Source organism: Lactuca serriola, chromosome 2, assembly GCF_051521515.1.
Source record: "Lactuca serriola cultivar US96UC23 chromosome 2, Lser_US96UC23_V15, whole genome shotgun sequence".
Lineage (NCBI taxonomy): Eukaryota > Viridiplantae > Streptophyta > Magnoliopsida > Asterales > Asteraceae > Lactuca > Lactuca serriola.
The window spans coordinates 66,393,161-66,465,249 of NC_136409.1; positions in this window are offsets into that span (position 1 = coordinate 66,393,161).

Genomic DNA, 72,089 nt, shown 5'->3' on the forward strand with positions numbered 1-72,089 from the left:
AGCAGGTGCAGATCCCTGCGCTGATCCGTGCAGCAGCTATGGGCACTCGACCTTCTGATGGCCGATCTGGTTGCAATGAAAGCAAACTGAGAATCCCTTGGGGAAATCCCTCGCAAAATGCCCCTCCGTCCCACACTTGTAACATACCCCAGCTCTTCACACCCCTTCATGGCTCTTTCCACACTTCCCACAAGTGCGTCCCTTCGGACTCCCAGATCTCGAATCAGCGGGCTTTACCCGCTCGGCTGCTGGCTAAGCCTGTGTCGGTTGCCTGTCCCTCCTCTGAGACTCGGCCTCCTCCCTGACCTGAGTCTCCAACTCAATCTCCCTCTTCCGGGAATTTTCCTGGATCTCAGCAAATGTTCGGTATGACGAGTTTGCCACGAACTTACGAGTATCCCTCCTCAGCATGCTCAAGTACCGACTCATACGTGCCTGCTCAGTAGACACGTGCTCAGTGCAAAACAATGCCCTCTCATGAAACATCCTCATAATCACTATCGCAGACTTAGTTCCCTGCTTAAGGGACAAGAACTCCTGGGCCAGACGTTCCCACTCCATAGGGGGAACATACTCATCTCAAAACATCGTGGTGAACCTCTCCCAGGTCACCGCGGTAAGCTCTGTAGTAGTGAAGTCCGCCGTCTCAAACTTCCACCAGCCTTCGCCCCTAAGAGAAGCTGGTTCAGTGCAAACCAAACCCTCAGATGCTCCGGACACGAGCAGGTGTAGAAGCATCTCTCGATATCAGAAATCCATCTCATCGCTGAAATCATATCCTACGTCCCATCAAACTCTTGTGGCTTCGTGTTGCGGAACTCCCGGTACAACAACGAGTCACCTCTAAGGTCTAGCAGCAGCCACAGCCGTAACCTCAGTACCCACTGTGTATCTCTCGTCAAACGTCTCAATCAAGGTGTTCTTAATAGACCCAAACATCTCCGGTATCTCTACACAGATAGCCGCAGCCACCTTATCGTGGATCATCTGACGAAGCTCCTCGTCACTCACAAGACTCGTCTCTAGTATGTGGCGTGTCGTAACCATGATGTCTCTGAAATACAATACGAAAATATTAGAGACTCGCTCGAGTGTGTAAGGTCCTGAAACGGATCTTACCAGTGATCAAATAGCAAATACAATCGATTAGCAATAAAGAACGAGTAGAATCGAGAACAAACAAGCTTGCACACGCCTTTCTATTAAAATAATGTTTGGTACAACTTGTGGTTACAGTGGCCGAGAACTTTGAGGCATCAACAACTAACAAAAGACCTAGCACACCTCTATATATACTGGACTTGGGCCGGCCTTTGGTTTATGGCCGTAAACAGGCTTACGGCCATAAACTCACTGTCGACCGTAAGCTATACACATCTGCTGCTACAAGCTATCAAATGACCACAAGAAGCTATAACATAGAAAGCCTAGACCAAACCACTAATTAGACCCTTCAATCTCCCCTTTGGTTTGGTGCTAGCTTTAAGTCAATCTTTGTCCACGATCATTACATCATCTAGCCCCATCGCTCCATTCCACATTCGCTTGTTGATGATTTCAGCATCCATTGTGGTATATTCTGTAACGCTCGTGTTTCTAGCCTAGGCATTTATATTGAGTTGAAAGTATATTTTAACCTTTGTAACTCATTTTGAAGAAATGAAAAGGAATTATGTGAATATTATGTGAATTATGTGTTTTATGCTTAATTATTAGGGCTTAATTAATTAAGAATAAAAATAAGCGTCAAAATTAAAGTGTGAGATAAGCCCAGTATCTTTACATAAAGTTGTAGTGGTCGAAACAAGGATTTCGGGGATATAAAGAATACCAAAATCCGAGTTATAACGAAGAAGTTATGACCTGTCGAAGTTTCGCGACAAAACCGGCACGGTGCTGAATGTCGTAAAAAGTGAGTTTTCGATAAACTACTTTTTAGCCTTAGTAATCTAAACGAAATTCGTAGTATTCGTTAAACCGAGAAGTTCGATAAAAAGAACGCCGAAATCTGACTTCGTATGAGGAAGTTATGATTTTTCGAAGTTTCAGCGTAGCAGTAGACAGCTAAAAACTCGAATTTTAGATCGAGCGATTTTTAGCCGACACAATCTAAACGAGAATTGAAGGTCTCGTCATTAGGAACACAACGGTAAAAAGTGAGACGAAAACGGACTTTGGATGAAAAAGTTATGAATTTTTAACGGATTTCCTGTCCCGGTCTGTTAAAAATAGAAATATAAAATTTAAAGTCAAAATTAGCCGACGAAGTCTAAACGGAAGTTGTAGAGCGTAATTTTAGCTACGCGTGCATATAAAGAACGTCAAAAACAGAGCTCGTATGCGAAAGTTATGGATTTTAGAAGTTTTGGCGCGAAAACCGAGAAATTTCGCATAGTCACACTTTGCCACGTCACCCTCGCTTAGAATGTGACACATGTCCTGCTGAGTCACCGAAGTTGCTGAGTCATGCGAAGCCACGTGTCCTCTTCTGATTCGACCGAGGAGGAGGCCCAATCCGAAGTAGCCAGCTCCCCAGCCGAAGCTTCGCCCTGCTGCCGCATGTGTCCAAGCCTCACATAGCCTAGCTCCGAGCCTCGTAGGTGCACCAGTAAGCCGCAGTCCACTTAGAAGCTGCCAGCGAGCCCTCGCAGGTGCGAGCCATGCGAGCCATGTGCGAGCCTTCACCTGCGAGCCTTCTAAGCCGTTGGATCAGAAGCTTCTCAGCCATCCGATCAGAAGTTTCCCCCTATAAATAGAAGGCTGCGAGCCTTCTCGGATATTTTTAAGAAATTGCCACTTTTAACCCCTAAACCCATATTTCTTTCATCTTAGCATCCCGCAAAGCCACGGTATCGAATGTAAAGCCCGGAATACCCCACGAAGCGCCCGAGAAGCCTGGAAAATTTATCTTTTCGGTTTCGAAGCCCGACTTTTGCAGAGCCCCGTTTCTTAATAAAACTCCCGGTTTTATTAGAAACGATCGTTTTAGGAAACGAATTGCTGCCCGATTTTCACCAAAATAAGTGAGTTTGTAGTTACTTTCAATTTACACATAGATATGAAGTATTTACCTTGAAATACGTGTTATGTGTAAATATGTTAATTGTTTATTCGAGGTGACTGTTGAATTGATGTTTTTTACAAGTTTTAAACTGTATATGCTTTTTATCTACAAAATATGTTGTGTAGAACATGGCTAGATGAAATAGTTGATGTGTGTTAAAATGGAGAGAGGGCTCGATGTCGATGTTGTTGTTGTAGTCATCTAGCGAAGTATAGATGACGACCACATACTTTCTAGATAGTCCAGTGGAACAATAGCAGGTTCACAACTTGTAGGTGTTGATGAATTAAATGTTCATTGGCGTACTTCATCCCCCTCATGGTTGCCTAAGGACATGTATGGCTGAGGAAACCCCTTAGCAGTAGTGTCCATCCTGATGATATTCCTTAGGCTAGGTCCCTTGTGATAGGTGTTTAGGGACGTAAAGTGAGGACAATGGGAATGGGTAATCAGGGTTATTGTTGATTAGTGAACTTAATAAGTATATTATTATTGTGGGTTGAAAACCCTATATGCTCACCAGGCTCCCAAGCCTGACCCACTCAGTTTTATGATTACAGGTAATGGACCCCGAGCATAGTTGGAGGACGACGAGAGATTTTTGGATTATAGGCCAGTAGTTATAAATAATTGTTGAAAGGCTTATAATGTCTTGTTTATGCTTTTGATCTGTATCGGAACATGACATCCCGAGGTTTTGATATGAAATGAAACTATACATTTCCTAAAGAAGGTTTTGATAAACTTTTATCATATTTTGTTTCGGGACCAATTCCATAACATCTATTAAAAAGATTTCTCTGATTTTATTTTAAAAAGCATAAATTAAATCAGTCTTTTCTGGCCGAGAAATTAGGGGATGTCTCATATTCTTTCGCAGCATACTCAAAAATCTCCTCATCAACCTGAATCTGAAAGTGGCTCAACTAATGAATGTCCCATTTTCTAAACTGGAACAAAGCCTTTTTGTCATATAAACGAATGCACCCCTCCTTAAGTTTGATGACAACAGATTCTGTGGTTTCATCAAACACCCAATAAAGAATAGAGCTTAGAGATCCATCCGGGTAATCTTGAAGCACAGGAATTTGTTTGACCTGATTTGTAGCAGGCCACATCACCACCTGAAGCGGAATGCCGGTCTTGGGATCAATAACATTAGTATGATCCATTATCACAGACTCAACAGTCTTCATAGCTGGAAATCCCTTCTTTACTTGGTCTTCCAAAAAGTGCTTGAAGCTTGTTGCTTGTTGATTATCAGTCGGGTTTGAGAACGGAGATTGAGATAGCTCTGAAAGATCCACTCTGGTCCAAGAGTTAAAATCATGACAATCCTTGTATAGCTCTGTATTGCCGCTCTTTCTGCGAACAATCCACATTTTCAATGGATCATCAAAACCCCAAGATATGATACCTGACCTATCACCATATGTGTCTCTAAACCTTACGGCTTCGAAATCCGTAACAGTAATAGTGGATCGATTCCCTGGCGCATTCTTATCAAAACTCCTCTTGAACAAGATTTGTCCATTCTTAGCAGCCTTTTCTTGTTTGTCTCGAATGATCTCTGAAATATGCGAAGCCTGAGCAGGCTCTTTTTTATAGCGATTTACCACTCGAGAAGTCTGAGCAGTCGGTACGGCTATAGGATGAGCTTGGGAATGAAGATCAGTTATATGCTCATCTGCGGACGTCTTATATTTATCACCAAAATCTTCTTCAAGCTTTTTCTTTAGATTAAAGTAGCTAGAGGTCAAGAGATTGAAATGATCTTGGAGCTCAGAAATTTGCTTGGACTTGATTGCTTTATCCTCTATAACATCAGAAACTTGAATCTTAAAATTAAATTCCAGTCAAGAGATCTTCAACACGAATGTTCAGCTCGATGTTTTTCTAATCTAGCACACTCACTCTTTTCTGGAGATCATAGATCATAGAGACATCTTCTCTTGGCTTCACTAAAATCTATTCTTTTGCCCTTAGAGGAGGGAGCAACAACTTGTTCTTGAGCAAGATGTCAAGCCAAGCGCACAGAGGTTGCGTCAAGATCAGTTCTTGGAGGAGAGAATCCTGACGGAACTGAGGAGCCACCTGCTTCAAGGAATGTGCTAGGGCCTTCATGTAACAGTTATGTGGTTACTATAGCGGGAGTGGTAGTTGGTGTGAACGGAAAACCCTGAGACAACCCAGAATCCAGATACCCGAATCTAGGGTCTCTTCGTCTTCTTTTGGACGGAGGCGGCACTGTCTGGTCAGTTGAAAAATCACCGTAAAGTAGCTCTGATGTAGGTGAAACAACGTCAAGGGGAGGAATCCCTGATAAAGTCACCATTAGAATTGAAGAGACAACCACTTGGTCTGTAGTAATGGGGGTTGATTCGAGAGCGTATTCTGAATCCCTACTCTTCGTTGCTGTGTGAGCAACATCACTGAGATTATCTAGCAGAGAGTTGAGGTTGACGTTTGCTAGAAATTCATCATTTGTTCCAAAATTGGTAAGAATATCATCTCTATCGAAGCCTGTGAGATCAAGATCTTCAAATTGGTTAGGCTCAGTAGTGTTGTTAGAGGACCCTTCATTAGAGTCTCCTTCTACTTGGACATTTTGTAGGTCATGCTCCTCTTCAATTGACACAACAGCAGCAGCAGTCTCTTCCCCTTCTTGATCCAATACAGTGATGACATCTCCTCCTATGATCACCTTTTCCGATGAAGTATTCTCTGATGAAATCTTGTCCGAAGAACCATGTGAATCGGTAGCTTCGTTCGGTTCAGCAAATCGTCCGAACTTGACCAAAGGATACAACCCCTGAAAGACCACCTTCCCCTTGCGGTTTTGTTTAATGAGCCAATGGTGTGGTGGCATTAATGTTGACCACAAACTCATCTATAATAAACCTTGAAAAGCTGAAGCCGATCCCCGCAGCGAGAAAAACAATAGCGCCAGTGATTCTCAAGGATATCTCGTCAGTACCGGACCTTCTGCCGAGATGCAGCTCACGAACACGTGGGCTAGAAATCTCCAATAGGGCGGCATAGGTTTCTTCATTGTTGATGGAGTGTCACCCTCGTATCCCATCTTCCTTAGAATTCTTTTAGCATCATTAATACCAATCTCCGTAGGAAAAGTCAGGAGGTCGTTGATCAACAGCATCTCTCTCACAAAGGTCTCATCAATGACAATCTTGCATCCCTGAACGATCGCATCCACAGTGACAGCTCCATTATCATGCCTTGTCGTTTTGGCAATTTACCAGAACTCACGAATCATTTTCTGGTACACAACAGTGTTCATTGTAATGGCAGAGGCCAAGCAGCATTCTCGTAGTCCGTGAATCATCGACTTGAAGTCCCCATGGTTCACCAAGGGATCAGCGAGAACCATAGCCAGGTTGTGCATATCAGCAAATTTTAGAGTTGCCATTTTATCTGCACTAAAACATACCAAGTAAGACAAGGAGAAAAATGAGCAATTAAAATTCTAAATGATTTAATTTTTACCCCAAAATGAATTAATAATTTTTAAAAATGAAAATTAGGTCAAAGTCAGAGTTTGCGGTCAACGAGGGTTTACGGCCATAAACCCTTCACCGTATACTAATGACCGCAAAGCGAGTTTATGGCCACAAAATCTTCACGGCCTTAAGCTTCGACTGTAAACCCCGACATATCGTTTTTTGTCGATTTCAGCCTCAAAACACGGTTAATCGCTAAACGAAATGCATATTCATGGTCGGAAATGAGATATCTTCAATGCTATCAGAGTAATTTCGCAAATATCAAAGAAAAAATTTTCGAGGAGAGAATGTGTGAGAGGGTTTGCGGCCGGAATCAGGAGAATGAGAAGGATTCCGGCTGTAAATCCCTTTTATTCCTAGCTTTCATTCACCTGATGTCCACACAGTATAAGGCGGGATCCAACACAATCCAATATTTTTCAAAAAATTTAAAAACAAATCTATTTGAGGATTAATATTGAAACTAAAATTAAAAATAAAATATAGTAAAATAAATAAAATTAATTCTGCAAAAATTAAAATTAGAAAATAATTGTTAGATTTTAACAGTTAATAATATAAAATTAAAAATAAAGATAAACATAAAAATAAAAATAAAACAAAATAAATTAAGATAATTCCAAATAAAATATACAGCTTAAAAGTTTAATTATTGAGAATGAATTTGTGACGCTGAGATCAAAGTTGTTTGACAACCTTATTCCACTTGTCGGTACCCTTATTTTTACATCTTCATCTGATCGATCGCTAATATTGTGGTCCACTTAAACACAAAACATTTGTGTCATAATTTTGCACAATTTACCAATAATATGACAATTTTAGCCCTTATTCGTAATTAAATTTCTGAGGAACCATTTAGCTGACGACAACCAGGGATATTGTTGTCCACCTAAATTGAGCAGCGAGATCTACAGACAATTTGTATGTGTTCAATTTTAATTGTGCCAGAACATGTTTCCCGCTTCCTGATATGCTCTAGCCATCAGGGATTTCCTGAATAATCCTTACATCGGGTGAGCAGAAAATTATTAAGAGAGAAGATAGATTTAGAATGCATATGTTGTGCATCCAGGTCGGATCTTTTCTGTGACAACCCTATTTTTCCCAAAAAGCATTATAAACACTCGAAAGCTAAAAACAACGAAATTAACCTCGAAAATAAAGTGTTCAAGTATCTAAGTTGGGATGCATCGAATATTAGATATCATGCCAAGGTTTCCAAAAACATAAAGAACGCTCAAAACCGGGTTACATTGAAGAAATTATAACCACTCGTATATTTACGACGCGACGTTAAAACATTTTTTTGACGTAAAAAGTAGAATCTCAATAAAATGCATTTTTAAGCCTTAAGTATCTAAACAAAAGTCGTAGATCTCGTTGAAAGGTGAACGTACATAAAAGGATCGCCCAAATTGGACCTCGTATGAAGAAGTTACGAATTTTCAAAGTTTCGTAACAGTAGTAGAGGGCTAAAAACTCGGATTGAAGATCGAGTGTTATTTAGCTAACGCAACCTAAACGAAAGTTGAAGATCTCCTCAGTAGTAATAAAACAATAAAAAGACAAACGAAAACCGACGTCGAATAAAGGACCTATGAATTTTTAACGAACTTTAGGAGGCCCGGCCTATTAAAAATATATCATTAAAAATAAAGTCAAAACTAGCCGACGGAGTCTAAAGGAAAGTTGTAGAGCATAATCTCACCTACGCGTGGATATAAAGAACGCGAAAAACGGAGCTCGTACGCAAAAGTTACGGAATTTAGAATTCGGAAGCAGGGATTACGCCCCGCGTACTCTGGGAGTACGCCCCGCGTACTAGACCCAGAGTCGAGTCCCATCGGCCCGCCCAAGCTACGCTTAACTAGCCAGGAGTCGTAAGCCATGACGCCATATTACGCCCAGCGTAACGACGTACGCGCCGCGTACGTGAGTACGCCCAGCGTACTCCAAAATTACGCCCCGCGTACTCACTCTTCCAGCACTATAAATAGATGGCATGAGCTCGAGTCTTTGCACACCTTTCTCAAATCCCCAGTTACTCTCACACACTTCCAAGCACAAGAAGCTATCCCGACGACCTCGGTTTCCGCACTCGAGCCCCGACGAAAGATTTACGCTGCAGAGATTTCTGAAGAGCCCGACGACGCAACCATCCGCGGACGAAGTTCTGCTCAACCCTAGCCTCTCTCTTCGAAACGAGTGAGTTCATACCCCTACTTTTCAATTCTTTTCACATTTTAGGGGGGGAAATACAAGTACATTACAAATCAAAGTATTATTTTTATAATATCGTTCTTATAGAGTGTTGATACAAAAATAACTTTATGTTTTAAAGGGATATTATATCACCAAGTTGTTATTACCAAATGGGAACATACTTTTGACAAACTATAATGAGCATAGTATTCAAGTGATTCATACATTTTACATATACATCTCGACAAATGAAATGCTTTCAAAAGAAGTACAGTCTTTTATCATCGTAAATCTGTTTATACCTAGTAATGTGAGACAGCTTCACGTACGTTCGAGTATGCATTATTAAGTCCTGTATTATATACCATAATCCCTTGTAGGGGGAGCGTGATACTTGTGTATAGATCTATACGGGATTGACAATCCCACACCTAAGCTGTTAGCTACAGCTAGGCCGGCGGGCCTGGGGTGACAAATGTCATAACAGTTCCAACGCCTGAAGAACGTTGTTACAGGCCAACAATGTCATTAGCATGGTTATAAAACTCACATAAAAGTATAAAAACAAGTTAGATTTACGAGATTCATACATGCATTTCAGTTTTCCATTTTATTGTTAATACAAATGTTATCACTATTATTCAAGCATGGAAAACACTAATGCACTCCAACACGGGAAACTTTTCAAATCATCTATAGAAAATATTGGATTTTCTGAAAACCTCGTTCATCGATTTACTATCAAAAAGGACATACTTTTCAATGCAAAACACTTATGAACTCACCAACTTAATTGTTGACACTTTTTCGAAACCACTTGTATTTCTCAGGGAATCAGTAATACAGGTAACTACCAGCTTTTGGAGAAGGAAACACTAAAGATGTTTTATTATTGAACATTTATCATCTCATTGTAATATTCTTTTGCTATTATGTATAACGCAACAACATACGTTTTCATTATATATGTGATGGTTGTGTTACTTTCTTTACAATATTCAATGGTTGTGATACTACGTGAAGTCATCCACCCCCGAATGTTTCCGCCATTCTGGTTTGGGGGTGTGACAGATTGGTATCAGAGCATTGTTTATAGTGAACTAAGTATATCGAACCACATACGATATACAAACTATAAATGCAAAGGGGACCAAAAACCCTCTGGTGAAGCATTTTCATGAACAAAATACATTCTTTTAAAGATATACATTTTTACAAGCATGCATAAATCTCGTATCATAACAAGTTTTACTAAAAAGTATTACGGCAAGTTACGACACTACGATTGAGCCTCGGGGTATGTAATCATGTCGAGAATAAATATAGCCTGATCAACTATATTTATCCTGGATTTGACCAACGTACGTCGAGGAATGGTCGTAGTGGACAACAAGCCGAAAACTTACCAAATACAAAATTGTTCTAGTTTCGCCAAGTTGAAATAGTATAGAAGTATTATTAAAAATAGTTGTACAATAAAAATTATAGTTAAAAATAATAAGTCGCTAAATAGAAATTTCTTTTCTTATAACGTTCTCATACATCTATCCTAGTACAGACAAATGGCCGGGTTCCATTTACCAGGAGATCCCTACTACCCAAACCAAGGCAACGGCGGTTGGATAGAAGAAGACCCGGAGGAAGACCCAGAGGAAATCGAAGAAGAGGTCGAGGAAGAATTCGAAGTCGAAGTCGGAGAGGAGTTCGAAGTTGACGAAGAGATCGTGGAGATTTCTAGCGGGACAGACTCCGAGCCAGAAGTGTACAACCCTCCCATCCCTCATCCTCCCGTAATCAGACCAGATCAACCGGGACCCATCCCCATCTGGGGAAGCCACCTCTACTACTGGAGCCGCCAACAAGGTGTACGCCCTCCATTCTGCATGTGTCGGGATTTTTACAACGTCAGTGGGGGAGGCTCAGCAGATCGAGCACTTCCTGTCGTCGTGAATGCTATAGCTAACCAGAACTACCAGGCGGACCAACAAGCAGCCAGAGTTCGTGAAATCAATGCTGCTACCCAAGGTAACGCCGCTGACATCTGCCGTTTGGAAGGACTACATGAGAATACCCAAATCTACACGGGAACACTTCAGAACCAAATGATAGTGGCTCTGGCAGAAATAAGAGGGATGAAGGAACAACAAGCGGATTTTGAGAGGCGACTAATGGGAGTCAAACGGTCGGATGCCGAGTCTAGCTCCAAACGCCGCAAATAGAGCTTGTTCGATGCCCAACAATTTTGTTATAGATTAGGATTTCGGATAAAAGTTTTTCCTTTATTTCCCTGTTGTATCCGTAATCGGAGATCTCTAGGGGGATCAAATTTTTCCCGAACAAGATATGTAATGTAACACACCTCAAGTGTGACCTATATGAATGAATATGAAGTATTTCTTATTATATACCTCTCAAAAATTACGAGTTTTAAATTTCTATGCCTACCTCGAAACCATAAACTAAAGTCAAAACAAATAACAACTAACACACGATTGTCAAAACATTAGAAACTTATAATATTCATTCTTATTTTTCTCTACCAGAACATGCCTCCTCGTAGATCAACACGCAGAAACTCAACTTCAACACCACCTCCACCACCTCCTCCAATTATGGACACCGTTATGTTCCAGACTGCTGTAACCGCTGCTGTAAATGCAGCAATGGCTCAAATGAGCAACAACGGATCGGGGGGAGGAACAGACAGTTTTACAAATGGCCAAGGTCAAAGCCGTTCAGGGGTATGCACTTACAAAGACTTCACCAACGGAAAACCTATTCCCTTTTGCGGGACTGGGGGGGTATTGGCTCTATCTCAATGGATAGAGAAAACAGAAGCTGTATTCGAAATCTGTGCATGTCCTGAAGAAAGCAAAGTAAAGTTCGCCGCTTTTACTTTCTCTGAACGCGCCCTGACATGGTGGAACGGCCACGTCCAGACACTAACCCTGGTGGTGGCAAACTCCATGGGTTGCGAAAACCTGAAAAGAATGCTCCTTCGAGAATACTGCCCAAGAGGCGAGATTCAGAAGCTTGAACAGGAACTGTGGAACCTCTCGATGGTAGGATCGGACATAGCTGGTTACACCAACAGGTTCAGTGACTTAATAACACTTTGCCCAGGAATGTTAACCCTGGAGAGCCAGAAGGTTGAGAGATACATTTGGGGACTATCACCCCAACTTCGAGGAAGTGTGCTAGCTTCCAGACCCTTGACTTTCGCCAGCGCCAAGGAACTAGCGCAATCTCTTGTTGATCATGGTGTCTGTCAAGGAGTCGCGGCGATTATGGCTGAACCAACCAAAGGGAACAGCAACAATGAAATCAATGCCAACAACAACAACAAGAAGAAATTTTGGAACAAAAGGAAGGGGCAAACTTCACAAGAACCTTCAAAGAAACAAATGGTTACGGTTTATGCTGCTACTACCCCCACCACAACTCCTGCTACCTCTGCGCCAACAAAACCATATGCAGGGATTCTGCCCAAGTGCAGCAAGTGCAACTACCATCACCATGGTATTTGTCGCGAGATGCACTGCAAGAACTGTGACAGGAAAGGGCACACAGCCCGTTTCTGTAAAGCACCGGCACGACCAATTACTCAGGTTCCTGGAACTGGGGTAAGCCGGGCATGTTATGGGTGCGGAGAGACTGGACACTTCAGGAGGGATTGTCCCAAGGAAAGGAATATTGGCGGTGTGGGGAGAGTGCTGGCAGTAGGACAGAGAGAAGCAATAGCGGACCCCACGGTGGTTACGGGTACGTTTCTACTCAACAACACTTATGCATGCATACTTTTTGACTGCGGTGCGGAGAGAAGTTTTGTGAGTCATAAATTCAAACACCTACTTAATCAAGAACCCCAACCACTCAATAAAATATTCACTGTAGAAATGGCAAACGGTAAAACAGAACACGCAAACGATTTATACGTAGGGTGCACACTAAATTTAAACGAGCACTTGTTTCAAGTCGATCTTATGCCCATTTCCATAAGAAGTTTCATTGTCATCATCGGTATGGACTGGTTGAGCCTTCACCATGCCGATATCCTTTGCCACGAAGGGGCTGTTCGCTTAAATCTGCCAAACAGTGAAACTCTTGTCATTTATGGCGACAAACCTAGTTCAAGTTTACAAATCATTTCCTGTATTAAAGCACAAAAGTATCTTCGTAAGGAATATCATGCCTTTCTAGCCCACGTAGTAGACAAGAAACGAGAATCGAAAAACATTAAAGATATTCCGGAAGTCTGCAACTTCCTGGATATTTTCCCAGAAGATCTTCCAGGAATCCCACCGGAACGTCAAGTCGAGTTCAGAATCGACTTAATCCCCGGGGCTACCCCTGTAGCAAAGTCGCCGTACCGTTTAGCTCCAGCCGAGATGCAGGAACTATCCAGTCAATTAAACGAGCTGCTAAGCAAGGGATTCATCAGACCAAGTTTCTCACCATGGGGAGCGCCAGTCCTATTTGTGAAGAAGAAGGACGGATCCTTTCGCATGTGCATCGATTATCGGGAGCTAAACAAACTCACAATCAAGAACCGATATCCCTTACCGCGCATAGACGATCTATTCGACCAACTGCAGGGGGCAAGCTACTTCTCAAAGATCGATCTAAGGTCTGGTTATCACCAACTACGAGTACTGGAAGGAGACATCCCCAAAACGGCTTTCCGAACACGTTATGGTCACTACGAATTTGTGGTAATGCCCTTCGGATTGACGAATGCTCCAGCAGTGTTCATGGACTTGATGAACCGAGTATGTCGTCCCTTCCTGGACAAGTTCGTGATCGTGTTCATAGATGATATACTCATCTATTCAAGAAGCCAGGAAGAACACAGCACACACCTCCGCCAAGTATTGGAAACATTAAGGGCAGAGAAACTTTACGCAAAATTTTCCAAATGTGAATTTTGGATTCGGGAAGTGGATTTCCTAGGACATGTTGTAAGCAAAGAAGGAATACACGTGGACCCCTCCAAAATAAAGGCAATAGATAGTTGGACTACTCCAAGAACCCCTACAGAAATCCGGCAATTTTTGGGACTCGCCGGGTATTACCGAAGATTCATACCGAACTTTTCAAAGATTGCCAAGCCACTTACCACCCTAACCCAGAAGAATGTGACCTTCGACTGGGGAGAAAAACAAGACAGTGCATTTCAGACACTAAAGCGAGCCTTATGTAGTGCGCCCATCCTAACCTTGCCAGAAGGAACGGAGGACTTCGTGGTCTATTGTGATGCTTCAAACCAAGGACTTGGGTGTGTCTTAATGCAAAGAGGGAAGGTCATCGCCTACGCCTCAAGACAACTAAAGACGCACGAAGTGAACTACACAACGCATGATCTTGAGCTAGGAGCAGTCGTCTTCGCTCTGAAGATATGGAGACACTATCTCTACGGCACAAAATGTACCATCTTCACTGATCATAAAAGCCTCCAACATATCCTCAACCAGAAGGAACTCAACATGAGACAGAGGCGATGGGTAGAACTACTAAGTGATTACGAGTGCGAAATCCGATATCACCCCGGAAAGGCTAATGTAGTGGCTGATGCACTCAGTCGGAAGGAGTACTCAGGTCGCCGAGTGAAATCCCTAACTATGACAATCCATTCACACCTGTTCACGCAAATCAAGGAAGCCCAAATAGAAGCCTTGAAAGCCGAAAATGTGACAGGAGAAGCCCTAAGAGGAATGGATAAGAACCTTGAGACCAAGAACAACGGAATTCGTTATTTCATGGATCGAATTTGGATACCGAAGTTTGGTGGATTCAGAGAAATCGTTATGGACGAAGCCCATAAAACACGATACTCCATACATCCCGGCTCCGATAAGATGTATCTCGATCTCAAGAAATTGTACTGGTGGCAAAACATGAAAGCCGAAATTGCTACCTACGTAAGCAAATGCCTAACATGTGCAAAAGTCAAGGTGGAATATCAGAAGCCCTCGGGTTTATTACAACAACCAGAAATACCCGAATGGAAGTGGGAGCGGATAACCATGGATTTCATAACAAAGTTGCCCAAGACAACAAGCGGACTCGACACCATTTGGGTAATTGTCGACAGGTTAACTAAGTCAGCACATTTCCTACCGATCAAAGAGACGGATAAATTGGAGAAGTTAACAAGAACATACCTCAGAGAAATTGTACGACTGCATGGTGTGCCCATGTCCATTATCTCGGACCGTGATAGTAGATTCACCTCAAGGTTCTGGCAGTCGCTACAAAAAGCTTTGGGGACAAGACTAGACATGAGTACCGCTTATCACCCACAAACCGACGGCCAGAGTGAGAGAACTATACAAACCCTAGAAGACATGCTGAGAGCTTGCGTAATCGACTTTGGCAAAGCATGGGACACACATCTACCATTGGTCGAATTCTCGTACAACAATAGCTACCACACCAGCATCAAGGCTGCCCCGTTCGAAGCCCTTTATGGCCGCAAATGCAGGTCACCTTTGTGCTGGGCCGAAGTGGGGGACACGCAACTAGAAAAAGGACAAGCAACTGACAACACGCTCACTGGACCAGAAATCATAAGGGAGACTACGGAGAAAATTGTTCAAATCCGAGAACGTCTAAAAGCATCAAGAGATAGACAAAAGAGTTACGCAGATAAGAGACGCAAACCCTTGGAATTCCAAGTTGGAGACCATGTCCTACTCAAAGTCTCACCTTGGAAAGGCTTAATACGCTTCGGAAAACGTGGAAAACTGAACCCTAGATACATCGGACCATTCGAGATCCTTGCCAGGATCGGTCCAGTGGCTTACAAACTTAGACTACCTCAGGAACTCCACAACGTACACCCTACCTTTCACGTATCAAATCTAAAGAAGTGCTTATCCGACGAGACCCTTGTCGTCCCTCTAGACGAAATTGCAATAAATGAAAACCTTCAATTTGTGGAGGAACCAGTAGAGATCATGGATCGGGAAATCAAAAGGACTAAACAAAGTCGCATACCCATTGTAAAGGTCCGCTGGAACGCCAAGCGAGGACCTGAATACACCTGGGAACGCGAAGATCAGATGAAACAAAAGTACCCGCATCTTTTTCCTAAAAATGTAAACTCTATCTTAGATTAAATTTCGGGACGAAATTCCCTTAACAGGGGGATGATGTGACAACCCTATTTTTCCCAAAAAGCATTATAAACACTCGAAAGCTAAAAACAACGAAATTAACCTCGAAAATAAAGTGTTCAAGTATCTAAGTTGGGATGCATCGAATATTAGATATCATGCCAAGGTTTCCAAAAACATAAAGAACGCTCAAAACCGGGTTACATTGAAGAAATTATAACCACTCGTATATTTACGACGCGACGTTAAAACATTTTTTTGACGTAAAAAGTAGAATCTCAATAAAATGCATTTTTAAGCCTTAAGTATCTAAACAAAAGTCGTAGATCTCGTTGAAAGGTGAACGTACATAAAAGGATCGCCCAAATTGGACCTCGTATGAAGAAGTTACGAATTTTCAAAGTTTCGTAACAGTAGTAGAGGGCTAAAAACTCGGATTGAAGATCGAGTGTTATTTAGCTAACGCAACCTAAACGAAAGTTGAAGATCTCCTCAGTAGTAATAAAACAATAAAAAGACAAACGAAAACCGACGTCGAATAAAGGACCTATGAATTTTTAACGAACTTTAGGAGGCCCGGCCTATTAAAAATATATCATTAAAAATAAAGTCAAAACTAGCCGACGGAGTCTAAAGGAAAGTTGTAGAGCATAATCTCACCTACGCGTGGATATAAAGAACGCGAAAAACGGAGCTCGTACGCAAAAGTTACGGAATTTAGAAGTCGGAAGCAGGGATTACGCCCCGCGTACTCTGGGAGTACGCCCCGCGTACTAGACCCAGAGTCGAGTCCCATCGGCCCGCCCAAGCTACGCTTAACTAGCCAGGAGTCGTAAGCCATGACGCCATATTACGCCCAGCGTAACGACGTACGCGCCGCGTACGTGAGTACGTCCAGCGTACTCCAAAATTACGCCCCGCGTACTCACTCTTCCAGCACTATAAATAGATGGCATGAGCTCGAGTCTTTGCACACCTTTCTCAAATCCCCAGTTACTCTCACACACTTCCAAGCACAAGAAGCTATCCCGACGACCTCGGTTTCCGCACTCGAGCCCCGACGAAAGATTTACGCTGCAGAGATTTCCGAAGAGCCCGACGACGCAACCATCCGCGGACGAAGTTCTGCTCAACCCTAGCCTCTCTCTTCGAAACGAGTGAGTTCATACCCCTACTTTTCAATTCTTTTCACATTTTAGGGGGGGAAATACAAGTACATTACAAATCAAAGTATTATTTTTATAATATCGTTCTTATAGAGTGTTGATACAAAAATAACTTTATGTTTTAAAGGGATATTATATCACCAAGTTGTTATTACCAAATGGGAACATACTTTTGACAAACTATAATGAGCATAGTATTCAAGTGATTCATACATTTTACATATACATCTCGACAAATGAAATGCTTTCAAAAGAAGTACAGTCTTTTATCATCGTAAATCTGTTTATACCTAGTAATGTGAGACAGCTTCACGTACGTTCGAGTATGCATTATTAAGTCCTGTATTATATACCATAATCCCTTGTAGGGGGAGCGTGATACTTGTGTATAGATCTATACGGGATTGACAATCCCACAGCTAAGCTGTTAGCTACAGCTAGGCCGGCGGGCCTGGGGTGACAAATGTCATAACAGTTCCAACGCCTGAAGAACGTTGTTACAGGCCAACAATGTCATTAGCATGGTTATAAAACTCACATAAAAGTATAAAAACAAGTTAGATTTACGAGATTCATACATGCATTTCAGTTTTCCATTTTATTGTTAATACAAATGTTATCACTATTATTCAAGCATGGAAAACACTAATGCACTCCAACACGGGAAACTTTTCAAATCATCTATAGAAAATATTGGATTTTCTGAAAACCTCGTTCATCGATTTACTATCAAAAAGGACATACTTTTCAATGCAAAACACTTATGAACTCACCAACTTAATTGTTGACACTTTTTCGAAACCACTTGTATTTCTCAGGGAATCAGTAATACAGGTAACTACCAGCTTTTGGAGAAGGAAACACTAAAGATGTTTTATTATTGAACATTTATCATCTCATTGTAATATTCTTTTGCTATTATGTATAACGCAACAACATACGTTTTCATTATATATGTGATGGTTGTGTTACTTTCTTTACAATATTCAATGGTTGTGATACTACGTGAAGTCATCCACCCCCGAATGTTTCCGCCATTCTGGTTTGGGGGTGTGACATTTTCCAATCACGCAAAGGATGAAACATATGACTAACTGAGGTTTTAGAGGGATTGAGAAGAGAATGGTGCATATACTGTGTACCAGGTCGGATTTTAAGTCACGTAAAGGAGACAATATATGGCTAACAGATAGAAAGAATTACAAAGAGAGAAGATGCAGAAAGATAGAATTGGATATGTTACAGTCCAGGTTGGATCTCTCGATCACGCAGAGGAGGTAACATATGACTAACAGACAGAAAGAAAGAAAATAACCTTCGACAGACCTATTTTATGGGAATTCCCCAGTCACCCCATCCAACCGGAATTAAGGACAGAATCCGTACATTGAGGAAAAGTGAATCCACAGTTCTAGATACGGGTTTTTTTAGTGTGTCCGGTGGATTCCCTTGTATATATCCCTGCTCAACCTATCCGAGCGTCATATTGTCAGACCAAACGGATCTAACTAGGTCAATGTTTGTCGAGTCCTTGAATTACTTAAGTTTTAACTCTTCCTACTCAAGTCCGTTTAAAATATTTCGTGCCTACCAGCGCGTCGAGCATAGAGCGTAGACAATTCAACTTAAGTACGTTACGCAAATTCAGATAGCCCGTTATCACTTGCTAATTTCATTTCCCTTCACAATACCTGCAAACAAGACTATCAGCAATAATTTTAATTTTCTGGCTTTTTATTGTTTTTGGATTTTTGAAACTTTTATTGTTTTTGTATTTTTTTTATTTCTCCCCCTAAATTTGTGCATGAGTGAGAATAAAAGTAAAATAAAATGAAATGCGCAAATTTAAATTATCCTACCTACATAAACAAAAACAAATTTTCAAAATTAAGAATAATTAAGAAAAGAAAAACAAAAAAACTTAATCCTCAAAACGAATCATTTTTAGAAATCCCACAAGCACATCGAAGCGAGCATTGTTAAAGAGCTTAGTGAACAGATCCACCACATTACTAGTTGTGGGAACCTTTTCCAGCCGGATTAGCGAATGTTCATAACAATCTCTGAAAAAGTGAAGTTTGATATCGATGTGCTTGGTTTTAGAATGTTGGACTGGATTTTTGGTAATTTGAATTGCGGCGTCATTATCACAGTAAATGGGGGTTTCTATGTAATTCAAATCGTAGTCCAATAGCTGATGTTGGATCCAGATAACTTGAGAGCAGCAAGCAAATGCAACAACATATTCTGCCTCCACTGTTGAGGTTGAAATAGTGTGTTGCTTCTTGCACTGCCACGACACTAGTCTGTCACCAAGATATTAACACCCTCCTGAAATAGATTTCCTGTCAAGCTCACAGCCTCCATAATTCAGAATTCTTCGGATACAAAAGACCCAATTTTGGGCTTCCTTTGATATGCCGAAAAATTCTTTTGATAGCAATAACATGTGAATGTTTAGGATTAGCCTGATAATGTGCGCATTGACAAACTGCAAACATGATGTCAGGTCGGCTTGTAGTAAGATACATCAATGATCCGATCATCGATCTGTAGAGAGTCTGGTCTACGGATTCGCCATGAGGATCTGGAGTCATAAGAGGTCTTTCAGCCATTGGCATCGATCCAAATTTGGCGTCGTGAAACCCGAACTTCTCAAGAATATCTTCCACATACTTGGCTTGATGTAGCAGAATTCTGGTTGAATTTTTTTGACCTGAAGCCCCGAAAACATGGTCATTTCCCCCAGCGAACTCATTTCGAACATCTTTTTCATAACAGATGCGGACTGGAGGCTATTCGTATCTTGCTTGCAAATATGCGGACTGGTCGACCCAAAGATAATGTCGTCAACATAGATTTGAACTAGAATCTGATCATTACCGACATGCTTGAGGAACAAAGTTTGATCAATAGTGCCACGAAAGTAACCATGCTCGAGCAAATGCTTTGTCAGAGTCGCATACCACGCTCGAGGAGCCTGATGTAACCCATACAATGCCTTGTCCAACTTGTAGACATGATTAGGAAACTTAGAGTCAACGAACCCAAGGGGCTGGTCAACATAGATTTCTTCCTTCACCTTGCCCTACAAGAAGGCAGTCTTGACGTCCATTTGGTAAACGGTGAAGTTCATGTAAGAGGCATATGCAAGCAAGATACGAATATCCTCCAAGCGAGCTACTGGAGCATAAAATTCAGTGTAATCAAGACCCTTGACTTGTCGAAACCCGCAAACCACCAATTTAGCTTTATTTTGCACGATAACCCCTGAATCATCCTGCTTGTTTCGATAGACCCATCGTGTGTCAAGAGACTTTTTGCCCTTTGGCAACTCAACCAACTTCCAAACCCCGAGTTTCTCAAATTGATGTAATTATTCATGCATTGCATCTACCCAGCTGGGCTCATTCAAGTTCATTTCAACATTATTTGGCTCTATTTGAGAAATAAAGCAAGAGTAAAGACACGTATTGACATCTCCACTCTGACATCTGGTTTTAACGTCGTCGCCCAGCTGACCAATGATTTTGTCGATCGGATGATCATGTTGAATCCTTATGGGTATTTCCTGGCTGATGTCATTAAGCGAGACAGGAAGATTGTGAATATTGAGAACCCCCTGCATTTGCTGATTGAGCCGCACCAGACGACTCTGCCACAAACTCATTTGAAAAGTTTTCAGGAAAGAGTAGCTCCATAAAAGTTGAAGTAGCAGCGGATGTATCTTTGGACATGAACTCTCTTTCTATAGGAGTAAGTGGTGTTGTTTCAGCATCAGGAGTATCATTCTGAACTAGAGATTTCAGACTATCAGAATATACAGATGACTCCCCTCAGGTAAAGCGAAGGACTCCCCCTCTGGCGAAGCTGGAGTCTCCCCCTCAGGTTGTGAAGAGGATACCTTTGGGGTCTGTATACCACTTCTTCATCTTCATCTTCAGAAACATTCTTCAAACCAGAGACAGATCCAGATGAGCTACCTGAAGACACATTTATGAATTTAAACAGATATGTGTAATCAAACAACCAATCCAGACCTACTCGAGCCTCCGTCTCATTTTCTTCCAACCAACGCACGTCATAATATTCTACAACTTGCTTTGTCTTCTTATTATAGACCCTATAAGCGGTGCGAGCAGCATACTCTATGAATTAACAATCTTCAGCTTTGGCATTAAACTTCGGGTTTAGACTCTAAGTGAAGAAGGGTGCAAGGGCAGCCAAATACACGAAAATGACTGACTGAAGGCTTGTGACCATATAGAATCTCGAACGGAGTTTTCATTTGAGCTTTGTTGATCAACACGCGATTCTGAATGTAGCAAGCAGTGTTTATCGCGTCAGGCCAAAAGAAGACTGGCAGTTTGGAGTCACACAACATCGTCCTTGCAGCATCTTTTAAAGTTCTATTTCTCCTCTCAGCAACACTATTTTGCTGGGGTGTGTGAGCAGAGCTGTATTGATGCATAATACCCTTTTCTACACAGAAGTGATCGAGTACAGAATTCTTAAACTCTGTTTCATTGTCAGTACGAAGCACCTTCACCCTGTTGTTAGCTTGGTTCTCAATTAACACAATGAATTTCTTAATTAGATCAGCAACTCCAGCTTTATTGGATAGAAAGAAAACCCACGTAAAATGAGAGAAATCATCAATCACAACCAGACAATAGGAATTTATGTTAATGCTGAGAACGTTTACTAGTCTAAACAGATCCATATGTGGCAATTGAAGCACCTGACTAACTGAGTTCACCTGTTTTGGCAGGTGTGGTTTTCTATGATGCTTACCTTGGGCACAAGACACACATTTCTCAAACGTGATAAAGCCCTTGACAGGAAAACCACAGACCATCTCATTCGTTGCAAGACGATTCAAGTTCTTGGTGTTAGCATGACCGAGTGTTCGGTGCCATAACATTGCATTTTGTTCAGAGAACTTTGAAAAGAAGCACATAACTTGTTCTGGAAGGTTTCTATTCATATCTATGATATAAGCATTCCCATCCCTTTTAGATTTCACAAGAATCCACTCTTCTAGGATCACAAAGCCTGGCTTGAGAATCATACATTCCTTTTCGGTGAAATATGTAGAATAGCCTTTGACACAGATCTGAGACACACTCAACAAACTATGCTTCAATTCGTGAGCAAAGTTGACATTCTCGAAGCTTAACACCCCATTTGACACGATTCCCTTTTGACTAATTTTGCCACCTTCTCCACCTGCAAAGGAGATATATCCCCCATTAAAGGATTGAATGTTGTGCAGTTGGGCAATATTTCTTGTCATATGTCGGGAGCAGCCGCTGTCGACGAACCAAGGTCTGACGACATTCCCCCGCAACTGTCCTTGCAAGATGTGCGGGTTTAAAGAGATTTGGGAACCCAAGGCATTATTTTCCTGGGTTGTCCTGATGCCTTTTTAGATCTATTATCATCTAATAACTTTTCAGAGGACATCGATGATGGATTGGAGGCTAATTAGGGCAACCATTGATAATTAGGTTTTCTAACAGTCCCGGGTGATTTTGAAATAGGTTGTTTATCAGTTTGCTTGAAGCACTTGCATTTTCTACCAGAATTGGTTGAAGACCCACTGTCGCTTCTTGACGAAACCAACCTTGAATTCGTCATGCTCGGTTTTGACTAACTGTTTGGGAGTTTGTCATGAAAAACCTTTTTTTGCTTTTGAAAAACAACCCGTTTTCTACTCCGATCATCCTTCCAATCATCATTCCGATAACGATTTTAGAGGAATTTCTAGTTAAAGATCTTCCTCTGAATTCGTTCTCTCGTCTTGAAGACTCAAAATATACTAACATACGATTTTGACAATTTCTAGCTATATGTCCACCAATACCACAATTGAAACAAATTTGTTTATTATTGTTATAAATGGTGCTACATTGATCAAATTTGTTTTCCATACCAACACCCTTACTTCTCTCACAAGAGCAAGAAAAAGAATTAGGTTGTTAGACAAGTGAGGGTACATTAGATGGAGAAGTTTGTGAAACTGGTGGTTTTTCAATATTATCATCACAAACATTAGAATTGCCAACCACATTATTCAAAACAATATCAGACACTTGAAAACCATTCAAAACAGTATCAGAAGAAACAGAAACATCACAAAAAACATTTTCACTTAAAACATCATAAAATTATTGTCTTTATTTAAAACTAAAACTTCAGGTTCAGACTCAGTTTTATTTTCAGAAACAGATCCTTCAACTTCGTGCTTCGACTGATTCAAGGATTGATCTGCAGGAGAAGTAGAAATGTTAGTACTTTCAACATTAATAAATCCTCCCGAAACAAAAACAGATGGCTTGCAACAGTCCATGAATGGTTCATTGGCAATCTCTTCTTTGGACAAGCGTTGAAACTGATATGTATGATTGAAAGGAGGAGGTACTTGATTATACCCTAGACCCTTTGACTGGTTTCATTTAAATTGCATGCAGTGATCTATCATATTGGCAACTACCTCCCAGTCAAAGGATTGCGCAACCATGGCCTTCTCACTGTTGACCTGAGCACCGCTATAACTGTTTCCAACTGCAACCATTGCCATGTCATTATTTAATCTTCTATCTGGCTGTGGACAATCACGAGCAAAATGCCCTGGCTCGTGGCAGTTGAAATACCGTAGCTTTCCCTTGCTGAACCCAACTTTCTTGTCAGTACTCATCCCCCAGTTGCTCTTACCGGTCTTCTTAGCAAACTGTTTCGCCCTGAAGACTACCATGGCGATTTGCCATGTGATATCCATCTCTTCAACATCTTCAGGGTGAATCTGATCGAGATCGGAAAATGATAGGTGGGGTGGAAGATCTCCAGCTACGAGTGCATTGTAGCAGTTGACAAGCCCTGTAGCAAGAGTGAGATTTTCATCACCCTCCTTTCCTTTTGAAGAGGAAGCCACATTGGGGAAGGAAGCAGATTGAGCAGCCACAAACGATTGGTTCTGAGAGAGAGGCATTGATGATGCATCGTGAAGAGAAGAAGCTGATGGAGTGGAGAAGGACTAAACCTGAGCTTGCCGAGCAGCAAATGATTGACCTGCAGAAGAAAAAGTGGGAGATGAAAGAGCATTGTTAGAAGAGATCATAAGGTTCACAGCTGAGTATGAGTTCACATGGTTTATCTCTCGCTGCTTGTCATCAATATCATAGGCCTTGATGACAGCCATCACTTCAGCAAGAGAGAGCCGGCTAAGATCCTTAGTCTTCTTTATAACAGCTACATTCATGTCCCAAGACTTTGGGAGAGCATTCAGTAGCTTCTTGTTTATCTCAGACTTGGTGTAAAAAATCCCGGCTACAGTCATTTTAGTGTTAAGAGATGTGAACCGCTGCAGCTCTGCTTCATGAGTTTCTCTAGGAACATAGTTGAACATATTGAACCATTGTCGCCGCATATCTTGGCGACCCTCCTTCATATCTTCATTCCCTTCATAAACCTTGATTAGGGCTTCCCACAAAGCCTTAGCAGAAGTGTACTCCCTAAAACCTTAAGCAATGTATGGAGATAGAGCCAAGGTCAAAGTGGCCAAAGCCTTTTCTTGCTCTTCAACCTTCTCGAAGTCTTCATCTCTGTAATTTTCAATCTTCTTGTCAACCACTTGCCCTGCAACAGTAGTGGTGATTCTGACAGGATCTTTTATTATGCTTCTCCAGATTTTGAAGTCCATCCTCTTGATGCACTTTTCAATCCTATACTTCTATTCTGGGAAACCTTCAGCGGACAGGAGTCTAGGAATTCGGGTGGTTGTGCCCATATAGAACCCAGCTCATCGTGGTGTTTTTGACTTTGAGAATCCATTAATATTAAATTAATATTAAATAGAAATTAAATTATTAAATTAAGTTGCTGGTCAAAACACAATCTCACAGTCAAATTAGGTTTGCAACCGTAAACTAAGTGCACGGTCAAGGAGGACTTTGCGGCCGTAAAACTTGTTCACGGTTCGGAGTTTACGGTCGTAAGGAGTTTCTGGTTAAGGTTCACGGTCCAAGAATTTATGTTTCCGGTTGATGAAAAATATTTATTCACGGCCCAAGAACAAAAGATCATGGTTCAAGAACTATGAAGAGTTTGCGGCCGTAAGTAAAGGCCGTAATCTCCCAGAAACTTGAAAAATACAATTTTTGAATGAGGATTGAAACCCTTTCATAGAAAACGCCAACTTCAGTCGCAAATAAATAATAACACGGTCAAAAATCAATTGTAGAGTGCTTTTGATGCTGGTCTTGCTCTGATACCAAATGTAAGGTCCTGAAACGGATCTTACCAGTGATCAAATATCAAATACAATCGATTAGCAATGAAGAATGAGTAGAATCGAGAACAAACAAGCTTGCACATGCCTTTCTATTAGAATAACATCTGGTACCACTTGTGGTTATAGTGTCCGAGAACTCTGAGGCATCAACAACTAACAAAAGACCTAGCACACCTCTATATATACTGGACTTGGGTCAGCCTTGGGTTTATGGACGTAAACAGGCTTACAGGCATAACCCCACTTTCGACTGTATACTACAAACATATGCTACGTCAAGCTATCAAATGACCACAATAACCTATTACATAGAAAGCCTAGACCAAACCACTAATTTGACCCTTCAGAGTGTACTTGCACTCGACAACTCAAACCTACTTGCTCCCTAGTACCGTAAGGATTCTTACTTGGACTGCGCACTGATCCGGTGTATTTAGTAGTACGAGCTCTATACTACCGTCCACACTGCATCAATATTCACCCCAAGTCCTCCTCCTAGGATCCTAGATCACAAGTACTCTAATCTCGCTATGCACAGGCTACTGTCCAGCAGACCTCTCGTATGCTCCTCGCTGCTACCTACTCACTCTCAAGCATCTCATAGTAGCAGTAATCTCCTAGGCTAAGGCATCACAAATCAGGCCAGTCTAGTCCTAATATGAATACCTAGCCTACTCTAGCATACATAACATATCATATCATATCTCATAACACATAATGTAAGGGTATTTTGGGAAATCAATGTTTGGGCGCTGGTTGATCATACACATTGCTCTGCTCTAATAGCTTCAAAACCTTTTACTCTTTTTAGAAAAATTGTTTTATTGTGAAAAATTTCTCAAATCCTCAGTTTGAGTTCAGATACGCCCGAAGGTGCATCCGAATCCCTCAAACCAAGGCTTTGATACCAAATTGTAACAACGTAAATTTTCAAAATAATTTTTCCATTCCAAAATATCATAAAATTCATATGTAATATCAAATCCAAATATCAACATCATCTCGATAAACAAATCCCAAGATCCCATTGTAAATAAAACTCCATCTGTGTGTGTACGGTCATGCCAGCGCCTTCTCGCGATCCTCACTGGTACCTGAAACACATAACACACAACACGGTAAGCATAAATGCTTAGTGAGTTCCCCAAAATACCACATACAACACATACGCCACTCGAGGCTACAATACGACGCTCCGATCGATGTGACTTAGCGGGACCTTCCAGTCCCAAAGCTCGTTGGACCCTCTGGTCCGGTCATAACGCGTTGGACCCTTCAGTCTGGTCTATTGTTGGACCCTTCGGTCTGGTCTATATCGTTGGAGCCTCCAGTCCATTCTATACAACACATAGCATACATATATCACAATGAACATAATCTTATACATACACATAGAACACAAGACCCTCCGGTCTACACATAGATACCACTCTAGGTAATGTATAGTGAGAAGACTCACCTCGGGTAACTCGGATAATCTCACACACGAATATGCGGATCTATCCCCCGCCTAATCACATACACAATATCCTCAAATAAATTGTGGCTCCCAAAGGCTAGATTAAATCCCTTTCTACAATCCCACAGAAGGGTAAAAGACCATTTTACCCCTCCTTGACCCAAAAGTCCAAATATCGACTAAAACCCTAAAAGTCAAAGAAAGTCAACAAGGGGCGGTACGCAGAGCATACCAATTCGTGTACGTGGGGCGTACTCTCGGCTAACCAGAATCGGGGGACTCGACCCCCTGTGCGGCGCGCACTGGGATTACGCCTATCCAAAGTCCCAGTTTCCCATTCTCAAAAGTTTTGATCTGAATCGATTAAGACAAAGGTTCATATCACAGATATAGGCACTCTTCTGCTTCCTAAACCATAAAGTTGAAACCTTGAGGCCTTTGCATGGCTGAAAAGGTTATAACTCCTTCCAACCTCTTATCCCTTTTTCTCATTAAGACCATAACTCATGCATGACTCCATAGTGATGACCAAGTTTGGATTTTTATGCATCTACAACACATCCAAAGCTGAAAGGGGACAGATCAAGGCTTATGGAGACCATTTACTCATAAAGTCTCCATATTGGGACAAAACCCTAAGAAATTTGACCATGACACACAAAACCAAAATGAAGAGGAAAGTTCTGAGCTTTTTACCTCCAAATGATGCTCCCACCCTTGCAAAGCTCAGATCCAAAGCTTGCACTCCAAGACTAGCTCTCACAATGATCCTCTCTTCTTCTTCAGAAACACACAAAGGAATTTCCAAGCTCAAAAGCACACACACAAGATAAGAACAAAGGGTAGCTCTCTCTAAGGGTTTCCTTCTCTGAAATTTTGGCTAAGGATAAGGCCATAACATTCCTTATAAAGGGCTCAACCCATAATTAGGGTTTTGCATCTGGGCCGGTTACGCCCGGCGTAACCTTGGTACGCCCAGCGTACCCAACCGGGTCCGCGTCCAACTTAAGCGTATGAGTACGTGCAGCCTACTCTTCAGTACGCCCAACATACTCATTTTCCATAATCTTCTTTTAAGGGTTAAACTTGACAACTTAGAAGAGAAGAAGGTTTAAATGAATATACCTGAATTTCGGGATGTTACACTGGAGCAGGCTCCAGACTACTCGGAGCCGATAGAAAAGCTATGCCGACAAGCAACGTTCAGACTTGGAGTTTTAGGTGGGCGACATGGTTCTCCTAAAGGTGTCACCTTGGAAAGGTGTCATCCGGTTCAGAAAGTGGGGCAAGTTGGGCCCCATGTAAATCGGTCCTTTTAGGGTTATAACCCAGGTGGGCAAGGTAGTGTATCGATTGTACCTTCCAGCAGAGCTCGGCCACATCCACAACACCTTCTATTTTTCTCAGCTGCCTAAGTGCTTACTGGATGACTCAAAGACTGTGCCGTTAGAGGATATACAGGTTCACGACAGCCTGAAATACATCGAGAGACCAGTATCTATGTTCGACAGAAAGATGAAGGAGCAGAGGAACAAGAGGGTGGAGCTGATGAAGGTGCAGTGATAGCATTGCAAGGACTCGAAATGGACTTTGGAGGCCGAGGACGAATTAAGGGAGCATTGCCCAGAGTTGATTCTCAAAGCAACAGACTTCGAGGGAAAAGTCTAAGACAAGTGGGGTAGAATTGTAACGTGTGGTTCCTAGTACGCATTTAAATTATAATTTATTCATTTTTGTAGAGAAACTCAACAAGTTGGGAGCCCGAAACTCGTTGAGTAGAGACCAGAAATGACGCAGGGTTGAAGTAACCTACGCAACGAGTTGTGATCCCTCAACTCGACAAGTCAGGCTGCGAGAATGAAACCCTAATTTCGGGGTTTTGGACCCTATTTAAGCACTTTAATCCCGACATGCTGGCCTCATTTCCAGCCTCCAAGTCCCAAACCCTAGATTCAAAACCCTAATACGTTTGTGAGCTTGTGAGCCATTTTTGAGTGAAACTTTGTTTGTTTTAAAGCTTGTGAAGGAAGGAGAAGCTTGGGGATTCAAGAAGAAGCTAGTAGATACAGAGACTCCATTTCTTTCTCATCCTTCTCAAGTAAGCAAGTATCAAACTTTCTTAGTAACTTCTTGGATCTCTTTTTTTTTTATCATTTTATTGTGTTTTTCGTCCAAGAAGCTTGATCTTTAGGATGTGGACTTCCTAAGTGAGTAAATCATCAGATCTGGAATCATGGAGGGCTTTCATGGCAAAAAGGTGCAAACTTTATGGCCATCAAACGGTCGTGCATGGAGAGAACGGTGGAATCTTTATGTGTTTATGTAGTGTCTAGTGTACAGATCGCAGTTTATATGTCTTGCTTTAGAGTATTGATGACTTTAGGATCAAGATGTAGTTCCTAAAGACTTAGGGTTTGGGCTAAACCTGTTAAGTGGGGATATTAACGGGTAAAGTTGGAAACTTTACCCTTAAAAGGACATTTTCAGTGTATATGAGAAGTATGAAGCTAAGATCTGAAGAGTAGGTGCTTAATCCATTAAGATGTTGCAATAGACTGAGGAACTCGGCGAGTCCAGAGAGGAACTAGACGAATTGTGTCGATTTTTTCTCGATTCTGTAAAAGGTAGAACACGTCGAGTCTGAGAAGGGACTCAACGAGTTGAATCGCTTTATCACGACTACGAGTAGGTAAGGAACTCAGCGAGTCAGGGGGATTACTTAACGAGTTGAGTCAACTTGGAGTGTTGACTTTAACTTTGACCGAGCGTTGACTTTTACATTGACATTGACTTTGAAAAAAGTTGATCTGTGAATGGGTCTTCATTAAGGAATGGTATCTAAGGGGTTGTTTTGTATATGGCGTGAGTTGAGCCGGTTGCAGGAGCAGAGACATTCAACTACTTTCACCCGACATTTGAGGTGAGTTTTCCTCCAGTAGGAATGGGTCGAAGGCACCAATGTCAGCCCATTTATTTATGTGAGCTTATGTCGGACTAAGGTGCGATGTCGGTTTATGCCCAATGTCAGTCTATATGTTTCTTGACTCTGGTCCGATGTCGGGGCAAGCCCGAGGAATGTTTGTATGCTTGATGTCTCTGTGATTCTTGCATGCGTCTATTTAAATGTTTCTGGACATCGGTCCGATGTCGGGGCAAGCCTGAGGAATGCTTATATGTTATGATCATGTGCTATGTTGATATGTATCTGTTGATATTCTTTTGTATACAGAGCTTTCCTTCATGTCGGGTGGGGCTCGATGTTGGGCAGGGCCTAATGCCGGGTGGGACCGATGTCGAGCTTTGGTTCGATGTCGGGCGGGGTCCGATGTAGTGGGCTAGGCCCAAGTTATGTTATTATGTGATTATCTGATATGTATATGGTATGTCGTAGTTTGTGGAGATTCACTAAGCTTTGTGTTTACAGTTTTCATTTTTGATTTCAGGTACTTCCTCTAGTAACGACAAGAGCTCGGGATAACTGCATTGCACACCACAAAGTTTAGCCTGGGATGATTTACTCTAATATTTGGACAGGTGATTTTGATACAGTGTTTTGATATGATGTTTTGAGATACTATCACTTATGTTTTTATGAGATAATTTGGGTTACTATGGTTTTATTTATAAATTAAAAATGAAATTTTTGCACCGTATTTTTGGGATATTTCAACCTTCTTCCACTGAGGGTGTAACTCTAAACGAGCAAGTCCATGTTATCCAAGATCCCTACAAAATCTTCATCACTCCCAATAAAAAGGATCCTAGTAACTTCGTGAATAACAATACTTTTAATACTAACTCTATGAACCTTGATACAAGAATGAGTTCCGTTATCGCCAAATAACTTCAAAAGTTAACGCATATGATCATGAGTAGTCGATGATCCTAAGGAATACCTTAGGAAGTTCGTAAATAGGTTTGGCAGGGAAGCTGTCTGGCTTATTAATGTTGTGTCAAATATGTCATGTATAGGTTTACTCATATCGAAATAGGCCTATCGATTCTCGTGTTTGTGCTTATCTTCTAGCCAAAGAATATTGCATGCATGTATTGTTAGGGTTAATGTTTTTAGTCGCCCTACATAGCTCTTACAGAAAAGTTGTCATTGAACTCTTTTAGGGTTATTTATAATCTAAGCGTTTGGCACTATTTTCATCCTTGTTCTTGTCATTTATTTCACGTTATTCACTATAGAATCTGTCGATCTTAGTTATTGTTTCCCACAATTGGTATCAAAGCAGGAGATAGTGTAATTAATTCGATAGGGTATATCGTTTTTCTTGGATCTGTTATTGGTGTCTGAATAGCTTCAATTGGTTGTACGCTCCAAATCTAGATCTTTAGTTTCACCCTAGATCTCGATTCATGTATTACACTTCTGATTCTATATCTGTTTTAGTGAATTTTTGACATCATGCAAAACGAAGATCCTCATACTCTTTCTCTCAATCTCTCTACTAGTATTGGATCTAGTAAAGGGATTCCGATACTTTTTCCTCAAGATTATGAAGTTTGGGCATTGCACTTCGAAGACTATGTTCTTGGAATTAAAGAACATGGTAATACTATATGGCACTCAATGACGGTGGAGACATTCTTTGGATAAGTACAACAAAATCATTCTTGAAAATAAAGATGTTGCTAACGATGAGAGGAATAAACTTATGTGCAACATAAAAGCCATGAGATTTATCATATTTTCTTTGCCTCCAGATATGTTTAGTCTTATGAGCTCATGTAGTACTGCGAAAGAGATACGGTAATACTATATGGCACTCCATGACGGTGGAGACATTCACGTATTCTAGTACAAGAGAGCTAGTCAAAACATTGGCTAAGTACAACAAAATCATTCTTGAAAATAAAGATGTTGCTAACGATGAGAGGAACAAACTTATGAGCAACATAAAAGCGATGAGAATTATCATATTTGCTCTGCCTCCAGCTATGTTCCGTCTTATGAGCGCATGTAGTACGGTGAAAGAGATATGGGGCAAGCTGGAGGAACGTTATTCAAGTGATGCTGATTTGGAACATTCCGTGAAAACATTACTTACGTTAAAGTTTGGAGCTTTTGTGAAAATGTCTGATGAAAAACAAGATCAGACATTTAATTGATTCAATCATTTGTTGAGGAAAATTCTAAAACACAATCTCAAGCATGAAATATGATGAGAATAAAAGTCAAATTGTTTAGATCTTTCACAGGTGTAATAATGAAGAACAAACAATTCAAATACAATACAATTATGAACACAGAATAAAATCAATATAAGGCTTATGATTCAAATATAGTCACGCCTCAGCAGAGCTCGATGAAGAACTTCCACTGTAGAGGCGAGCTAGGGTTTACAATACTTGTCAGAGAAAATAATAAAAGTGTTACCAACAAAGGACGCATGCATGCACCTTAAATATTAAAACCCTAGATTAAAATAATGCACAGTTGGACAGGCCCAAACCGGAAACCAAAACTGGGCTAAGGACCGAGCCCATGACGCAACATAATAAGCCCAACAATCTCCCCCTTTACATCAAATGCGGCGAGAGATTATATCTTTTGAGCAGGCTTCACTGTCTTCACCACCTTGAATAGTCGAGTGATGATTGCAAAAAGAGTCTATCAAAATTGAATGTACCATCTCAGCATATTAGTAAACATCTTCTTGTCGGGTGCTGAGTTCTGATTACACCTCTGAATGATCTCCAAAATGTGCTCCAAGCAAGCAATTGAAAACATGTGCTTATAAACAAGAGCGAACAGGAATTTTTGACCTTCGCCTTTGAGAAACATCACAGTGTGATATTTTGTATCAATTTTTCCCTTGACCGTTGAGTTCATTTCGCCGACTCTTCCCATTGGTTTGATCGTTGTTCGCTTGTGAATAGTTGAGGCAATTTCTTGATCCATCTTTGCTACTTCGTGAATGTAGCAAACAAGCATTCGCTTGATGTGGTCAATGATCGGCTGATACTCCTGAGGATTCGACAGTAAGATGTTGTTAAGGAGTATCCACTCATGAGGGTTGAGGTTCGGCAGATCAGCTGGGGAGAAATTGTGAACCAAGCTTTCAGAGCCTCGATTCATTTTAAATTTCAAGTTAATGAACTTCGCTGCTGTATAAGAGTTCAGTACCTTGACAGTTGTGATCTTCTGTGAACTCCAGGTCAAGTACTGGGGCTGAGCAAACTCCAAATAGAACTCTAACAGATCCCGATCCACCGTTGGGTCCGAAGAAGGGATGGCAACAGTTGAATTGAAGCAATGAAAGATAAATGCCTTTCTAGTAATTGGCATGTCAAACTGTGCATCCTTTGAGTTTTCAAGGCCGAACGACATGACAGGTTCGAGCCAATGAGTACTCAGTTCATCAATAGCGCTTCTTTGAAGCGAATCAATAGTCCATTCTAGAAAAATACACTTCTTCTTCTCCAAGAGCTCCTTTTCTTTTCTTTTCTTCTCCGGCTCAACCGTTTCCTTCTTGAACTTTTCTTCAAGCTCTTTATCAGAAAGTTTTGTTTTCTGAAAAGGCTTAGAGGGATTTTCTTCAAATACATCATCTTCATCATCAGTATCATCTGCACCAATCTTCTTTTTCTTCTTGTCTCTTTTACTGACCGAAGCTTCATTAACCTTCGGTTCAGCAGTTGACTTAGGTTCATGAGGAGGTTGAGATTTTGCCTTTGCCTTATCTCCCCCTTGTTTTGGCTGGACATCAGTCGCCAAAACACCCTCAATGCGACCAAGGATATCCAAAGCCGGTCGGAGTTTTTCAGCTAAATGGCGTTTGATGGGGATAGTCAGAATGGGATCATGTGCGTCAAGAAGGTGAAGTAGAATGGAATGAATGTCGCCTATAGAGCTTCGAATGACCTCCCTTTCAGATTTGAAGTCGTTAAGCTCATTTGTGGCAGTGCGGAGTCTAAGGTTTTGCATTTTCAGCTGAGATGTACACTTGTCTAACTCATCCATGATGCAATTTTCAACAGCCAACTCTGCTTCCAGTTGAGTCAAACGATCATTAACATTGGCGTGAAGGGTGGCATTGGCAGCTTCAATGGCCTGACGAGCAGCTTCAATGTTAGACCTCTCAGCTTGAAGAGAACGCTGAAGGTTATCAACCGAAGCATTCATTGTCTGAGAGTTCTTTTGAGCTACAACATGCAAAGAATCAAGAAAAAGTTGAGCCTCAGAAATTAGTTTATCGACTTTTGCGGTCGCTTCTTCTCATTCCTTTGTGAGAAGTAGATGTTTCGATAGCCTTGGCAGCAGTAGAAAGGGAAGCATCTTGCTCTTTAACGACCGAAGAGAACAGAGCTTTAAGAGCGGCTTCAGAATAAGCACTGGTGGAGGAAGAAGAAAGCAGCTGATCAAGATTGTCAGTAACAGCCATGAGATGGCGCTTTGTTACTGGGGCATCTTCGTTGTCATCGCTCTGGACAGGGTAGGGACTGAAATAAGTAGAGTCAAACACCAAGTCCTCACCGCCTAGAACTGTGTCGGTTTCAGTGGATTGGGTAGGAGATAGTGGTTTGGTAGTAAATGGAGGTTCGGTACACTACTAGAAAAACAACCTTTTACGACGTGCAATGCGTGTCGTAAAACACTCAGACGACACGCAAATGCGTGTCAAGGAAGGCCCTGTCATAACGAGAGACGACACGCTTTTGCACGTCCTCTATAGACGACGCGCATTTCCGATGCGCATTTACGACGCCCATTTATGACACGCAATGCGTATCACTAAAGCCGCTATCAAGAAAGGCCATGTCATAAATGAAGATGACACACATTTTTGCGTATCGTAATTTTAAATTTTTTTAAAAAAAATATATATTTATACATTTACTAATTTTCAAATTAAATTTGCATTTCGTATGTCATAATAGAAAATAAAATAACCTATACAAAAAATACAATTCATTGCACAAAAGTTAATGTCATACAAATAATCATTCCAATAATAAAAAAATGTAATACATCAAATGTGAAAGAGATGAAAGTCATCAACAAATAATAGTTGAACTACAAGAACTTGTTGCTCACCTTTACAACATCCTGAGCTACTTTTCTTGACACTATGCACATCAACAAGACCTACAAATTTGAATAATGCAACCATTAGAGTTCAACTTCTGGCTAGCACTCTAACAACCCTACTGAAAAAGGATTCGATAAAGGTGGATAATACCAACAACAAAAGCTTCAATAATCACCCTGAAATAAATATATACAAACTACTTACAGTTAAATAATTAAGGGAATCAGATATGTAGGGATGCTTGGGGGAATAAATCCCAGGTACAGATGCAACCAAATGTCTGGCAACAATGTTGAAATCAAACTTAGCTAATTCCAATATCCAATGGGCTTGATCAGGAGCACCAACTAACAAAGTTTCCATGAATCCAACAAGTTGAGCAGCAAAATCGGATTTTGAAGGTTATCAAAAGGATTACCTCATCTTCATCACCCACTATTTCAGTGCTCGGTGATAAATTGCATCACCTTTGCAATAGAGTACCCTGCCCCACAATGGAACTGCACTAGAAATCTCCCAAATGACTCCCTTAAAAGAAGAAAGAGCTTCCAACAATAGTGATTCGCTATAATACAATAAATTGGATGGTGATCACAAATTAGGAAAATTGGTAACTATCAACTAGATTCAAGTATGAAGCCAATTAAAACAAGAATTCAATCTAGTTATTTTTCCTACTTGTAATGTTCATCAAGTTTTAACTAGTTATCATTTTTTTTTCAAATACTAATAATCATCATCTAATTCTGGGGTCAAAATTACCCTACAAAATGGAAGAAATAATTAATAAAAGAAAATGTTAAAGAATAGTTAAGACAAGGTATTTTTGGCACATGAAAAATAAAGCTAACCATACATGACTAAATCACACCAAGGGTAAAAATGGAAATCCCAATTCAACGATGTTCCACTTCCATGAGAGAATGCAATTTTGAGACGCGATGCCTAAAGGCGAAAACAGGGAACACCAGTTAGCCATCTTTTAGCCTCATACATCTCATTCCATGCTTGAACTATTTCATCAATTTTAAAACCAAGACCTGAAAAACACTCATACAAAACATTCAACTTTGGACTAAATATAGTAAAAATCAGAAAAGCACAAGGAATTTTTTGTAATTTACTTGAAACTTGTCTAAATTACCTGCAGAAGTTGTCCCATTTGAGCAATGATTCTTTATAATTACTGCAAGATCTGTTGGTGATGAAACCGCAAGCTAAAATGTTTCAACAGCGGCAGCTAAATTTTTTTCCCATGTTGACAAATCCATTTTGAATTCACCAACAGATCTCTCATAAAGCAAAGTCCCCCATAAAATATACATCTGAGATCTCAAATGAGCAGCTTGTTCAACAGCTTCATCAGTAGACACTTCTTTCAAGCATATCACTAAATTAAAATTGTCATAAATGCAATAGCTTAACAAAAAAAAATAATCCATATAATTTAGATACTCAAACTTACATTTAAAAAACTTGGTACAAAGTTCTAGAATCATTTAGTCATGTGTAGGAAAGGATCTGCAAGCCTGACATAAGTAAATCCCTTAAACGGGTTTTCCTTAAATTTGGGACTCGCAGCAGGGGAATCCAGAAGCAGGGGTAAAATTGTCCAATAATCTTCAAAATTCACAATGCATTGCTTCCAAGCTACTTGTGGAACAAAACTTGGCTTTATTTCTCTACCCTCCAGTTTCCTCTAATTAATCAATTTAAACCAACCATGTTTTTTTATTTCATCACCTCCACCTACCCCAATCCCAAGTTGCCTGCTTTAATCCTTCTGTAACAACTATTTTTAGAAAAAAAACACCATTATTAAGCAACAACTATAAGAGATGGAAATTCATAGAATTTGTGCTTATTCAAGGTAATGATACATAAGTAATTTGACATTTGTCTAGATCAATCAAGCTTTTCTAGATTTGATTGTTTTGACCCAAAATACTATGAAAATCCCAATTGAAAGAAAAGCACAAGTAAATTACCTCTCCACCAAGTTAAGCTAGGTCACCCAAAGAAGTCAAAGAGGTGTCATGGAACGCCGATCTACCAAGAACCTTAATCATATTAGGCTCCACCATATGCTTCCCTCCAAGTATCTTCAGTATCGTTGTTTTTCCTTTTGTTTTAAAATTCAATAAAAACTTCATGATCGATATGGATAGAATTGAAATTGAAAAAAGGAGGACAGAAAGGGACGAACCTATCCTATTCAAGAACATTTGAAGGCATCAGGCTTAGTTGGCTACTCTGATGACTCTGTGCCTGGACTCACTAGACCATCCGCATAAATAGTGGTGGTAGGGGTGAAGACCACGGTTCTTAGTGTGATACCGACAGATTTCTTCATGAAGCATGTTAGAAGTTTTTAGGGCATAGTGCGTAAGAGGGAGTATGTGAGAAGGGTTTTTAAAGCACAATGCAAAAGAACCGATTGATATCTTGAGATAGTGTGCGAGAGATTTAGGAGACGGTGGGGAAGAGGGAGTACTAAAATTTACATGCCACAAATAGAAGAGATCGAAACCAGAGGGTGAGGAAGATCCCAACAATCGATTCTGAGATATTATGCGCCAAAAGGAAGGTCCAAGCAACTGATTTCTACTTCGATGGAGGAAGAATCGATGACTACTTCATTTTCCAATTATATAGAATTTAAGGGTTTTATGGAGATTCATATATAGAGATGGTCGTGAATGCGGAGGAGATGGAAAAGAGGTGGAGTCACCGATGATGTTTGAGGGGGGTGGCGTAGAGTATCATTCTTAAGGCTTAGGGAAAAGAGGGAAACAAAAATGGGGGAGAAAAAGGAGCGCGCATTTCTAATTTTTAGGATTTCCATCTCCTACCCATAGATACTAAAGGAGGCGCACCTTTACCTAAAAAAATTATAAAACGAAACCTAATTTTACGTCACGCAAAAATGCGTAATCTAAATCCTTTAAATTTTATTAGAGATGACGTTTTTTTTACGAGACCTACTTTTGTGTATCATACATTCGTGCGTGTCATAAATTGCGTGTCCTTAAAGGCCTGTTTTCTAGTAGTGCTAGTGACTGGGGGTTCGGTTGTGACAGGGGGTTCGGTTGTGAATGGAGGTTCGGTTGCTGAAGAACAAGCCCCCGTATCAGATATGTTGGTTCATACTCCAGTAGTGGTTGTAGAAGTGGCTTCAGTAAACATTGGAGCAGAAATAGGAATGGTAGTGGATGGTTGAAATGTACTGATAGGAAAAACAGGAGGGATAGAAACAGTAACAAAAATTGGTGTAGGAGAAGGTGCTTTGGACCGAACATGTACCTTAGGTGTAGGGGAGCGAGGCGGTGTATCACCATGAGCCAATGCCTCCTCGTCAGAGTTTTCGCTCTCTGAGTACGTGTGAGTAGAAGGTTTGGTGGTAGGAAGAACATACTCAGAATCTGAATCACTGGAAGATTGAAGAATGAGTCTCCGGGCTATCTTCTTCAACTTCTTCTGCTTGGGTTGGGAAGGAGCAACTTTTTCTGACTTTCGCTTCTTGGGAGTTTGTCCCTTGGATGGTTTAGTGACCCTCACCTCCTTCTGAGTTTCTGGTTTCTTGCCCCACTTCGCAGGCTTGTCTGCTTCCTCGATTGAGCGAATCATAGCAGGAGTGAGTTCCCTCGGGCCCGAAGAAGGAAGTTTCTTGTATTCTTGAATAACACTGCTTGCATCAGACACACATGCATATATAGCTGTTGGGATCGAGCCAATGAAGGAATACTTGGTAGGATGGGTGACTATGATCTTTGTGGTGTGAAAGGTTGCGATAAATGAAAGGAGAGAGTCCGCCATGATTGGAACATGGAGACGATCCATCGCCCACTTGGTAATAATGGACCAGTACCTTCCACATGAAATCTCTAAATGGCGTGATGAAGAATACAAACTCTGAACCGGTTGTTGCTAGATGATTGCCCCATAGTCCAAAGTAACCCCATGATACAATCAATAAAGCACAGTCATAAATGACTTGCTTGCTCCATCTGAGCCCGACGCTACGCTCAGAGAGACCTTTGAATAGAAGAGTGAAGAGGCTGTTCCATTGGGGAGGAAGGCAAGACTTCTTGAATTTGGTAATGGTGGCTAGGGTTTCAGTCTAGTCCATTTGGTAGAACATGGAGAACAATTGACCAGTAGTGATCGAATCAGGGTTTACCAGAGTGGGTTCATGAGCAAGACCAATTAGGGCACAGAAGTGGTTCTTGGATATAAAGGTCTTCTCATTGTGGAATTCAAAGTGAATCCATTCAGCAACCTTGTCATAGTAAGTGGTTGAATAGATCTGTGAGAGGTAGGACATGGGAACAACTTTGACCTTTGACAGAGCATCGATAAGAGGTGAGTACTTGAGACACTCGACGACGTACAACATGTAGGATTCATAGACGAAGGGGGTAAGATTAATGATGAGGATTTGTTGAGGCTTGATGGTGAGAAGGTTGGAGTGAACAGATGTATCTTGAACTGAAGAGGATTCTGCCATTGATGAACCTTTGAGAAGAAGAAGATGAAGAGTGAGAGAAATCACCCTTTTCCTTTGAGAGAATTTATGAGTGATAAAAGAGTAAATTGGAGCATGCGAAATCCTTTTATACGTACAAGTAGGAGAGAGAAATATCTGGCTAAAATCTTGGATTTATTTAAAACCGTGCCTGATGTGACGGAGTGAACAATTGGAAACCCTGATGATGACGCAGGAGAGAGAAATGACATTTCACTCTTACGTGCCTTTCCATAAAAACTGCCTTTTTCAAATCGTCAAAACGATTGGATAACTGCTGACTCAACCAAGAACTTTATCCCAAACGTGACCCACATATTTTACATGAACCGCCATCGCCTTTATCTTCAAAGTGCATGTGTGGCTTCCCATTAAATAACGATCAAATACTTTTTAAGAACTATTGAAAGGGCATTTTTTTGATTAAAGCTATAAAGGTTGGCTTTCGCTTCAATTCATGATTTCGATACTCGATATAAGACCGAAACTGAATGAAGTACTTGTGAGACCAATGTGGCCTCTTAAAAAAGTAGGTAGGTAAGATATTCAGTGACTTGATGACAAATGAGAAATCTCAAAAAAAAACTTAATTGGATCCTTGGGGCAAAAAAATATTGGTAATAGATATTTTCAGAAGGATCACTAAAACCGAAAAGAGATTTCATTCAAGAACCGTATCATAGTAATGATACACCGTCAATTCATTAAAGGTGTTGAATTGTAGGTTTCACTTACTACATAGTGACACGAAACTAAGATCACAAACACAAATTTTTGTATAACCATAGACCTCAGCGGTAAATGTTGAGAGTCTCAAGGGTTACATTAGTGAGATGAAGTGTAATGAAGAAACAAGGATATAGGTGATATAAGAAGCAAATGTACCTCTGCTATAAAAGAAGGACCAAGCAGAATACTCTAAGCTCAATATGAGAAGAGTAAGGTAGCTCATCATTAGAGTGAATGTAACAGCCTAGTCTGGGAAAACATGATTTGTATGTATCATGTTATTAAGGCTTCACTCAAAGTCTGTAGAGGCTTTAGTCAGCATGCAGCAACATGCTTCTAGGGACACTTAACTAATTTATAAAATAAAATAAAGTAAAAGATATTTTTGTATTTTGTGAAAATTTTTAATAAAACAAAAAAGAAAAATATTTTTGGATTTTATGAAATTAATAATAAAAATAAAAAAAACATAAAAAAATATTTAAAAGAGTGTACAAAAGAATACAATAAAAATGTGTTGTGATGAAAAAGAAGCGAATGAGTTCAGAATGACCGAACCCGAAATAGACCGAGCGTTCGGTTCATTTCGGTTCTTAGTTGAATATAAACCGAACCCGAAATAGACCGAGTGTTCGCTTCATTTTGGTTCGCTCTATTTCGCTTCTTACCTTTATTGAAGCGAATGTGATTTTGGTACTGATTCTACTTCCATCATTCCTAGGCCTTGTAAGATTTTGTTGAAACTTGCTTTAGGTAAAGCCTTAGTGAATATATCTGCCAGTTGACCAGTCGTCCTCACGAAGTGAATCTCTACGTTGCTATCTTCCACGTGATCTTTGATGAAGTGATACCTCAGTACTATGTGCTTTGTCTTCGAGTGTTGCACTGGGTTATGAAAAATCCAAATTGCACTTTCAGAGTCGCAATATAGTGGGATTTTCTTCATGTTCAACCCATAATCTCTATGTTGATTTTGTATCCATACAACCTGAGATGTGCATGAGGTGGCAACAATGTATTCAACTTCTACATTGGAGAGAGAAACACAGGTTTGTTTCTTTGATTGCCAGCTAACCAATTTGCCATCGAGAAATTGGCATCCTCTAGTGGTGCTTTTACGATCCAATCCACAACCACCTAAGTCAGTATCTGAGAAAGCTTGGAAAAACAATCCTAAGTTTGCTGGATACCATAGACCGAGAATGTAGGTTCACTTCAGATAGCGAAATATATTTTTCACGGCTAGCATGTGAGGTTCGGGTGGGTTAGCCTAGAATCGAGCACAGTATGAGACTGAGAACATGATGTTAGGTCTGCTTGCTATTATATATATTAACGACCCAATCATTTGACGTTAAAGCGTCATGTCGGCGGCTAGCTTCTCCAACGAAGGTGTAAGCTTTGTCTCAAAATCTATTGGAACTTTCACTTTGGAGTTTCCCATCATGCCAGACTTAGCAAGTAATGTCTTTGTATATGCCTCCTGATTGATAAAAATGCCTTCGGGTCCCTGTCTAATGTTTAAGCCAAGGAAAAAGTTAATTGGACCCATTGAGCTCATCTCAAATTTAGTTTCCATCAACTTCCTAAATTCAGCTGTTAAGCTGGGATTCGTGGAGCCGAAGATGATATCATCAACATAAATTTGGACTATCATAAGGTGGTTACCCTCTCTCTTATGAAAGAAGGTTGGGTCAATTGAACCTTTTTTAAATTTAGATAGTTTTAAGAATCGAGTGAGAGTTTCATACCATGATCTAGGAGCCCGCTTTAGGCCATATACCGCTTTGTCTAGTATGTAACAGTGATCTGGGTGCTTCTCGTTCACAAAGCTTGGCGGTTGCTCAACGTAGATTGTTTCTTTGAGTTCTCCGTTAAGAAAGGCACACTTTATGTCCATCTAATAAACTTCAAAGTTTTTGTGTGCAGCATAAGAAAGCAAGATACGTACCGACTCTAATCTTGTAACTAGAGTGAAGGTCTCTTCATAATCGATACCTTCCTCTTGGCAGTAGCCTTTTACAACCAATCGGGCCTTGTTACGAATCACATTCCCCTCATTGTCCATCTTATTTCTGAATACCCACTTAAGACCAACAACTGGAGCATCCTTTGGTGTTGGAATTAGACGCCATACTTTGTTTCTTTCAAACTCGTTTAAATCGTCTTGCATGGTTTGAACCCAATCAGAATGATCAAGAGCCGAATTCACTATCTTTGGTTCAACTTTGCAGACAAAAGAGTTGAACATGCAAAATTCTACTTGAGAGAAGAGTGAAACTTGTTTCGCATGGATCTGTGAACAAGTTAACACCTTTTCTGAAGATTCCCCAATGATTTGGCTTTGAGGATGATCTTTGGTCCATTTAATGAGAGGTGGGTAGTTTGGATCACATGAGGGATCTAGTTCTGCATTGATTTCTTCTTCCAATTCTGATAGTGTATCATCATCATTGACATGTGTATTCTCCCCCTTGAATGATGACACTTGTTCAGTATCTGGATCAGAATGTTCCCCTTCGTTTGGAATCTCGGTTGAGCTAGATGATTGTGACGTTGAATTCTCCCCCTGGAATGAAGCACCTTGATCCTTTGGAAGAGACGAACCCACCCCCTGGACAGAAGGACGGTCATCAAAAGGTTCGCTTAAGACTGGCCTTTCTGTTGCCTTTGTTTGATCACTAGCCATCTTCTGTGCAACATCGTCGATGATTTGCTTTAGACTATCAACTTTGTTATCTTTTGCCATCAATTCAGAATCGATAGCCGATTGAGGCTCATCAAAAAGAAGCATATATTGCTCTAAAAGGTTTGAGATAGAAGCTATAACTTGACTGGTCTTTGGAAAGACTTCCTGCATTGCACCTTCAGTTGTCTTCATCTTCTTAACATAGTTATTGTCAAAAGTGACATAGTATGTTTCTTCAATCTTCTTAGAGTGCTTGTTTGGAACTCTATATGCGTTCGAGTGCAAGGAGTAGCCTAAAAATATTCCTTCATCAGCCTTAGAATCAAACTTGTTTCGGTTCTCTTTTGAGTTGAAGACGAAGCATCTTAAACCGAACACATGAAAGAATTTCACATTCGGCTTGCGATTGTTCAAGATCTCCTAAGGAGTAATAGAGAATCTCTTGTTTAGATATGATCTGTTCTGTGTAAAACAAGCAGCAGTAATAGCATCAGCCCAGAAATACAAAGGTAAGGAAGCGAAGCAGAACATTGTTCGAGCCGCTTCACACAGAGATCGGTTTCGCCTTTCGACAATTCCATTATGCTGTGGAGTATATGGAGCCGAGAAATTATGATTCGTTCACTTCTCAGCTAGAAAATCTTCGAAATCCTTGTTCTTGAATTCCAAGCCATTGTCACTTCTTATGTTACGAACAACTTTCCTCAGTTGGACCCCAACTTGCCTTATGAAGAGCTTGAGCTTAGGAGTAGCTTCTGATTTTGCTTCAAGAAAAACACCTAGGTGAACCGTGAGAACTCATCCATTATTACCAAAGTATACTTGTTCCCACCAATGCTTTCAATAGAGGAGGGACCACATAGATTGATATGCAACCGCTCCAATGGTTCTATCACCTTTGTGTTAATAATAGAAGGATGACTTTGTCTACTTTGCTTTCCCATTTCACAAGCTGCGCATAGATGTTCTTTGTCGAATTTGAGAACTGGAAGACCTCAAACATGATCTCCCAAACAGACTGTTGGTTTCCCTCAAATTGGATTGAGGTTTAAAGGGTACATTTCCCCCTTTCGCTTCGATTTCAACAAAATGTTATTTGACTTCTTCTCAACTATCTCTGAGCCTTCATCATCAAATGAGATCTTCAATCCGGTTCCAACTACCAGCTGTGATACACTGATAAGGCTGTGCTGCAGTCCTTCAACATATGTGACCTTTCTTATTGAGAAATCACCATTCGTAATCATTCCATAGCCTTTGATAGCCTAAATGAATTGTTGTCGTACTTCACAATTCCACCATCCTTGAGAGACCGAAACTCCCTCATTTCTTCCTTTCATCATGTCATGTGACGCGAGAAACCACTATCAATATACCATTCTTCGTCAAAATGCTCATCACGTATAACATGCAAAATATTAAGCATATTTAGGAACCCAAAGTTTCTTGGGTCCTTGTGAGCCTTTTACAAGACAGGGAATAGTAAGAGAAAATATCAACCAAATAAGTTCTTTGAATTAAAGTTGTTTCATCTTTTCTCTTTATTGTGAAAACTTTAATTTTGTTTGGCTTAGATTCATTTGATGTAGGGTTTGAGATTTTGACGTCTGCATTCTTCCCAATCTCTTTCGGGCATCTGTTATCTTCTGGAATGAGCTTTCCTTTCCCCTTTAAATCTTTTGAAGGATAAGAATCAGAATGAAAATGAGAAGAATTGGGTTTAGAAGCAATATTGGATCATTGATTATTATTCTTCCTCAGTTGAGAATGAGAAGACTATTCCCTTCTGTTCGTCTGATTGAACTTAGAACCGGAGCCATCCTTTCGGTTGCTTTTATGTTGAGGACTGAAGACATTCTTTCGGTTGTTTACCCTCTGAGGACCAAAGCTCTCCCTTTAGTTGTTTGTTTGCATTGGACCGAAACCCTTCTTTCGGTTCCGTACCTGTTGCGGACCGAAACTTTCCTTTCGGTTCCTTTCATTCCAAGGATCGAAACCTTCCTTTCGGTTGCCTCTTGATTCTCCTTGTGACTTATGCGTCTTTTCATACCTTACATAATGAGGATTTTGAGACCTCCAAAACTGTTTTCTTTCTGAGAGATTTTTCTTGTATCTCAGATTTCGTTGGTGTTTTCGTTCTGCACCTGTTTTGGATTCTTATGAATGTTAGCCTTTTTCTTTGGAACTTGAGCGTAGCCTTCACTTTTTGACGAGAATGTCTCACTGGAAGTTATCACTGGTTCTCTCAAAGAAGTATTGGCTCCACTTGTGCTTGGCACATCATATCTTGTGGGCTCATTGAGTGGTTCCGGCACGTACTTACCCTTTACTCTCCATGAGGTTTTCTGAGATAGGCCTTTGGTTTCATCAGCGTTATCTATTGGTGCTGACCAGAAGAACTCTTCACACCCAGCTGCATTATCTTCTTCTACCATAGCTGTTAGTTCTGCTATTTGTTGGGGAGTAACTCCCTGAACTGTGTAGACTTGATTTGGAGTGGTTTGAACCTTTTGATGCACAATAGCTTTTGCCTTGAGAACTTTTTTCTTGTCTGTCGACGAGCGAGCGAACTCAACAGAGTTTTTAGAAATCAGATTTTTGTGAGTTTCAGGTTCGCTTTTGACAAATTCAGAGCAGTCCACCACATCCTCTATAGAGATTTCACTCATGTCATCATCCACATTAAGTTCAGATGCATTTTCAACTTCAGTTTTATTTTTTGAACTTTGTTTGGCATTCAATTAGTCAAACTTATGTACAATTTCGGTTCTTAACTTCAATCTATCATTTTCGTCTAATAGATTTTCAAGCATATCCTTATGGTCTTTAGACTTTATGTAGGACTCTATTTTGTCAAGACCAATTTTGTAGGCAGGAGAGACTTCATCAGAAGATATAACATTTTCACAATTGTAAGCTTCGGCATCGACTTCATCCTCCTTTAACTCAAGGAAGGGTAAAATCATGCGATGTATCTTCTTTCCTATTTCACAATCGAGATGCAATTGAGTGATATTAAAATAAAGTCTTTTAGTAATTAAACAAAAAAACATTTCGCTATTTTAAAAGCTTAACATTGTCTTTTTGCAAATAGATTGACTCATCCTTAGACCCAATTAACTCTTTCTCCTTCTGCTCAATCCACATCCTTCTCTCCTCACTCTTCGACGATACAATCAAAGCATTCATGGTTTTATTGTTAGCTGCTGATTTTCTTTTCTTGATCTCCTCCAACCGTCTCAAGAGGTTCGCTTCCTCATCATCCTCATTAATCTTTTCTTCCTTTTTCTTTAGCATGCAGTCATTTTCAAAGTGATTCTTGCCTCCACAATAATGGCAATCAAATCCTGAGTCACCACAACTCTTCGCCTCTTTCTTGGATTCTTTTGACTTCCAACCTATCTTTGGTTCCTCCTTCACCTTTTCCGAACTATAACTTCCCTGCCAGTTTCTGTTCTTGTTGGCTGGGAACTTTCTTTTGATGAACTTTCTAGGATTGGAAACCATCAGGGCATATTCTTCACCGGTTATATCATAGTTAGCAAGATCCAACTCGTCTCACCCAAACTCGTGTCACAAACTCTAACCTGACTGATCAAATTAGCAGGATCTGTGAGAAGGTGATTGATAACGTACAATCTATACTTCTATTTCTTAACATTCATGTTTCTTGCTATGACTCTGAACTAGATGATTTAAAGTATACTGTCTCTAATTTTAGTGATAGTTTAAAATGAGGTCGTCTATGTAATTCAATCTGACTAATCAACTTAACAAGGAGACATTTAAAGGTGAAGATAGGAGAGTAAAAGTAGAGGCCTTGGAATTAGAGCTTAGTAGGTCATATGATGATGTTATTTATCTTAAGAGAGACATTCGTGCACTTTTGAAACAAAGGAATATTTTAAATTTAATTGCTTAGCATTTATATTTTGTATCACTCAATTGCATCTTGATTTTGAAATAGGAAAAGGATTGAACAAAATGATTTTCCCCTTTCTTAAATTAAATAAGGATGAAATCAATGAAAATTGTTATAAGTGTGAATCTGTTGTTTCTTTTGATGATGTTTCTTATTCTTATGGTGTTGGACTTGAGAAAATAGAAGAATACATTAAGTCCAAAGAACACAAAAATATGTTGAAAGAAATTTTGACAGAAAAAGATAAGCAAGAAATTAAATGGACTTTAATGCAGAAGTATAACAGGTTACGCAAGAAGTTGAATGTAGAAAATAATCCTAATTCGGAGAATACTTCTGATTTCGTTGAAAGGAAAATGAGTGAGATTTCTGTAGAGGAGGAAGTTCATTGTTCGGAGTTTGTACAAAATGATGTTGAACCAAATAAAAATTTGATTTCTGAAAATTCAATCGAATTTGTTCTTATTGTAGAAAATAAAGGTTCAAAGGTTTCAAATGAAAAAGCAACAGTTTTTTCGAAAGTACAAATTGTTCCGAACCAAGTTTTTGTAAAAATCAGATTGAACAAAAATCATACTTCAGAACATATGTCCCTGGTTGATAGCGAGAATGAACAAGATTGGGATGAATTCTTCTGGTCATGACCAATCGACAATGTAGATGAAAAAAAAGGTCTTTCCGATATGACCTCATGGCAAGCAAAGGCAAAATACTTTTCAGAACCATTGAATCGTGTTAATCGTTGTTATGATAAGGTTTGTCCTAGCAGTACTAAAGGTATTTCAAGTGAAATCTCTTTGGAGCAAACTGATACGCCAGTCCAAAAGGACAAACCAAAGCCTAACATTCATAGATATGCTGCAGAATTGATTGAAAAGAAAAGGCAGTTGAATGCTAGATATAGGAAAAATCTATAAGAAAGAAAACGCTTTTATAAAAATTTGAATTCTAATCAAAATTCTGTTAATTCTGGAAAAGTTTCAAATCAAAATAAGAACACTGCTCCCATTCTGAAATCACAACCAATATCCTCTACACAAGTTAAAAAATCAACACCACTAGTTTCAAAATTGCATGTTTCAAAACCATTTGAAAAAATGAAATCTAATTGTTTTCCAAAACCATAATTTTCAAAACCAGTCCAAAAATCAAATCATGTAAAGGGAAAAAGTAGTGTTGTTTCAGAACCAAAGATTTCTCTCGAGGAATACGAAGTAAAATTGAAAAAGGAGGAAAAGGCATTTGAAAAAAAGATGGCTAAGAAACATAAAGGATTTATTCAATGAAGATATAATGTACTCGAATTTAATATTTGTGATGATAAAATGGATGTTTTCAAAATAATAAAAGAGAAGAATAATGATTTGATAAAAAGATCTTTTTGGGTTGATAAGACTAAGATTTTTCCTATTGCTAAGAAATCCTCACAAGGACCCAAGATGGTTTGGGTACCTAAATCTCTCTAATTCTTGCAGGTAAAGCGTGATGAATAGTACGATTACGAATGGTACATTGTTTTCACACCCCGCTAAAGCAAAAACACGAGGCGTGGCAGTATAAAGGGTTTCATAGCAAAAGTTAAAAGACAACACCAACCATAGTATTAAAAATCATTACAAATTTACAATGGGTTTGAACAAATTTTAAAATAAATTACAATGTAAATTGAAATACAAAACATGCAAATGCTCCTAACATCGATGTGTCCCTAAGTGCCACTTACTCGATGATTCTTGAAAAAGCATGCAAAACAAGCGCCAACTATAAAAATAGTTGGCGAGTACTCACAAGTTTATAACATAATATAGTTTGAAATTCATGATAATCTGAATATTCATAGCAGTTTCCATAAACAAATGTTCATTGCTAAAATAAATAAATAAGTTTTCATGAATAGAAGTTTGTTGCTAAAGCGAGTAATAAAGTTTCCATAAATAGAAATATATTGCAAAAATGAGTATTAAGTTTGCATAAACAAAGTTCGTTGTCATCATGAGAGATAAAGTACGTTGCTCTAATGAGATGCAATGTTCATATTCTCATGGGAAATAAAGTTTGTTACTAAAATGAGTAAAGAAGTTTCATTGCTATAATGAGCAATCAAGTTTGTTGCTACAAGGAGCAAACAAGTTTGTTACAACAAGAAGCAAGACAGTTTGTTGCTAAAACAAGTAAATAAGTATTTAGTAACAAAAGTTTGTTTTTATAATGAGATACAAAGTTTATTGCTATAATAAGTATCGAGTTGTATGTGTATGAGCAAACAATGAGTTCCCAATCAAGCCTATGACTGATGCCCTATCAAGATCTATCCTTATCGTTCCAGAGATTATACATTATCATGTTCTCCAACAATCGGGTGAATGAGGAGTTGTCAATTCCTAATAGCGCTATCCATAATGACCATTGGCTCAAAGAGTTAATGGTTGGAGAAAAGTGTAAGGGAAGGGACTTAAGACGATAAGTTCTCATGTTCCGTGTTGCGTAGACATCCATAGAGAGATATATCAAAATATAGCAATCAAGTTTGATACAAATCAATTTAAATACAACGAACAATAAATAGTTTTTCGGACATGCTTTTCCACCCCAAAACATAAAAATCGAAAATAGGGGATTCGCGAATACTCACAATATGTATTGAGATGATGCAAATGGTGCCTGGAACTACGCTCCACTCGTACCACTATTGTTTTCCTACAATAATGGTATTCACTTGTGAGTCTCTAATCAAAATCTAACACTAGTATACTTACTACTACAAATAAAATTATGCCAACATTGTGTCTAAATTTAATATTGATAAGTTACAAACATTTTTCTGTGAAAATTAAATTTCAATGAATCAATTGTTATATCACAATTTAAGTGGAAAAATTCTCATTATTGAAATGCTAATATTTAACATTTTTAAAGGTGTTCCAATGATTAAATATTGAAAAACTAAATCAGTTTAGATATAAAGTTTCCCAAACTTTGTGTTTTAGTTTCAAATGAAGTCAAGGATGTTAAGATAATTCTTCATGCATTTTTGATAGGCCTAGCTATTTTTCACCATTTTAATTTCTTGAATAACCGTAACATTGTGAAAAATAAAAATAGCTAATAAAAATTACCAAGCTTCAGATTTTGGTTCTATCTGCATTAAAAGACTGCCAGATAAATTTTCATGGATTACAGATATGCATAACCATTTTCTTATATTAAATTCTCTAAATAGATAAAAATTCATGAAAAATAGCAATCAGTTAACACAATTTCCCAAAAATTTTATATTACTGCCATTACACATACTTAAGCTGGGAAAAATATAAAAATAGATTTCGAAATTGCTTAACCCAATTTTATGATTTTCATGCATTTATTTGAATAAAAATGGTGATAAATAGAAAACTGTTTCAAAAATGACCCAAACTTTGTTTAGCACTGTTATTATACATATAGAGGCTGTGAAAAATATGAAATATATTTTTCAATTAGTTTTGCTATTTTTATTTGTTTTATGTTCATGAATAATCATTAAATGGTGACTAATTACCAAAAAATTTGCAAACTTCATTTATAGTGTACATAATCCAGGAAAAATACCAATTGTGATTTTTATATACTGAAATCGATTTTTGTGGATTTAAGGGTATTTAATCTTAGAAAATAGGTGAAAAATAATATACTAAATAGAAAAATCATCAAAATTTTTTATTTATATTTCTAATTCATTTTAAGGTCTTCTGGTAAATTTTCATGAATTTTGGATGAGTACAAATATTTTCCTATTATTAGTCCATTATAAATACAAAAATCATGGAAAAATAGGAACGCATTATGAAAAATTTTGAAAATATTTTTCTGAGTACTCCACACTAGGTAGGATTTACAAAAAATCTTATAGCCTTTTTACATTCCTTAAACTGGTTTTATAATTTATTTGAATAAACAAAAAGAAAATTTAAAACCATAGCAAACAATAACTAATATCGATGAAACTCAGTGAGATGTCATCATTCGCTTTAGAGTCATTCAAGAATTTACCTATGATTTATAGACCTTAGAAAGTATTTTATATTAATTATATCCCTCCTTTCTTGAAATAATTATAATAATTCGAGAAAAATGAATTATTTTCTGAGAATTTGTAGAACATCTCATTTTGTTGGTAGAATACTGGGAAAAATCGGATTTGATTAGAAAAGTTGTTTTAGATATTTATTTGGGAATAAATTATTTATAAACCTGTTTGAATGCTTTTTAACAACATAATTTGATGATCAAGCCTCTAATCTTGAAGATCATCACATACCTATTGGTTTTTGGGTGAAATACTACCTCCAACATCATAAAAATCGTGGTTATGAACATATGATTCATAATCCATCCATAGAATGGTGTAGAAGAAGAAGATATGTAAGAAAACTTAAGACTTGGAAGGAGGATTGAATGATTTTCGTGATTAACTTGAAGAACAACCCTAGGTGGTGAAGATTTAGAGTTTAAGGTGTGTTTTTGGCTACATTTTCTAGAAAAATTTCGTGGTTATAGAGAGGGGAAGAGAGAAAATGGTGTTGAGGGAATTAAAGAGTGAGAGAGGGAAGTGAGAGAGTGATGGAGTGTGGGATTGGAAAATGAGAGTGAAATGAGAAGGAGGGAGGTGGTGTGCACGAAATTAAGAGAGAATAAAAGGATATATTTTAGCTTTTATTTATTTATTTATAAATATTGTAAATCTAGTTTTTATAAAGTATAAACTTTTATGGTGAATTGTATAAATATTTAACACTTATGTTCATAAATAACGCTAATATTCCTAATTTATTATTCCATGATCAAATTTATGTTCCATGGCTTATAATTAATTAAGGATGTTATACATAATATAAAATTTTGAGGTAGTTAAAATTTTATAAACCTTGTATTCATTTTATAAAATTCCGACACATGTCATAAAATTTGGACATTTTAAAATATCATGTAGGATATAGAGTATCTTAATGTATTATAACTCTTTTATAGATATAAATAATGTTTGTAACTTATTTTATCAGTTTATTGGCATTCTATGTAGTGATTCTGAGATTCAAGCGAAATTGTGGAATCAAGTATACTAGCCCTACTTTTCAACTTTAATTCAAGTTCCTACGATACTCAGACCGAATTTATAACACTAGGTTAAGTGTATGATGTGTGTATATGATTCATGAAAAGGTGTTCGAGTCAAAGAGTGACCTGAATATCGATAGTCACTAGAGTTAAAAAGTTGTAGAATTCACATATCAATTTGAAATCTAAGTACACTATCCATTGTTTCTATCTGTTTCCAAGTTTCTAGTAGGTTATAACTTAGTTTCTCATTACTAAGTCTAGAATGTGTTGTGCCTATATGTGCAACTAAGTTTATTCAAGTCTAGAACCGACTAGAATTTTGACGGTTGTCGCAGTCTCCCTCGGTTGAAAGAATTGTATAGTTGGAGAGGTGGTGACTTGAAGCGTTCTTTGATTATTTTGGGTTTATTTCCTCAAAGGAAGAGTCTAATTCTTTAGCTATAGTCAAATTAGTGTTTCCCTAATTCGAGTTCTACAGTCTAGATTGTGAGAAATTAGGATCATGGAAATCATGATCCAACCATGGCGACCTAGTAGAAAAAGATCGTCTAGTTAGATATTATCTGACTTAAAAGAGCGCTATAAATTTTGCTAAAGCACCAATTGCATTCAGTGTTAAATTCGCATTGATCCTTAGTCGCGTTCTAAATCAACATTACGTGTAAATTTTCCGCCTAATAATGAAGAGATTAGGAAAATTTTGTTTGCTTCCAGGTTGGCTACTAAATCTGGGAAAAGATTTATTCTAAAATAAGAAGGGATGGCACGAATGAAAGGGAAGCGATCAAGGGTAAGCTCCTAAAGAAATGTACTTAGGGTAGGCAACATCTCAAATGTAAAGACTATTTAAGTGTCATCTTCTAAACAAATTATGAAATGGCCAAAGATTTCTGAAGCTATATTTACTAATACTGGTACTCTCTCTACAATAAAACCGTATTCGAAGAATGTATATATATATATATATATATATATATATATATGTATATACAAGTTTATGATAAATTAAATCACATTGTCTAGATAGCATTTTGAGTGTTTAGAAATGATATGTAATCTCACTATTATCAAAACGTGTAATAATTCCAAGAGAAAGGAACATATATGTGTGGCGATAAAATGAAGTAGTAAAATACTAAAAGATTAATTAACGTTAAAGGTTTATCACGTCATTAAGGGAATTTGTGTGGCAACCCGAAATTTCTATTCTGAACAATCATCCACTTCAATAGAAATCGGAACTGTTTCTGCTATCTGTTAATCATTTTGGGGGTCAGTTTATGTGTTTTAAAAGCTTAGTACTTCAAGGAATAATAGGAGAGAGGATACCCTAAGTTCATTTTGCATTATTTTCACAAAAACTCCAAGAGTTAGGAGTTTTCGGTCCAGACACTATTTGGGCCGAAACCCCCTTGAGTATATATATGGCACTTAGCCATATTTGTCACTTTTTCACTCTTTCAAGAACAAGGACCGAAATTCTCTCAAGTATCATCCGATTTTTCCTTCTAAATCTTTAGAATGTAAGTGTTTCTTACCCTATCTAGTTGATTCCTCCCATATTCAAGTGTTTTTACATGATTTCATCCATGAAATCATTCCATTTATGTAGATCTTCAAGTGTTCTTAGTTAAACCAAGAACACACTAGTGTTTTGGGCTGAAAATCACCTTCTTTGCTTCCATATTGTAAGTATCTATCTCCTATATTTGTTATCTAGTAAGGATACTTAATTCAGAGCCTTGAAACTGTCTTTTTTTCCAAGAACAAAAGGGGTTTTCGGTTAGTGCATCTCCCTAAACCGAAAATGCTAAAGAAAGTTGTCTTTATGACTTTAAGACTTCCTAATGCTTAGTATTGAGTCTAGAACACTTATTTACTTATTGAAATCCCTTGGAAATCACATTATGCATCAAAGAACAAGAATTTTAGGCCAACCTTTGGACCGAAAACCTCTTTGACCGAAAGCCATATGAACCAAAAACCCCAAGAAACATACCACTTGGACCGAAATATCCCTTAAGTGGCTATATAACCCTTAGATGCAACCCTTGATACTTCTAGCACTTGAATCAAAGGGTTTTTTCCATATCCTAGGGTGTCTTAAATTGTTTAATTAGTTGTTAAATGACTAATTGAATACATATATGTGTTATTACATGTTACATAGGATCCGTTTGTGTGCTCAAGTCTTCACTTGACACTTAGCATCATATACCATCCGTTCATCCAAACCACTCACTACAGGTGAGTTCATACCCCTTAATTAGCCTTTGAAATGCTTTTAAATGTTTTTAAATGCTTTATGGGGGGAATACAAGTTGAATCATGTTAGTTATTAGATCAATCGCATGTGATTAATAACTAGCATGCTAATGGATTTTCCATACTTTAAACTGTTTTACCAAACAAATGACTTCAAACTGTTTATCAAACTATTTTACATGCCAAACGCTTTATCAAATTCACTTTTGTATACTAAACCTTTCTTTTACAGTTTTTAAATTTATATATCATTAAAACAATGTCTACTACATATATAGCTATATAAATAAGGTTTGAAGGACTTAGGATAGATACCCACATTACTTCCTGTCCTTGTTTGGTTGTGGTCTTAAAGTACCCGGTTGTTTGTCCGAGTGTCGTTGAATCCTTAGTTATATATTATGTATATATGTATAGATATAAAGACTTTTATCTTAGTTCAGTACATTCAGTCATACAAACAAGTCTACTAATAAACTATAATGAAGCATACAAGAGTCAGTTCATTCATAAGTCATTACTTATTACTAGGAGAACATATACAACTATACTATGACGAGAACATATACAACCATACTATGATGAGAACATATACAACGATACTATGATGAGTAACAATACATTACATATAAAAGAATACGTTAACATAAATGTGATCCATTGTAGCGGGGCATGCCTTCATTGTCATGGCCCGAGTTTTAGCCAGAATCTCCTGGAGGGAGAGCGTGAGTTTGTGTATAGATCTATACTGGATTGACTATCCTACACCTTGATGTTAGCTACAGCGGGACCTGCAGGTCTTCAGGTGCCAAATGTCATACCTTTTGACGGCATAGTTTGTCGTGTTTTTCGTCGATAGTATGGTACAATTAATCACATAATACCTTGATATAAATCCGGTTTAAGGTAGTTAGTACAACAGTAGTTCCTATAATACAACACTACAGTACTACATTAATTTAGCCGTTACATTTATTTGGTGATCTCTTCATCTAAACATTAATGTATAAACTATATTTTGATGAAGATAGTTACACTTGGGAAAGATTACACACTTTTACAAGAACAAACATACAAAACAGTTGTGCCTTGGTAGAAGGTTACTTTTAGTAGAAAAGATAGGATTTCTCTAGGAGTTACAAACTCTTACAAACATTCACATACTTTTACTACAAACGTTTACAAACTCATACTTTAAACAACGGTTCAAACATTTTGATACAAACATAGACACTAAATACTTATGAACTCACCAGCTTTAATGCTGATAAACTCTTTCAAAATAACTTGTATTCTCAGGTCATCAGTAGACAGGTACCGATGCCAGCTTTTGAGAAGATGAGCGCATTCAAGACTCATCTTATATTTTGATTTATGTTTTGGTGTCTTATATACTACAGAACACACTTGTATTAAAATTTATATTAATGCAATGGATGATGTTGTTTACTTGTTTACTATTATACCGTGTTGTGATACTTTACATGACGTCCTCCGCCTCAGAACGTTTCTGTCGTTCTCGGATTTGCGGTGTGACAATTTGTATAGAAATATTTATATTAAATTTTAAGAAATTGTCCAATTGTTTTAGTCTGGAAAATTTCAAGTTTACGAGGAATCAGAATACTTATGAAAACAAGTTTGAGAGTTTTGGAACTTATTGAAAATTGCAAAGTAAAATGCTATTTTAAGAAAGGTGTAAAAATGTCAATATTTGAAAATAGTGCATTCATTGTTTAGTGTTTCTACAAAAGCAATCATTTAGAGAATAGATAATTGTAAAATTCAAAACTTTTGACGTATTTAAAGAAAAGAAGAAACATAAGGAATCATATCCTTCACATATATTTTCCGGATATAGAAATATTATAAACATAAGGGTATTCATCTTGTGTAGTAATTATAAGGAAAAATACAATGAAACTTCCATTTTAAATCTAGTTTCTAAATTTAGAACGAAAGGGTAGATTTCTAATATGTATGTGTATGAACATGATACCAGGAGCAGCAAAATAGACAGAAACAAAGTTAGACATTTTATTATGTTACTATTATGGTCGTGCGAGCTCCAAAATCAGAAGGAGAGTGAGAAATCAAGTTCGGGGGAAAGAAAAAGGAAGGTAGCGGCGGCGATGATTCCTATTGTTAAAATTATAAGGAACAATATCTATTGGTAGATTTAAAACCACGTTGAGATATATTTCAAACTTGAATATTTAATGTATATTGATGATTAAATATACATGTGGGAGTTTTAATGTGTTTGCTATGGATTGCTAAAAATTCATAAGTTGTCTATTAAGTTAAACTCCATTTGTGAAAAAGAAAAAGCCTTACAAATAGCAATTGAAAATCTGACAATTTTGACTTTTTAGACTGAAGTCCAACAATGATTAAAATGGATAAGGTAAAGACTCAATATATTTAGAAGAATAATTATTCATTGTTGAGAGTGTATCACTGGAAATTTAAAAGTGAACATTAATTTTTCAAATGCTATGAATTTTAAAAACTTTATAGATTATAAAACTATATTGAAGCAAAGTACACAAATAAGGTATGTTTTGAAATACATGTAGGGTTCTGAGCATTCTAACACTCCTATGGTGTACATGTAACCCAAGAAACCTTGGATCTACGTTTTATCTATGATACATGCAAATTTGTTTTTTCCAATGTTCGTAACCTATCTAGCATACATGGCAACTTTTAAACATAAAAGTTAGTAAGACATACATACCTTTAGTTGCTTAGATTCCTTGAAAACGTTGTGAGGTTAGCACCTCAAGTGCGATAATGTCTCACACAACACCAAATGCACTTGAAATAACTTAAAGAGAAATGAAGAACACTTAGAAATCGGCTAGCCCGCACTTGTGTACCTTAGCGGCCGATTTCGGTGAAGAACATGGAGCTTATATAGGGTGTTAGAATTACGGTTATGGCTTCTCATTTCCATGACCCATGGGTTCTATAAACACCATGGAGCATCCTATGGGTTTTAGCCCAACTTGATAATCCATGAAGCATTAGTCCACTATATAAGTATGGATGATTTACACAATCAACCCATATATTTAATTAGTCTCCTTCTGATCACTTAATTAATTCAAAATTAATTCTTGATCAATATTAATCTGTTAGAACATATAATATATTAATAAACCTTAAGTGTTATTTCTCTCATTTTAGTCTATCCAAATGCATGATGCCATGCAACCCAAATAGACCATGCCAAACCGGGTTAAGTACAGTCCAGAAATAGTTATGAACTTAGACACCTAATCCAACAGCATCCCACTAGGATAAGTCTAATAACTATAACTGGAAGAATAACTTCAGGAACCGATCAACAGTCATTTCTCTTTGAAGGTCTCCCGAAACTAAGATGATGATGATACGTCATTTAAGATAATTGATCATATAATCCTCTATTCTAGATATCAACCGAACAAATACATGGAACAATGTCCTACTTAGTGTCCAGCAGTTTGTTTCCCGGTTTCTGATTTGTTTGAAATAGAACTTAATTGAACACATCAACTTAGTTTTGATCGGGCCCGATACATGGGTCAACACAAAATCATTGAGGGGCCCATATATCGCTTCTAATCCAAGAAGGAATAGATAATCTTCAACTCATATGCTTGTTCTTCTACTTGTTGAATCATACACTAAGGCATATTTTATAACATCGAGTTACCAATGCGTTTTCGTACAATTAATGTATAACCAACTCATAGGCAGCAATTCATATGTCAAAGTTTGAAGACTTATATGATGTTACTGTGTCATGATCAATCGAGATAAATTCCATCAAGTGATACCAGTGAGCGTGGGTTGAATCCAATACTCAGAACTTATGAGCACTCATGAGTGTTGTAGCACCACTTATGTCCAACATGTTAGACATCTACAAGCCAACCCATGACAGTCTTAATTCAAATCTACTTCCAACATATGACCGACTGTGGAGAATTTTAATAATATGAAATAACATAACATAATTATTTTGGAAGTCAAAACATGCAAAATGAAATGATAGTAAACGATTGACAAAGGATAGCAAAACTTTACTCATAAATAAATACAACTTTATTCATCGTCAAATGTCAATTACACTTTACACATTTTAAAGCTATCTAACTACTAAAATTAATATCATCCTTCAACCCTATGCGCCTTGCATGCTAGAGATGCTTAACCCTGCCTAGTCCCTTCGTGAGGGGATCTACCGGGTTCTCATCCGATGATACCCTCTTTGCCACGAGGAGTCCTTCTATTCGATGTCTGATAAAATGATATTTTACGTTGATGTGTTTGGATCTTCTATGATCCCTTGGTTCCTTTGTTAAGGCAACTGCCCTTCACTATCATAAAAAATCTCTATGAGCTTCTTTATATCTCTTAAAACTCCAAGGTCTCCAATGAAGGTCTTTAGCTATATAGCCTCCTTCGATGCCTCGTTTGCCACTGTATACTCTGATTCGCAAGTTGAATCAGCCACTGTCTCCTACTTAGAACTTTTCCAAGAACTTGCTCCTCCGTTTAAGGTAAAGACCCAACCTTACTGAGAGTGGAAATTATCCCTCTCATTCTGAAAGCTAGCATCACTATACCCAAATACTCTAAAGTCATCACTCCCTCCGAGGGTAAGGACCTAGTCCTTAGTCCTCCACAGGTACTTGAGAATGTTCTTTACCGCAGTCTAGTGAGCCTTTCCAGGGTTCCCCTATTATCTGCTGACCATGCTCAATGTAAAGGCCACATCATGATGAGTACAAGTCATAGTATACATGATCGAGCCTACATCGTAAGCATACGATACTCGACTCATTTATGCTATCTCAGCCTCTGCACTTGGACTCTGAGTTTTACTTAGTCTGGCATTACTCTAGATCGGTAACACTCCTTTCTTGGAATCCTACATGCTGAATCTATTCAGCTCCTTCTCCAAGTAGGTACTCTGACTAAGTCTAATTAGCCTTTTACTCTTGTCTCTCAGAATCCTTATCCCTACGATATAGGCAGCTTCACCAAGGTCCTTCATAGCGAAACATTTCCCAAGACAGGACTTAACTTCCTGCAGAGTTGGGATGTCGTTTTTCTATGAGTAGTAATTCATCCACATATAATACCAAAAACCTCAATATACTCCCACTCGCCTTGACATATGCACAAGATTCATCTTCATTCCTCGAAAAGCCAAATTCTTTGACTTTCTCATCTAAGCAAAGATTCCATCTGCGAGGTGGTTTCTTTAATCCATAAATTGATTTCTCAAGCTTACACACTCTATTAGGGTACTCTGTACTAAAAAAACCCTCTGGCTGACTCTTGTAAACATCCTTAGCCAACTTTCCATTAAGGAAAGCGGTTTTGACATCCATTTGCTGACCATCCAAACTTACCAGTGTGCTATCACTGATAAGTGTATCACCTTCTGGAGTAATATGGAACCATAATAATGCTCAAGTGCATTCCTAACTCTGGTGAAACGCCTCAGAGGTATAGACTCTTCTGTCGGACCAACAGGAGTTTAATCCTCAGGTTGATTTTTAGGGTTTGAGGTTCCTTCACCACTTGACTCTTGAATTTCTTCAAGGTCAATTTGCCTCCCACTGTTTCTTTGGCTCATGAAATCTCTCTCGCGAAAGACTCCTCTCCTTGCTACAAAGATCACATTATCACTAGGTCTATAGAAGAGGTAACCAAAGGATCTTTGTGGGTAGCCGATGAAAATACACCTCTCACTTCGAGGTTCGAGCTTATCGTGAGACTTACACCTCACAAAAGCTTCGCAATCCCAAATCTTGATGTGGTCCAGATTGGGAACTTTTCCGGTCCACATCTAATGATGTGTTTTGGCAACCTTCTTTGTAGGAACTAGATTAAGGATATGGGCGACAGTCTCTCAGGCATACCCCCAAAATGAGATTGGTAGCGAAGCTCGACTCATAATGGAAAGAACCATATCCAACAAGGTTCGATTGCGCCTCTCAGCCACACTATTAAGCTGTGGTGTCCTGGGAGGTGTCAATTGTGAGATAATCCCACATTCCTTAAGATAGTCAAGGAACGATGTACTAAGATACTCACCACCTCGATCGGATCGAAGCATCTTAATATTCTTGCCCACCTGATTCTCCACTTCCTACTTGAACTCTTTGAATCTTTTAAAGGTCTCTCACTTATGCTTGATTAAGTAGACATATCCATATCTTCTAAAATCATCAGTAAAAGTCACATAGAAGCAGTTAGCATCTCTTGTGGTGGTTCTGAAGGGTCCACACACATCAGTGTTTATGAGGTCCAACAAACCCTCACCCCTAGTTGAAGTACTAGTGAAGGGTGGCTTTGTCATTTTCCCAAGCAAAGAAGATTCACAACTATCATCTGAATTTTGGTCAAACGACCAAGGCAATTCAAGCTTCCAAGAAAACCGTTTTAGAAATGATTCCAAAAAATCCGAAAAACTACTTGATGACGTAACCAAATTCATGGCTGACTTTAGACGCTCATCAGATGAAAATACCGAAGCTGTCAATAAAGTTATTGAAAGTCTTGGTTCCACTCAACACATTGAGAAGGAAGCATCTTCTCATGTTCAATCTGAAATAAAGGTTAATAATTCTGAACTCAAAGTGTTTATTGTGTCTAAGATTGAGAAACTTCATAAAGAATTTGCAGTAGAGAACAACCTTATGGATAAATTGGCTGAGAAGAATACGAAAGTCAAGGTTCTCTCAATAAAGTTGTTGTACACGAACATGCACCTTGATTATCTTGACTCAGAGAAAACAGTTGTCAAAAGTTGTGTTTATGAGATTAATAAATTCTTGCATAGGCTTGTGGAGACTCGTCACTCCATTCTTACAATGTCACTTTGCAACCATTTTACACAAAAGCTTCAGTTAGTTTTTGCGATGCTCAATCAACTTGAGGGTGTTTTAGATTGTAGTACTCTTATGAAACAAGGGGGAGAAAAAGTAAACTGGGAAGAACCTCAGCCGACGAAAACAACTGGTGAACAACATGAAGCAAAATCGAAGCCTTATGAGCAGAAGGGTATTGATGTTGTTTTAGACTGTAGTGCTATTATGAAACAAGAGGGAGAAAAAGTAAAGTGGGAAGAACCTCAGCAGATGAAAACAACTGGTGAACAACATGAAGCAAAACCGAAGCCTAATGAGCAGAAGGGTATTGAAGATTCCGCATCTTGTAAATGTAAAGAAAAGATTTATGATTAGGAAAAAGAAGAAGCAGAGCTTTCAGAAGGCAAAATGTTGGTAAGAAAGAAGTGTGATAAGGAGCTTGATAATCTTCTGCATCTTCGTAAAGAGTTAGAAGATGCGGAAAAGAAAGTTGAAGTTTCAAATGTAACTCTTGAGACTCATAAGTTGCTCTTTCTTTCGTGGACAATGTAGCAAATTTAGAAGGAGGCCATCGATGACTGGAATATATATTGGTTGGAGCCTTATGTTTCCTTTGATGTGGATAAATTTCCGGAATCTCAATTTGATTTCCTATAATACTAGGGCATTTCTATTTAGATGTTTTGAGAAGATTGAGAAGACACCGCTCTCGAACTATGATTTCAATCATAAGCTCTTCTGTTTCTACCTTAAATTTGCTAAACCTCAGTTCCAAACATATATTTGTTAGAAGATTGTTTCTTTGAAGGTCTATGCTCCTGTTCCGGCTGAAGACTCCATAAACATTAAGTTTAAAGGATTCAGAGGAGCAAGTCGTATTGAAGATGAGCTCACCCTGGATGACCTTCCTTGCATGAATCCATATGACTGGATTTCATTATCCTTAATTGTATAAAAAGATGAAAAGAGTTTTGAACTGATCGTTGCACACCTGAGGAGGATACTGATTTGCTACATTCATGAAATTTCCAAAGTGGATGTAGAAATAGCATCTGTATTAAAGAAAATTCCAATTCTGAAGCCCGAGCTAGAACTAGAGGATCTTCATAATTTCAAGTTAGGAAAAAACTGAAAAGACAATTGGTGTGTGGAGTCCTAAACAAAGGAAAATCAGAAAGTTTAGAACAACATGTTTTTCTTGTGAGACAAGCACTTATATAAAACTGATGCTCTGAAATCTATCCTCGGATAGACTAAAGCCTGCAAAGCCAACAACGCTGCAGATCAGAAATGTTATTCTGATAAGATTCAGTGGTATCTTGTTGTTCGGAACACTCTTCTAAATTTGATGCCAAGATTGTTCAAGGTAAAAAAGAAACAACAGTTAAGAATCTCCTTCGGTATTTGACACAAAAGGGGAGATTGTTGGGCTTATTAACGTTGTGTCAAGTATGTCATGTATAGGTTTACTTTTACCCAGATGGGCCTATCCGTTCTCGTGTTTGTGCTTATCATCTAGCCTATAAATATTGCATGCATGTATTATTAGGGTTAACGTTTTTAGTCGCCCTACATAGCTCTTACAGGAAAATTCTCATTCAACTCTTTTAGGGTTATTTATAATCTAAGCATTTGGCACTATTTTGATCCATTTTCTTGTCATTTATTTCAAGCGATTCACTATAGAATTTGCCAATCTTAGTTATTTCTTCGCACAAAAGCTTTGACTATCCCAACGTTGATATGGCAACTATTATGGAAGCCTTCAAAATGGGCCTAAAGAAAGAACATCCTTTATATGAAGATCTTATAATAACTCCATGCTAAAGAATGGATGGAGTCAGAAGCAGAGTACTAAGGTTCATCAGGATGGAAGAATATAAGGAGATCCAAAAGAGGAGCAGCCCATCAAGTTCATATGATAATACCAATAGGAATGTTGAGTCCTCGACCCACAGATCCGATAAATCAAAACCATGTTCCAAACCTAATCATTATAAGGTTAATGCCCTTGACGATGAAAGAGAGGATAATGACTTCTACAGAATCATTGACTATTGTTTTTTTTTTCTGTGGATGTTTCAGGTTTAGTCATTGCCATGTAGGATGTTGACGAAAAACCAAAGTCGCCAAGTAAAGGAGACAAATTGTGTGGCTAGAAATACAAGTCTAAATGGTGTGCATACCATGATGATTTTGGCCACATCACCAAGGATTGCGTAGCCCTCAGAAAAGAGATTATCTATCTCTTAAACAATCGACACCTTAAAGACATCCTAGGAAGACAAAAAAAAAATCGAAGGAAGAGCAGTAGGATCCTGCAAGGATTTTGGAAAAACAAAGCTCCTCACCTCATGATGCCAAAGTAATCAATTTTATTTCTGGAGGATTTGACATCTGTGGAACTTCTTATAATGCAGCTATAAGGCACACCAAAGCATCGAAGATAGAAAGAGAAGAAAGACCCTAAAAGAACATGTCGATAACAAACAACAAGGAGAACATCTTTGACTAAAAGGATAGAAAAAACACCCAGGATCCTCATCATGATATATTGGTGATAACTTTTTACATTGATTTGACAGGAGGATCCTGGTGGACAGAGGATTATTAGTGAACATCATACTCTTAAAAGCTTTAACTAGGATGAACATACCAGAATACGAGATAGTCAAGAGATCCTCAATACTAATAGGATTCAGAGATCAAACAAAGCATACAATTGGAAAGATCAAACTACATATCTACATTGAAGAGGTTGGTCATGAGTCCAAGACATAAAATAGGTTCCATCAACATACCATCAATGCGTCAAGACGCCTAACCCTTGGGGGACAGTGAGTATCATAGGTGATCAACTAGAATCCGAAGAATGCTACAAGACCTTAACAAATCCTTCATCGGTAGCAAGAAAAGCAAAACAATTAAAGCAGGGGGCACGAGGTGTACTAGAAACAAAAGTAAATGATATGAAGGAAAATGTGCTAAATCCTAAGGATCCTGAAGCCAATGTCCTCATAGGGTACTAAATAGCAGAACAAATCAAGAATAAACTAATAAATTTCTTAAAAGACATAAGCAATCCCTTCGCTTGGAAGCATGAGGATATGACAGGTGTAGATTAGAAAAGTATAACTCATAAACATAACATTGATCCTTCTTTCTGACCCATACACCAAAATAGAAGAAATTTCTTACCCAAAAGGAATCAAATTGTCCAAGAAGAATTTGAAAAACTTCTTAAAATATGAATGGTTACATAAGTCAAGTTCCCAAGATGTGTAGCCAACATGGTGGTATTTCTAAAGAATAACGGAAAATGTCAAGTATGTGTGGACTACACGCATCTTAATAAGGCTTGCTCTAAGGATCCTTTCCCTTTGCCACACATCGACTCCATGATAGATGCCACGACATGCCATTGATTACTAACGTTCATTGACGCCTAGGCTGGATTCTAACGGATATAAATGAAACCATCCGATCAAGAGTATACTACCTCAATGACCCTTAAACGAAAAACTGGGACACAATGGAAGTCTACATTGATGAAATGGTGGTCAAATCCACAAGAGCTGAAGATCATCTTAGGGATCTTGAATAATCCTACGATATATTAGATGAATACAACATGAAGCTAAACCCATCCAAATATCACTTTCGAATGAACGAAGGAAAGTTCCTTGGTTATATGGTCACCAAGAGGGGAATAGAAGTGAGTCCTGGCCAAGGATCTTGATCGCGAGCTACAACCTATTTACTATGTAAGTAAAAGTTTCTTGGATCCTGAAACTAGGTACTCTCTCCTTAAAAAAAAATACTTGCACTAGTTACAACTTCTACCAAATTAAGACATTATTATGAAACTCATACTATACATGTGAAAACTAACTATGCTATTAAGAATGTCAAGAGAAAACCAAAAATGTCAGGTAGAACGACTGACTCGTCAGTGATGCTCATCACATATGAGCCAAGATCCTCAATAAATTCATAGGCATTAGCAACTTTTGTGTCTTATTTTAGTGATGATCAACAACCTAATGTAGAGTTATAAAATCAATGACTTCAAGACGATAAAAAACATGAGGGATTGGATACTCTTTATAGATGGAGCATCAAAATGTAATGAAGCAGGCCTTGCGATCATACTAAAATCACCACAGGGGGAAAAACTACCCTAGACAATTAGTTGTGAATTTAAAGGAACTAACAATCAAGTAGAGTATGAAGCATAGATCATGGAACTACAACTAGCCAAGGATCTTTAGATCAAGGATCTTCAAAAGTATGTCGATTCTTTATTAATAACTAACGATTTTAATGGATTATATGCAGTTAAAGGAGAAAGACTAGTACTATACCTTCAAATTCTTAAAAAATTAGTCCTCGAATTTGATGTTTGTAGTATGAATCAAGTTCCAAGAGAAGATAACACCGAGCCAGATCCTTTAGCCAACCTATAGTCTTCCCTCAGGACCTCGCCAGAGACGAGGATCCCAATAACCCACATATGATCTTGATGATAGAAGATCTCTCTAGAAGACTAGAAGACCCTGAAGACGATGATTAGACAGCCAACACAGCAGCAATTGGAGGCCCAATTCCTCGATTCGCTAACCAAGATTCTGATCCAAACATGCAGGATCCTCAAAGACATTTGAGATCCTAGACACAACCCATCATAAAGTATCCCAAGAATGGTACAATCCGAAAACAACACAAAAGGAATAAAGTATTCAAGATGACGACCTCATGCTTTGTTATGATCCATGGATTTTTATACAAGAAATTCATAACATGTCCATATCTAAGACTAAGAAGCCGTAGAAGTTCTAAAAAGATACACATGAACGGGATTATGGAAACCACACTAGGGACAGATCCTTGTGCTCTAAAGTGCTAAGAACAGGAGACTATTGGCCAACCATGAAAAAATATGCCTTGCTACATGCTCGGATGTATGATGCCTATCTCATTGATTTAAAAGAATGAATGGTGGCATATTTAGTGGCTACCCTAGAAGGAAGCATGTTGCCAAGATCGTGAAATGTTAAACACCTTGAAGCGTAGTTTATGTAAGTCAATTTAATAATAGTTCATCAAAACCGAGTCAAGGTACCTAACTACTCCTTACCCTAATTTCTTTTTGTTGTTTATTTTGATTTTAAGAATAGTACTAACACAAGAATCAGAAGGATGTTAGCCAAGCTAACACCCACCCCCAAGCTAACATTTAAGACATGCAACAACTTAAGGATTCCAAGCACTACGAATAGAGAATGATCATCTATCATTCGATTAAGGTTACTTAATCCCCTCTAAGGTTTAAAGAGTTAATAACCTCTTTAATCTGTCTTTGGGTTTCCACACCCCGCTTTATGCACGACATCTTACTATGGGATGTGAGTAAGGGGATCATTTCACGCTTTAGTGACTTGGAAACCCTCTTATTTCTGAACATATGTTAAGATCCTAAGGTTTTAAGAATTTATGACCTCGTTCTCACGAGTTTAGATTTCTACAGCTCGCTTGGAAACACGATATCTTACTATGGGATGTGAGTAAGGCGATAATTTCATGCTTTAGTGACTTTGCAATCTTCTTATTTCCAAATACATGTTAGGATCCTAAAGTAAATTTCTATGGTTTATAACGTTGTCAGGTTCTGTTATGAAATTGCATTTTACCGAGTTATTATCTAAAGTTTGGATTTTACCCAGTTATTATCTAAAGTTGGGATTTTCTGCAATTATTATATAAAGTTAGGATTTTCCCCAGTTATTATCTAAAGTTGGGATTTTCCCCAGTACATCTTAAGTTAGGATATTCCCCAGTATTACATAAGTAGGGATTTCCCCAATATATCTTCGGTTGGGATTTTCCCTAGTACATCTAAAGTTGGGATCTTCCCCAATACATCTTTAGTTGGGATCTTCCCTGGCATATCTGCGGTTGGGATTTTCCATAGTATTTCTTATGTTGGGAAATTCCCCCAACATTTTTTAAGTTGGGATCTTCTCCACTTATGTCGGGATTCTCCCCAGTAAAACTGTAATCTGGGACCTTCCCAGTGAATTCCTATGTGGGATCTTTATGAATATTACCTGAGTTGGCATTATTCCCAGTAAATTCTAACGTTGGTATCATCTCCCAAGAGCATACTCATAAGAATTCTCTTTGAGATGATAAGATCAAAATCCTAAAGAGAAGTTCAAAGAGGTAATTAAAATTCTAATACAAATAAAAAAAGTAGCTCTCTCTAGGTTTTATATATCCTTATCTTCTATGCTTACTATGAATGAAGTTGTTCCTAAAACAACTATGGCTAATTGAGGATCGTTACTAATGAACCTTTAAAGTAAGGATCCCCTCATCAGAAATTATTGAAGACACCACGAAACTAAAGAAGTTATCTTAAGTTTTTTTTTTAAAAAAAAATTGGGACTGATTCCCAGTAAATTCTAAAAAGGAAATTTGAGAATCTTTTCTAAGGAAAAGAACAAGGAAGAAACATGAAGCTTAAAAAAATCAAAGGGTAACAACCAGATTCTGTCTTTCCTTGTTTTAAACTTTTGAGAAATCTTTAAATTTTTGAGTAAATTACATGAATGGTCCCTATGGTTTGGGGTAATTTATACGTTTGGTCCCTAACTTGTTTTTTTAACTCGGAAAGTCCCTACTGTTTGTTATTACTACACGCTTAGTCTCTATTGTTTGTTTTTGTTACGCGTTTGGACCCTATCTTACGTAAAAAGACAATTATTTAAATAGGGAAAAATGGTAGGGTAGGTAAGGTAACCAGAGGGGGTGAGGTTAGGGTGTGTTTATTTAAATAAATTAAAAAATCAACGGAAAAATATACTTTTTATGTAAGACAGGGACCAAATGAGTAACAAAAACAAACAGTAGGGACCTTCCGAGTTAGAAAAATAAGTTAGGGACCAAACATGCAAGTTACCCTAAACCATAGGGACCATTTGTGTAATTTACCCTAAATTTTTCTAAATAAAGTTTGTGGATCTCAAACTCTTTTGGATCCTAGATAAATAATATTTCCTGGTTATCGAATTTCTAAGTTTTAAATTGATACTTTCTGAAATAAGTTTATACTTTATGAATTACTTGATAAATCCATATACTTTTCTTCTAAAGGTTTACCTACTTTTCAAACCAATACTTACCTCTTATAATATCTCGTGATCTTCACTGTTACAAGATCCTGATCAAGTAACATTTTATCTCGAATCTTTAGTATTCTAATTTTTCTTTTGTAAATTATAAACTCATTAGGATCCTGATCATTTCAGAACCCTTAGAAAAACCTGTTTTAAACCTATTTCTACAACTAAATGAACCACGCAAGAAAAGAGATAAACCAAAGCATAAGTATTAAATGGGGTTACCCTCTTACCCAACAAAAAAGAAAATATTCTTTTACAAAACAAAAAATTAAAATTGTTTTTAAATTTTATAAAACTTTATTTAATGTTTGATCACCCTCAGCTGGGATATACTCTATCTCTTTCTTCTCTTCTTCTCTGCAGGACCCTGACCAACATCCATAAGCTTGCCAGTGAACTTAGCCAAGATTTCATGCCAACCACAAACGTTCCAAGAGCCTGCATTCTCCACATCCTCCATCAGCTTAATATTTGCCTCCTAGATGGCCTCAACCACATTGCTCTTTACATCCGCAATCACCTTCTTGATCCCCAACGCATGCTCCTCCTCTGTCTCAACTTTCTCTTAACTCAATTTCTCCACCCTCATCAGAAACTCCTCATTCATCTCTTCTTACTCCTTAGGGATTGTTCCACCCGACCAAGTTTAACCTTTAGATCGTTGGTGGATCATGAAACATGATCATCAACCTGAAGGACCACGGTAGGAGAATTGAAATAAAACAGAAAAAAGCACAAAGATCCTTACATCTTGCAAGAAAGAGATCATCTTCCTCTATGTCTCATCCACCACAAGGCTCTCCAAATCAAATGTCTCATCTGACTTCCTCTTTCGGGATCCTAGAGTCTTCACGGTCAGATCTATCACAGTTCTCTTCAAACGAATACAAGATGAGGTCTTCTTCTTCCTGACCATAAGTTGGCCAGTGGACATGGAGGAGTCGATATCAACAAGGGTGAACCAAGCACTAGAGTGTATAGTGTTAGATACTAAACATAACAAAGGAACTCAATAAGTTCATGATCCTCAATGAAAAATAATCTATAGACAGACAAAGGATCTTTACATGTCGATATGGGGTAAATAGAAGATGTACTATCTTTAAAGCTAAGTTGTTCGAACATAAAGGATCTTTCAGTCTTAGACAAAGTTGGGAAACTATCAATCTTGTCCTTCGTTTCATCAGGAGTAGGGACGAGATCCTTGAACTTGAAGCTGCATCAAAGCAAATAAAACAAGGAACTCTGAATTTCAGATCCTCAATGAAATAAAATAAAATCCTATCCTTTCTAACCTAATTCCTTAGCAGGAATCATCGTAAGGGATGGATTCACATTCTACAAAGAAATATTTCTCTTTCTAAGAACCATTGTTTTATTTAAATTTTAAAATAAGATATGATTTATTTATTTTTGACATTCAGTACGAAACGATAAGACCCAAAAGTTTGGTGATCATAAACATGGGACAAATCAACTAATCTTGTACGTAGATTAATTCAAACAGTGGAAGCAAACCCAAGTAGGAAAGACGAAGCCAGGTTTGGCCTTAGCATCAAAAGGCTTGAAAATGACATCGTGAAGAGACCTTCAAATATTCAAAATTAAATTAATTTTTCTCAGGTATAATTTGGGGGAAAATGTTAGGGCCAGGATCCTCAATCCTATCTAGAATCCCGAATCTCAAAGATATCTAAGGATCCTTAAATCTATCCAGGATCCCGAATCTTGAAGGAGTCTTAAGATGCAAAACATACATTAGGATCCTGAGTATCACCATTATTATTTCCTAACAATTTTAATGGTTATATTTCTTTATTATTTCTCACAAATGCATAAATAGTCAACATAAGACTCATGCACAATGAAGAATCAGTCCAGCCAAGCTTAAAACCCTGGCATACTACGGAAAAGCACGTTGCAAATACTAGTTTACCAGGATCCCAAAAAATCTCAGATATGTAGCTACTTAACCTATACTATAAATACACTTGTAAATGACACACAACACACATAATAAGCTGGAACCTTAGACACCTTGAGCTACTAAAACATTTGTAATCGTATTTTCATCATTTTCTTTATAATATTCATTCAATTTCATAGAGTAAGCTTAGACTAGAGAACAATGTGTTGTGTGCAAAATACAAGTTTCAATTTATAGTCTAAACTAGCCAACAAGATGTCTGATATTTTCTGGATCCTCTATGACCAGCTTCATGAACGTTATTTGACCAAGTATTCTGGGTCTTTAGCATAGTTGAGATGACTCTTCATTCAAAATCGGTATTCCCTTGACTATTTCTACACACGAGTTAGTTATAGACAAAATATGATCATTATAAATATTAATAAAAATAATAACGGTAATTAGTTGGGATCCAGAGGTAGCTGAAGATCCTGGATATTTGAGGATCCTGAATATTGTAAAGATCCTGGCCCTAACAATTGGCCTCAAGCTATTCCTGAAAATAATGGAGTTAGATTCGTAAATATTAAAGGAACAACTTAAAGTAAATAGATAAAAGGATAGCGAATAGTATTTTTTAGATTTAACCCTTAACGACTAGGTAATTAGAAACCCAATGGATAGTTTACTCGCCGTTAATAGCCCAATCATATTCATTGGTCTAGTACAATATGAGTGATCAGTTCCATAATCTTCTATCCGTTCTTCTTTGCATTTATTGTGCTATCTTGTGATTAGAAGGTGATTTTTTCTTCCAATCTCTTATTCATTCTACCATGGGTCAAAAAAAGGTTGTCTCTCGTAAAAGCATTTTGGCACTTCCTGACGATGATTTACCGACCAAAGGATCCTCTCTTATGAGGAAAGATGTTCTTTTGGTGATGATGACATTATGTCTCTAAAACTAAATGGAGCCTTTCCTCCCGAAGCTGTTTTCAGGCCCTTCGATCCTCTCATTCATCTTGAGATAGCCTTTCCCAGGGATCGTCTCCGAATTTTTCAAGGTGAATGGGATTTCGTATATCCTGGCCATGCCAATCGTCTGAAGGATCCTATATTGGTTCAACCAGATAAATCAATCAAAAGGTATGGACATAGGTCTTTATGAATTGACTTGCGTATACGATTTCACAACCTTTGGGAATTCTCGTTTCCTCTTCAAGGTCAGATCCCTCATATCTTCTCTAGTCTTAAAAACGAAGCACAATGATGGTGCTTGAAAAGGGAGATACCTAGATATGAGACGTGAATCTTTTCCTAATGGGGATCTCTTACCCATAGATTGGGTTAAGAAGGGTAGGATTTCAATGCTTTTCCTTGTGAGCCTATAATCTTATTCTTATTTTGTTTTTTTCTTTGCAGTCTTCAAATTCGAGGAACTTGTTCCCGTCGCTGAGGATTCTATAGAGATGATTGAGAAGTTCTTAGCCTTGTCTGAATCCGAGAGATCCTTCCGATTTGATCAAGCCATCCTGTAGGAAAGCTCCTCCGCTACTGACCTTATGTCAATAGGTAAGGATCCTTAATTTTTTTCATTTATGTGGGTGAGGATTCTTAATAATCTTATGCTATGTATAGGATCCAAAGTCACTCGCTCTAGTGCTCGCTTCGCTCTTGCTGATCTTGAGATGGCCATGTTAGGGGATCAGTTGGTGGTGATGAAGGAGAGGTATTCATCCTCTCTTCCTCCTAAATGATCAACCGTGTACTTGATAGTGAAGACTCTGGAATCCCAGAAAAGGAAAGTGTTGAGTCCACAAGTTTATCTTTGGAGAGCCTTAGAGCTAAGGCAGCACTCCAGAAGTTGGTCTCTTTCTCCCAAGCTGTAAGTGTTGACTTCATTCTTGCTCCATTTTTCATTTTGTTTTGTTTTTTTGTTGACTCATTATACCTTCCTCACTGGTCTATGATCATGTTTCTACGGATCTAAAGATTAGGGCGGAGAAGGCTAAACAAGCCCTTCAGGGAT